At 36.9% G+C, this 72,089-nt stretch overlaps 1 long non-coding RNA gene and 1 other non-coding gene across 2 annotated transcripts; one reads left to right on the forward strand and one right to left on the reverse strand.

Moving 5' to 3' along the window:
• The first annotated feature begins 19,164 nt into the window (after positions 1-19,164).
• On the forward strand, positions 19,165-19,271 carry LOC127132922 (small nucleolar RNA R71). Its single transcript, XR_007806926.1, has one exon. It is a non-coding gene; the product is annotated as a small nucleolar RNA R71 (small nucleolar RNA).
• An 11,887-nt stretch (positions 19,272-31,158) lies between these two features.
• Positions 31,159-32,184, reverse strand: LOC127127587 (uncharacterized). Its single transcript, XR_007805373.1, has 2 exons — positions 31,924-32,184; positions 31,159-31,493 (listed from the first exon to the last, which is right to left on the reverse strand). It is a non-coding gene; the product is annotated as an uncharacterized LOC127127587 (long non-coding RNA).
• Between the last annotated feature and the right edge of the window lie 39,905 nt (positions 32,185-72,089).

Here is a 72,089-nt window from a genome sequence, read left to right on the forward strand (position 1 = left end):
GCCACACCTATGTTTAAGTTGTAGTGTGGCTAAGAAAGTGTGGCCTGCCATCTTCAAGTAGGTAGGTATTTGTAACGGTAAATTCATGACCATCAAGCTATGGATAAGCTTAACGTCAATAAAACTAGAGTCGCCACCGTGCTTTTATTATTTCCAAAGGAAAAAGATAAAGTACGAACAAAACCCAAGAATAAGAAGTTTTCAAATCAAAACTAATAAAATTTCAGAGATTACAGGTAAGGGTGTTGGTTACACAGAGGAAGATGTTAGCATCCAAAGTGTCCCACGTACTCCTAGGGAGACCTTTTTTATGTGTGCATATGTGTTTGGTATAAAAGATGTTTGAGAAAAATAGAATGTGGGGATGAGAAAAGAATTCATTGATTATATTTTTGTGTTTGACAAGACCTTCGGACTTGTACCTACTTACCAACATAAAAATGAGGGATCAAAATCTCGTAGTTCGTGGTAACAATTTCAAAGTTGGTGAATTGCTGTTAACAAAAGTTTAAATGAAAAGGGAACAAAGGGCCAAAAATTTGAATGAAGTTGTTAGTTCTTTTTATCTTTTGAAATTTTAAGTCAATATGATTAAGTTTATTTACAAATTTGATTTAAGAAAAAAGTTTGAAAATTGATCGCGACTTTGGTAAGTCTATGTAAATCGTGACTGCAATACCACAGTCCTATCGCGTAGTTTTAAAGATTATCGAACCCATAAGGACTAATAATCGAACGTATCGTGGTCTGAGGTTACTATGTAAATCTAAGGTGAATAATTGTTCTAGGATTGGAGGGATGAAGAGAAATAACTATAGAATAGAATAAAGATAAAGATATAAGATATAGGGGATATCGGTATGTAATACATCCATCCTCGGGGATTCGATAGATAGTTGGTGTAATATTATTGGTTAAAATATTCTTCAGTAGAAATGATTTATCAAAAGGACTTAGCCTCACACTCTCGTTTTATTGACTTCGACCATACTCCTAAACCAGAATGCTTGGCTCTCGTGGTCTCATTTTAAATTTAAAAGTACTTTTTGAATATAGATAAAGTTTAATTAATCCTAAAGCGCTCTCGCTGTATTTAGGATCAATGCCTAGTTTCAGCTATCTAGTTAAAATTTCAAACTCTCGTTTTTATTGATCGTAACCTTAGTTTGTTTTGTACTCACGTACGAAAAACAGTTTGATTAAATTAAGAAACTAAAACCGGAAAAATAAGTTTTAATAAAAACTAACACCAATTATTTATTGAATCCCTTTGTTTCGACGGTCTCTACATACTGATCCCTAAGGGTTTAGCCGGACATAGATCTGGTGACAGACATGGCAATTAGGGAATTAAACATACAGTAAGGCATAAATAAATAAAACAGTAAATAATAATAAACCTGGATTGTAATTTAAGAACTAGAATTGAATCTTGAATCTTTGATTAAATAATTCTGGCAAGCTTTAGTAATGAATACCTCTTACAATTGAATCCCAAATGCGTGAAAAATAATAGACCGTAATAGTCCCCGATGTGGAGAAATTATCACTTTTACAATGGTAAGAAACTGCCTAGAAAACTAAAAGAAAAATAAAGCAGAACAAAAATTAATCGTAAACTAAAAACTGGAAGAATAACATGTCCATCATGGAGTCTGAGAGGTCCTTTATATATCCTTTCCATAATCCTCATTTGTAGCAAAAGTAGTCGAAACCGTGACTTAAAAGGTGGAGGAAAAGTAGGAAGACTAGGTTGTGGCAGTTGCCATAACCCTAGCTTCATGCTGAGTGGCGAGCGCCACTTTTGTAGCAACTGCCCACCATTTCTCAAGGGTTGGTGGCAAGCGCCAACTCCCTCTTGGCCTAATGTGGCGGGCGCCACATTGTTTGGATAATGGGCGCCACAAGCCCATTTGATTTGGTGGCCCATTATCCCATTGGATGGTTCATTTTCTTCTCTTTTCTTGCCTTTTTCTTTCCTTTTTGCTATTTCCCATTTTTCTTGCGGTAAACCTTTTAATCGATGAATACCTGCAAATAAACATAAAATAATGTGTAATAAATAGTATTAATCGAGTAAAAAACAGTGCATATAGAGCCAAAAATACGATACGTTTCCGCGTTATCAAACTCCCCCATACTTAAACCTTTTCTTGTCCTCAAGCAAATGCCGCATACATGGAAAAGTTTTGTAAAGTATTTGCAGCATATATTATCAAGACTCGTGGAAAACACAGTTGCATTCGGATACTCATTCTACTCTATAAACTTTACTTTGGTTCAAATTTGTATTAAGAGGTACTCACTTCCATACTAAGGGTATCAGTAGAACACAAAGTCGCATTGTTGCAACCATAAGTCTCCCTCTTATACAAACCAATCTGAATCATGTTGTCATGCCTAAGCCTACCTTACTAAACCTTATTTTTATCCTTTTTCATTCTGGCGCAATCACATTAAGCCCGTTATCCTTTCACATTCATAGCAAGATAGTTTGTTAGTGACTATGATCTCATCATTATTTCTTTCTTTTTTTTTCGCACTTTGGCTCAAATAACATTTGAAGCTAGTTATACCGTTGGGCTAAATGACCGGGTGAGGGTCACCTAACTTAGAGGGAACAATGTTTTTCATACATTTTGTAATATTTTCTTCTTTTAAGCCTGAAAATCATACACTTATTTGCATCAACTTCTTGCGTAGTGTATGCTTAGGATGGTGCTGGCTGCTAGATAAACTACTTAAGGAAACATTAAAGGATAGAATTTAAGGCTATGGCATGACAAGTAATCAAATCGATCTAATACTTGGGATATTTAAAGTGTTAAAGTGATACCGATATTATAAAGCTTTTCCAAATCTCTACAATTCAACCTCAGTTTGGTTTATAGTTCAGAATTTTCAAAAGATGCACTGTATTTCTAATTCTAGATTTTTTTAAAAAAATTGTATGGCTCAAGTAAATAGGAGAATTAGTAAACAACGGAAACCACACATAAAGACTCGACAACACATTGATTTTTAACTCGACTGACACTTTAACAAAAATTAAAATAACCATAAAATTATAAGATAACAAAAAGAAATAGCAATAATATAAATCTAACTAGAAAGCGGTAAATAAAAAGCAGTAAAGCTTCCTCCCCCATACTTAAATCTTGCATTGTCCCTAATGCAATGACGTACGATAGGAAAGAAAGGTAGAACCTGGTTTATTCTGCTACTAACGTCTTCTGCCACGTGTACGTGGACGTCCACCATACCCTGGCTGGTGTGGTGGCGTATAGTTCTGGAGATCTTCCACACGCATTGTCAGTGTTGCCATTCATCGATCAAGCCAGACATGTTTTATTCGGTCCTGAAGGCATAGTCGTGCTGATCATGCTGCATTTGGAGAAGGATTTGCATCATTTCAGTTTGCTGAGCTCTCATGGTTTGGAGCTGTAGGTCTCGTTGAGCATCTAATTCTCTACGTCGCAATAGTTCAGCATAGATCTCATCAAGAGTGGCTGGTGCCACATTTCTTCTTGGTCTCTGATTGGAAGATGTACCTGCAACATTTTCAAATGAAGTGTGTGTGGTGTGCGGGTCAGTAGCGGGAGCAGTTTGCTCCGAAATGTGATCCTCATCGGTGTCCCCGCCGGCAGCTACATTCTCAGGAATATGCACGGGGACTTGTTTAGACACCAGATCATTTGTATAAAAATAATTATCCGGGTTGCGCACATCTATGCGATTTGGATTTGGGAGGTTAAATTCTTGTAACACATTATTAGCAATTATTAAATTAAATTTACCGTCACTCCTTCATTTTACTAGTTTCATGCTTCTTGCCATGTCAATGTCAATGGTATGATGCGGGAGCGAGGTTAGGCTGGAGAATTTCTCTTCGAGTCCTAGGACTCTGGCTATGGAGGTTATTAAACCTCCAAAAATAATCGGGCCTCGCTTCACATTGAGAATGGCCTGCATGTGAGATAGCATAAACGGGACGGTATTCACCTTTTGTGGCAAAAATGTGGCGAACAAATAAAAGAGTCTTTTTTCGTTCACCATGTTAGAATTTGCTCGGCCAAAAATGGTGCATGCCAATATTTGGCGGAAATATCGAATAGCCGGATTTTGAATTAAAGTGGCTATGTTTCCCTCAAAACTATGGGTTACTGTACCGGTTATCGCCCTTCAAAATGGTTGGAAGGCGCGTTGCCAACCCTCAGTATCTGGGACCTCACTTACTACACCATCCCCATGTGGGAAATGTAGCAGGTCCGCTAGTTGGGAAAATGTAAGGGCGTATTCGATGTTAAATAAACGAAACTGGATAGTCCCACTAGAGCAGTTTGTGTTGGGTGTGGGACTAAAGATTAATGAGCTTAGGAATTCTAATGTTAGTTGAGCATAGACAAGGTCCTTAAGAGATAGAAAATAATTCAAGTTTAAAATATCTAGCATATAGTTAACACTATCTTGAATTCCTAAAGCATATAAACAATGTTCATCGGCATACCTTGTCGATTCGATCTTTCTGGCGCTTAGAGACGTGTACATCTCCGCTTGTAATTCTCCCGGCTCGCCGTTTCTGAACACTATTTCGTAATCCCTCATCTATGCCATAATGGATTTTACACCCCTTGTGTAATATAGTGAGAATAGATCAAGAGAGGAGAGAAATATGTGAATGATAGTTGTGAATTGTTTAGGTAATGTGGGTGGTTTATATAGAGGTGAAGGTGGTTGGAAAATTAATTGGTAGATCTACATTGGAATGGAATTTAATCGCGACATTTACGAATAAAAGAATCGGGTAGACGGGAAAAGATGAAATAATCTGTCTACTGAAATAAAATAAAATGAAGTAATTAAATAAATTTCAATGTGTAAAAGTAAATAACAATAAAGTTCAAACATGAAAATAAAATAAAATGAAAGTCAGTAAATCGGTAACTCTATAATAAATTAGCCATTAAGGAGGCTGCTGGTAGGAGGAGCGAACGAGTAGAAGTTCTGGTAAATGTGATCCAGGTTCTCTGTCACTACATCCATAAAGCCGTGGAATTACATGCGGAGGGTGCTCAACTCGCCTCTCAGATTAGCGACATTTGTCTCAACAACTTCGATGGTAGCAGCATGATCGGTGAGAGGTGCAGCAGGTATAACTGGGGCATGTGATTCAGCATCAGAGAGATAATTGTCAAAGTGGTCGTAGATTTGGGGTGTCTTTGGTGGAGAGGGTGGTGCATCTGGTGGTCCATCCAAATCATAGAGCCAATTGTTCCTATCATGTATGCTCGTCCTAGGATCTTCCAGGGTAAATAGGTGTACTACTTCGCGACTGATTAGAAACTCAAACACGTCTGGACCTAGGTTCCTAATGATACCGGTGTTGAGGCAAAATTCAATATGCATTGGTCGTTTTCCACCTAAAGGGGTGAGCCTAATAAGTGGTTGTCTCAGTTCGATGGCATTTGCTATCATGGTTACTAAACCTCCCACTAAGATTGGTCCATAGTCCTCTTGTGCCATACGGTACATATTAGCTATCATAAATGTAACAACATTAACAGGTCGGGCCTATGATGCGTAGTACATTATGAAAAGTTCGTCTTTGGACACAAAGGTTCTGTTATGTTCCTTTCCAAACAAGGTGTGAGCTAGGATCTTATGAAAGTAACGAATCACAGGGTTATGGATATTCTCTGAATGCATAAGGTCTGGCTCGAGGTGGTCGTTACCTGTGATGCTACCCCAGAAGAGATCTAATTGATGGTCTACTAGCCTATCTTCCTGGGTGATGGTAAAGGTATCAGGTCCATGAGGGAAATCTAGGAGTTCAGCCATTTCTCTGTGGGTGTAGTGGTAATCCATATTAAACAACCTAAAGGTGATTAGGCCTTTGTTAAGTCGAATACCATGGTTTGGCAGGTGCACTAGGGAACTTAGGAATTCTAAGGTAAACCTACTGTAGGAACTAAATTTTCTCTTCATAGCGAAGGTGTCCCAGCCTAGTGGGTTAATTAGGAACGTAACAATGTCTCTTATACCTAACTTGGTCATGGAGCGTCCATCTGGGTACAAGGTTAGTGTCATTTCTCTCCGAGCTAGAGCCTCAAAACATCTCCTTTGAGCTTTGCCTCTGAAGTCTATATCCATGTAATCTACTTGTTGCATTGTGACAGTCAGTAGCTAAATAAAATCAAGTAGATGATAACATTAAGTTAGTAATGGATAATAATACAAAAATGTACCGATTAACCTTATGAAAAATAAATAAAGAAGAAAACAAAGAAATGAAGATTAAGCAATAGTAGTAATTATAAATTTATGATGAAATTAAATAGTGAAAGACAGAGTGTGTGTTGTCTCCCACCAAGCGCTTTGTTTATTGTCGTAAGCTCGACATAAATGGGATAGGTGCTATTCTTTCGAATGAGTGTGAGGCTATGAAAACTTAAGATTCGCAATGAAATCGTTGTTATCACCTTTGTGGTAATGTTTCAAACGTTGGCCATTTACTATGAATGGTTCGCTTGTTTCTCCTGTTATTTTTATTTCTCCATTCGGAAAGATATTGGTAATTTCAAAGGGACCAGACCATCTAGAACGAAGTTTTCCGGGAAAGAGTCTGAGGCGGGAGTTAAATAGGAGTACTTTGTCGCCTTCCTTAAACTCTTTCCTTAATATGCGGTTGTCATGCAATTTTTTTGTTCTTTCTTTATAGATTCAGGCGTTCTCATATGCATCTAACCTAAGTTCTTCTAGTTCGTGGATATCTAATATTCTCTTCTCGCCTGCGGCAGTATAATTGAGATTAAGGGTCTTAATGGCCCAATATGCTTTATGTTCTAATTCTACCGACAGATGACATGATTTTCTATAAACTAGCTTAAAAGGTGTGGTTCCTATTGGGGTCTTATAAACTGTCCTATATGCCCACAGGGCTTCTGGTAAATTTGAGGACCAATCTTTCCTAGAGGTGGCAACTGTCTTTTCTAAGATTTGTTTGATTTCTCGATTCGAGACTTCTACTTTCCCACTCGTCTGTGGGTGGTAGGGTGTTGCTACCCGGTGCCGGGCTCCAAATTTCACTAATATCTTTTCAAAGATTCTTGAAATAAAATGGGAGCCACCATCACTGATGATAATGGAACTCTGAATCTAGGGAAGATTATTCACTTAAAAAGTCTAATTACCACTCGTGTGTCGTTCGTTGGAGAGGCTATGGCCTTAATGCATTTTGATACGTAATCAACCGCAACAAGGATGTATTTGTTACCAAAAGAAGATGGGAAAGGTCCCATAAAATCGTTTCCCCAAACGTCGAATACTTCTACTTCCAAAATGCCTTTAAGCGGTACTTCGTCGTGTCTAGATATGTTGCCAGTGCGTTGACACCGGTCGCAATTTGTGATCCTGATGTGGACATCTTTCCACAGAGTGGGCCAAAAGAGGCCGGCTTACAATACCTTAACACAAGTCTTCGAGGTGCTTGCGTGTCCTCCGTAAGGAGCAGAATGATAGTGGGAAATTACGTTTTATACCTCATCTTCTGGGACACATCGACGGAAAATTCCGTCGGTGCGTCTCTTGAAAAGTAGAGGCTCATCCCAATAGTAGTGTTTAAGGTAGTGGAAGAATTTTTTCTTTTGTTGATAGGTAAAGTCTGGTGGAAGCACCCTAGCTGCTAAGTAGTTGACGAAGTCAGCGTACCATGGTAGTGTGGTTTGGATGTAGATCGCTTCCATTACTTCATTTGTTTTAGTATCCTTATGGGTTAACGCATCTTTAGCTGTACTGCTTTCCAATTGGGCTGAGTCTTTCGTACGGAAAGTCATCGTTTATAGGCACTCATTCAGGTTCAATACCTTCCATTCTTGACAAGTGATCGGCCACGATGTTTTCCGTGCCTCTTTTATCCTTGATTTCTAGGTCAAACTCTTGTAATAGTAAGATCCACCTTAGGAGTCTTGGTTTGGCGTCTTTTTTATTTAACAGGTACCTAATTGCAGCATGATCGATATCGATAATTATCTTTGCTCCTACTAGGTAGGAACGAAATTTATCCAGAGCGAACACTACGGCTAAAAGTTCCTTTTCTGTGGTGGCATAGTTCATCTGTGCAGGGTCTAGGGTTCTACTTGCATAGTATATAACATGAAGTTTCTTGTCCCTTCTTTGTCCTAAGACTGCGCCTACAACATAGTCACTAGCATCACACATGATTTCAAATGGTAATCTCCAATCGGGTGGTTGCATGATAGGTGCGGTAATAAGAGCTGTTTTCAGTTGTTCAAACGCCGCTAGGCATTTTTCGTCAAAGATGAATTCAACATCTTTCATCAATAAACCAGTAAGTGGTTTTGTGATTTTTGAGAAATCCTTAATGAATCACTGGTAGAAACCGGCATGTCCTAAAAAGCTTTGTATTTCTCTTATGGTTTTCGGAGGCTGAAGGTTTTCTATAACTTCTATTTTGGCCTTGTCGACTTCAATCCCCTTGTTGTATACTATGTGTCCGAGCACGATTCCTTGTCGGACCATGAAATGGCATTTTTCCCAGTTTAGCACTAGGTTCACTTTTACGCATCTTTTTAGTACCATTTCAAGATTCGATAAGCAGCCTTCAAAGCTCTGTCTGCATACAGATAAATCATCCATGAAGACCTCCATGATGTCATCTATGAAATCTACGAAAATTTCCATCATGCATCTTTGGAATGTTGTGGGAGCGTTACACAGTCCGAATGGCATTCGTCGGTAGAAGAATGTACCATAGGGTCATGTGAAAGTCGTTTTATCTTGATCGTCGGGATGAATAGGAATTTGGAAAAATCCCGAGTAACCGTCTAGGTAGCAGAAGTGAGAATGCTTAGCCAATCGTTCAAGCATTTGATCGATAAACGGTAAAGGAAAATGATCCTTCTGAGTGACTTTGTTTAATTTTCTATAATCAATACACATTCTACTTCTAGTAACTACTCTTTATGCTATAGATTCTCCTTTTTCATTGTTAACAACTGTGACACCTCCCTTCTTTGGCACGACATGTACTGGGCTGACCCATTGGCTATCGGATATCGGGTAGATAATACCTGCTTCTAACAGCTTTTGCACTTCTTTCTTTACTATATCACTCAGAATGGGATTTATCCTTCTTTGATGTTGTCTAGAGGTCTTACTGTCTTCCTCTAGCATTATGCGATGCACGCATATGGAAGGGCTTATCCCTTTTAGATCTTAGATATTGTAGCCTAAAGCAGTTGGGTATTTTCTCAAAACGTGTAGAAGCTTCTCGGTTTCTAGTTGTCCTAAGTCTGCATTTACGATTACAGGTCGCTCAAGTTCAGTGTCTAGGAATTCGTACCTTAGATTTTTGGGTAACATCTTAAGTTCTAGGGTTGGTTTCTTTGGGCAAGGCATATGACCGGGCGTTAGTGCTAGGCATTCGCTTAGGCTGTCATCTTGGTATTCCTGACTTAAATTTTCATCTTCAAAAGTAGGAGGTCTTGTAATTTTCAGTATTTCCGAGTATGATGCTTGTTCATTCTCCATTTCTCTTATGCATTCATCGATGACATATAGTAGACAACAGGTGTCGTCTATAGCTAGTGCCTTTAGGAATTGTATCAAAATGAATTCGACCTTTTCCTCACCAACTTCGAAGGTTAGCTTGCCTCTTTTAACATCTATGATAGCTCCGTATATGGCTATGAATGGTCTTCCTAATATGATAGGGATGTTGGAATCCTCTTTTATATCCATGATTATAAAATCTGTAGGAATATAGAATTGTCCTATGCGCACCAGAACGTTTTCTAGCATACCTATGGGAAATTTAACGGAATGATCTCCAATTGTACAAACATCCTCATATGTCTTAGTTCTCCCATTTTTAGCCTTTCGCATATGGATAAGGGCATTAGACTAATACTAGCTCCTAAGTCGCATAGTGCTTTGTCGATGACAAACTTTCCGATTACGCAGGGTATGGAGAAATTGTTGGTGTAAGCCCTAGAGGCCAATACTTTTGGGACTTGTATCAAATTATTTATTAATAATAAAAGGCTTTTTCTTTATTATGTTTGTCTAATAAAGTCCCTAGAATAGATAGTCCGTTTAATGTATCAAGTATGACTTAATCATGAGATCACATTAAACATAAGGACACTATTCTTAAAGTATCCATAGTCGAGCTTTATTGTGAAGTGGGATAATATTAAAGCATTAAGACTATTATGTATATAGACTGATGATCACATCTCATGGATCATGGATAAGGAGTTATCAAGTCTTAAACATTGGTATGAATATTAAGAGTAATATTTATACTGGATTGACCCGCTATGAGAATACTATATATAATGTTATGCAAAGTGTCATAAGTTATTCTCATGGTGATAATGGTGTATACCACCCTTCGACCTGAAACCGCTATGGACCATAGATGTAGAGTCGAGTGCCTTATTGCTGATCAAACGTTATCCGTAACTGGATGACCATAAAGACAGTTGATGGGTACTCCACGAAGAATGCTAAGGGACATGAGTGACCTAGATGGAATTTGCCCATCCTGCGTAACAGGATAAATGTCTATGGGCCCAATATTGAACTAGACAAGGATGACACGGTCTATGACTTATGTTCAATATAGACATAAGGGCAAAAGGGTAATTGTACACATAAGTATTATCACAAAAGGAATTGTCAGATCACATGACATTTTCGTGTCTTGGGTAGCAGTGATGTGTTGCTAGATATCGCTCACTGTTTATTATGTTAAATACGTGATTTAATATAATTACCAATGCCGCGAAAACCTACAGGGTCACACACAAAAGGACGGATTGATGAGGGATAGAGTAATTAAGGAATACCGTAATGTACGTTGCCCTTAAGTGAATTGTAGAATATCGTAAGGTACGATGTACTTAAGTAGAATACGAAATATGGTAAGGTACCACGTGCTTAAGTGATTTTGGCATATTATAAGATATGGGCCACATACACTTGAGTGGGCTTTTTAGCTTGCAGCCCACATAAGTGGTTCTATAAATAGAACCCTTGTGTAGAAGCATTGGTGAAGTTATAATTTTGTTTTTCTCTCTCACTCTCTCTCTCACACTCAAAGCCTTCATTCGTAGCAGCTAGCACTAAGATTGAAGGAATCCGTTCATGTGGACTGAGTAGAGGCATTGTCATTGTTCAACGTTCGTGATCGCTCCGTAGATCTGCATCAAAGGTTACAATCGCCACAAGAGGTAACGATTCTATCACTAATCATGCCCATTCGTAAGGATTATTAAAGGAGAAATTTTAAATTCCGCTGCATTTTGGATCGCTCTTCTCCGTCAGTGGTATCAGAGCCACTTACGAAACCATGCATCTGATAGCTATTTATTTTCTGTCTTTTCTGTATTAATACGATTAAAAGACAGAATGAATCAAAGAATAAATGAGTAATTAAATTTGTCATCATGTGTGTATGATTTGGATGATTGATGTTGACTATGGTTCGGAATCCGACATTAGTATGGTGAAGCAGCGATACATCGATCGTCCATAGGTTATGCAATTGAGATCGATCAAGTTATATATATGATATAAGTAATCCTGATGCAAAATACGGTATATATGATATACTGTTTCTGTTTCGTTCATTCAAACACTTAATGGTTGTTTTCTTTTGAGCGATCAATGGTCGTTGGCTTCTTGATCCGACATTAGTATGGTGAAGCAATGACGTGTTGATCAATCATACTGAATCAACAATCGAGACGTGTTTGACGGTCTGAAATTGGTGCATTAGGGTTAATGACGGCACAAGGGTTGTGTTGTCAAAGAGTTATGCGATTAGGGTTGTGACTGCGCAAGAGTTGTGCCTTAAAGTATCAAGTGTTGATGCGAAAAACGACGCCGATTTCAAATGAATTGTTCATTAAAAAAATTCCCGCCTTAAAGTATCAAGAGTTGTGCCATAACTGTTTCATTATGTATGTTGATGCATATGAATGTATGTTGATGCATGTGAGAGATGATTTATATGATAAATAAGCCGGTGAGATCAGAATAATTGCAAATTTCCTCAAATTAAATATTAATTTTATGCTTTCCAAGTTTTAGCACTCATCAAGACTAGTATCGGATAATGTAGGTTTTGCCTACACGAGGTGCATGTTCTATATTAGTAAGGTGTGATGGGATAATTGTAATATCCAATTGCTAAAACAATGGGTCAAACTTAACTAAACAAATTATAATAAAATTATATATGTTTATAAGCAAGAGTTGGAAATGATACATGTGATGGATTGGAATAAGGAGTTATTCACCCAACTAAAATATTCGAGAGTTGTATTAGATGCAATTGGAAGAAGTTCCTACCTAAATAACCTAGTTTTGTGTAATCCGCCTACGCGGACTTAAAACAAAGTGAAATGTGGATCTCGACCCACTAGAAAATCTTCCAACGAGATTTTCCGAATCAAATGATGAGGGTCATTTGTTTTGAGTAAAATAGTGGGAGCATATTTAATTAAAGGCCTAATTAAATATGTTATTGATACTTATATTTTTATTATTTTCATGTAGATTACCACGACAACAAACACCTCTAACAATATTTTGGGGTTAATCCTTGACAAGGAAAAATTGTCTGGGACAAATTTTCGGGATTGACACCGAAATCTGAGGATTGTCCTCAAACATGATAAAAAGTTGTATGTCTTGGAGAAACCTGTTCCTGAAGAGGAACCTCCTAGTTCTGCACCTAAGGAAGAAAGAGATGGTTATAAGAAGCATGCCGATGATGCCAATGAAACTGCTTGTCTCATGCTAGCTACCATGAACTCAGAGTTGCAAAAGCAACATGAGAACATGGCAGCGTTCGATATGATCGAACACCTGAAGATGCTCTATCAAGAGCAAGCAAGGCATGAAAGGTTTGAAGTTTCAAAAGCCCTTTTTTCAAGGAAAGTTAGCTGAGGGAGCCCCTGTAGGTCCCCATGTGCTCAAGATGATTGGGTATGTGGAGAACCTTGAGAGGTTGGGTTTTCCCCTCGGAAAGGAACTTGCGACTGATTTGATCTTGCAATCGTTGCCAGATAGATTCAGTCAATTTGTCCTAAATTTCAATATGAATGATATGGACAAATCTCTTCCTGAACTGCTAGCCATGTTAAGAACTGCTGAGCAGAATCTGAAGTCAAAAGGGAAGTCCATTCTGATGATCGGAAATGGAAAGAGAGAGAACAAAAGACCCACCAAGCAGGGTGATAAAGGGATAGGCAAGGAAGTTGCCAAACCCAAACCCAATGTTGCTGCTTTGAAGCCTAGTGGAGGCATAGCAAAGGAAGGCACCTGCTTCCATTGCGGTAAGACCGGACACTAGAAGAGAAAATGACTAAAGTACCTGGAAGATAAAAAGAGTGGAGTAGAGACTTCAACTTCAGGTATTTTTGTTATTGAAATTAATTTATCTACTTCTGCATCATGGGTATTAGATACTGGATGCGGTTCTCACATTTGTACCAATGTGCAGGGGTTAAAAAGGAGTAGAGATTTGGCAAAAGGTGAAGTTGACCTACGAGTTGGCAATGGAGCAAAGGTTGCTGCTTTAGCCGTAGGAACTTATGTATTTAATTTACCTAGTGGTTTAATAATTTAGTTAGAGAACTGTTATTATGTACCTGTAATTAGCAGGAATATTATTTCCGTTTCTTGTTTGGACAAGTTTGGTTTTTCATTTATAATAAAGAATAATTTTTGCTCAATTTATTTGAATGATATATTCTATGCTACTGCACAAATGAACAATGGACTATATGTCCTTGATCTTGAAATCCCTATTTATAACATTAATACTAAAAGGATGAAATCTAATGAGTTAAATCCAACTTACCTTTGGCATTGTCGATTAGGCCACATAAATGAGAAACGCATTTCCAAACTCCATAAAGATGGACTCTTGGACTCTTTTTATTATGAATCATATGAGACATGCATATCTTGTTTAATTGGAAAGATGACAAAGTCTCCATTCATAGGAAAAGGTGAAAGAGATAATGATCTTTTGGCCCTCATACATACTGATGTATGTGGACCACTTAACATACCAGCCAGAGGAGGTTTTCAGTACTTAATCACATTTACTGATGATTTCACTAGATATGGTTATGTGTATTTAATGAAACACAAATCAGAGTCCTTTGAAAAGTTCAAGGAATTCAAGAATGAAGTACAAAACCAACTAGGTAAGAATATTAAAACTCTTCAATCAGATCGAGGTGGTGAGTATTTAAGCCTAGAGTTTGATGACCATCTAAAAGAGTGTGGAATCCTATCCCAACTTACTCCTCCTGGAACACCCCAATGGAATGGTGTATCTGAGAGAAGAAATCGAACCCTGTTAGACATGGTCCGATCCATGATGAGTCACGCCGATCTTCCAAACTCCTTTTGGGGACATGCACTATTGACATCAGCTTACACACTTAACCGTGTTCCATCCAAAAAGGTTGAGAAGACACCATATGAGATATGGAGTGGTAAGAAACCACATATGTCTTAAATGAGGATTTGGGGTTGCGAAGTTTATGTGAAACGACAAATTTCAACTAAGCTTGAGCCCAAATCTGACAAATGCTTATTTGTGGGGTATCCTAAATAAACAAGAGGGTATTACTTCTACAATCCTTTTGAGGGCAAAGTGTTTGTCGCTCAAACTGGAGTTTTCCTAGAAAAGGATTTTATTTCCAAAGGAATCAGTGGGAGGAAAGTAGAGCTTGAAGAAATTCAAGAATCACAAATCATCAATACACCTATGGAGGAATTAAAGCAGGAAACACAAGTAGTCGTGGAAGAGCAACCTGCTAAAGTAGAACAAGACCAGTGTAGGCCAAGCAGGATACGTCACCAACCTGAGAGATATGGATATCTCATAACTGATCAAGGTGATGTATTACTCATGGATCAAGATGAGCCTGTGACCTACCAAAAGGCCATAACTGATCCCGAGTCTGAGAAGTGGCTAGAAGCCATGAAATCTAAAATGGATTCCATGTACACAAACCAAGTTTGTACCTTGGTAGAGCCTCCTGTAGGAGTTAACCCTATAGGATGCAAGCGGGTCTTCAAAAAGAAGACTGACATGGATGGTAAGGTACATACCTATAAGGCAAGACTGGTTGCAAAAGGATATAAACAAATTCATGGGGTTGACTATGATGAAACCTTTTCACCAGTTGCAATGCTTAAATTTGTTCGCGTTTTACTTGCTATCGCTGCATATCATGATTATGAAATATGGCAGATGGATGTCAAAATTGCTTTCCTTAATGGAATCTTCTTGAGGATGTGTACATGAAATAGCCTGAAGGATTTTACATACCAGAAGAAGCCCAAAAGATATGTAAGTTACAAAGATCAATCTATGGATTGAAGCAAGCTTCCATAAGCTGGAATCTTCGTTTTGATGAAACAGTAAAATAATATGGATTCATCAAGAACGAAGATGAGCCTTGTGTCTACAAGAAGGTTAGTGGGAGCATGATCATTTTCCTGGTATTATATGTAGATGACATATTACTCATTGGAAATGATGTCCCTACCCTGCAACAAGTAAGTCTTAGTTGGGGAAATGCTTTTCTATGAAGGACCTAGGTGAAGCAGCCTATATATTAGGAATCAGAATCTATAGAGATAGATCACAAAAACTGCTTGGCCTAAGTCAGAGTACATTCATAGACAAAGTGCTGAGACGCTTTAATATGCATGATTCCAAGAAAGGATTCATACATATGCAACATGGTCTGTGTCTATCAAAAACACAACCCCCTTCAACTAAGGAAGAAAGGGATCGCATGAATAAGATTCCATATGCATCTGCAATAAGATCTATCATGTATACCATGTTATGTACTCGACTAGATGTCTCGTATGCTTTGAGTGCAACGAGTAGGTACCAATCTGATCCTGGTGATTCTCATTGGGTAGCTGTCAAGAATATCCTTAAGTATTTAAGAAGGACTAAGGACTCATTCTTGATATATGGAGGCAGGAAGAGCTGGTTGTAATTGGATACACCGATGCTAGCTTCCAGACAGATAAGGATGACTTTAGATCACAATCTGGTTATGTGTTTTGCTTAAACGGTGGCGCTGTGAGTTGGAAAAGTTCAAAGCAAGACACCGTTGCTGATTCTACAACCGAGGCCGAGTATATTGCTTCCTCAAGTGCCGCAAAGGAAGCTGTTTGGATCAAAAAGTTCATTAGTGAACTTGGCATAGTTCCTAGCATTGTGGATCCCATTGGTCTCTATTGTGATAACAATGGTGCTATCGCACAAGCTAAGGAACCTAGATCTCAGCAACGATCCAAACACATACTTAGGCGTTATCACCTCATTCGAGAGATAATAGATAGAGGAGATGTGAAAATATGCAGAGTACCTACACTTGACAATATTGCTGACCCACTAACAAAGCCTCTTGCGCAGCAGAAGCATGATGGCCATACTAGATCTATGGGCATTAGGGGTATGCCTGATTGGCTCTAGTGCTAGTGGGATATTGTTGGTGTAAGCCCTAGAGGCCAATACTTTTGGTACATATATCGAATTATTTATTAATAATAAAAGGCTTTTTCTTTATTATGTTTGTCTAATAAAGTCCCTAGAATAGATAGTCCATTTAATGTATCAAGTATGACTTAATCATGAGATCACATTAAACATAAGGACACTATTCTTAAAGTATCCATAGTAGGGCTTTATTGTGAAGTGGGATAACATTAAAGCATTAAGACTATTATGTATATAGACTGATGATCACATCTCATGGATCATGGATAAGGAGTTATCAGGTCTTAAATATAGGTATGAATATTAAGAGTAATATTTATACTGGATTGACCCACTATGAGAATACTATATAGAATGTTATGCAAAGTGTCATAAGTTATTCTCATGGTGATAATCGTGTATACCTCCCTTCGACCTGAAACCACTATGGACCCTAGATGTAGAGTCGAGTGCCTTATTGCTGATCAAACATTATCCGTAACTGGATGACCATAAAGACAGTTGATGGGTACTCCACGAAGCATGCTAAGGGATATGAGTGACCTAGATGGAATTTGCCCATCCTGCGTAACAGAATAAACGTCTATGGGCCCAATATTGAGTTGGACAAGGATGACACGGTCTATGCCTTGTGTTCAATATAGACATAAGGGCAAAAGGGTAATTATACACATAAGTATTATCACAAAAGGATTTGTCAGATCACATGACATTTTCGTGTCTTGGGTAGCAGTGATGTGTTGCTAGATACCGCTCACTGTTTATTATGTTAAATACGTGATTTAAAATAATTGCCAATGCCGCGAAAACCTACAGGGTCACACACAAAAGGACGGATTGATGAGAGATAGAGTAGTTAAGGAATACCGTAATGTACGGTGCCCTTAAGTGAATTGTAGAACATCGTAAGGTACGATGTACTTAAGTAGAATACGAAATATGGTAAGGTACCACACGCTTAAGTGATTTCGGCATATTATAAGATATGGACCACATACACTTGAGTGGGCTTTTTAGCTTGCAGCCCACACAAGTGGTTCTATAAATAGAACCCTTGTGTAGAAGCATTGGTGAATTTACAATTTCGTTTCTCTCTCTCTCTCTCTCTCTCTCTCACTCAAAGCCTTCATTCGTAGCAGCTAACACTGAGATTGAAGGAATCCGTTCGTGTGGACTGAGTAGAGGCGTTGTCATCGTTCAACGTTCGTGATCGCTCTGTAGATCTGCATCAAAGGTTACAATCACCACAAGAGGTAACGATTCTATCACTGATCATGCCCATTCATAAGGATCATTAAAGGAGAAATTTTAAATTCCGCTGCGTTTGGATCACTCTTCTCCTTTAGAAACTACCTGGGTCTTTCAGCTTAGGAGGCATATTGTTTTGTATTATGGCGCTACACTCAGCAGTAAGTGTAACTGTTTCGTTATCCTCTATCTTCTTCTTGTTAGATAAGATTTCTTTGAGAAACTTAGCATATGAGGGCATCTGAGTTATGGCTTCTGTAAAGGGTATTGTGATATTCAATTGTTTTAGAAGCTCTACGAATTTTTTAAATTGCCCTACACTTTAAGATTTAACAAGTCTTTGAGGATAAGGGATAGGGGGTTTATATGATGGTGGAGGCACATAAGGTTCTTCTTTCTCTATGGCCTCTTTGTTTTTATCTTCCTCTTGTTCGTCTTCCTTCTCAGTTACCTTATCTGGGTCTTGATGCATGGATGGGTTTTGAGTTCTACGATCAGTCGGTCTGTCTAGTTCTGTGCCACTTCGTAGTATAATAGCATTTACATGACCTTTCGGGTTTGGTTGCGGCTGTCCAGGAAATGTGCCTGCAGGAGCAGCGGTAGGTGCTTGTTGTTGATCCACTTGTGAGATTTGAGTTTCCAACATTTTGTTATGGGTGGCTAAAGCGTCTACCTTGTTTGCTAACTGCTTGATTTGCTCGCTAGTATGTATGTTTTGATTTAAGAAATCCTTATTTGTTTGAGCTTGGGTAGCTATAAAGTTTTCCATCATTATTTCTAAGTTTGATTTCCTAGGAGCATTGTGAGTGTTTGTGGCAGCTTTTTGATATCCTGGTGGTACAACAGGTGTTTGATTAGGTGCATACAATGCATTATTGTTTTTGTATGAGAAGTTAGGATGGTTCTTCCAACCTGGGTTATAGGTATTTGAGTAGGGGTTTCCTTGAGCATAATTCACCTGGTATGTGGAAGTTCCTGTCAAGAGTTGACATTCTGGGGCAGTATGCCCTTGAACTCTGCATATCTCGCAGTTTGGTGCTACGACAGCCACGGTGGTTGCTGGTGTTATGGTTAAGCTGTCTATCTTCTGAGTCAGGGCATCTACCTTGGCATTGACATGGTCAAGACTGCTCAATTCGTACATACCGCCCTTCGGTTGAGGTTTCTCTACAGAGGTTCTTTCGCTTCCCCATTGAAAATGATTTTGGGCCATACTTTCAATGTGTTGACATGCCTCGTCGTATGGTTTATCCATCAATGCGCCACCTGCGGCGACGTCTATTGTCAATCTTGTATTGTACAAGAGACCGTTATAAAAGGTGTGGATGATCAGCCATTCTTCTAGACCATGATGTGGACATAGCTTCATCATGTCTTTGTATCTCTCCCAAGCTTCAAAAACTGATTCATTATCCTTTTGTTTAAACCCGTTTATTTGGGCTCTTAGCATAACCGTCTTGCTAGGTGGGAAATATCGGGCTAAGAAGACTTTCTTCAACTTGTTCCACGTAGTGACAGAGTTGGATGGTAGAGACTGGAGCCAAGCTCTAGCTCTATCTCTTAATGAAAATGGGAAAAGACAGAGTCTTATAGCTTATGAGCTGACACCATTCGCTTTCACCATGTTTGCGTATTGCAAAAATACTGACAAGTGTAGGTTCGGGTCCTCCGTGGGACTACCTGAAAACTGGTTTTGTTGTACGGCTGACAACATTAAGGGTTTTAGTTCGAAATTTTTGGCTTCGATCGCAGGGGCAGCGATGCTGTTATGAGGTTCATCCTATGAAGGATTGCATAATACTTAAGAGGACGGTTTTGCACTTGTTCGGCCATCTCTGGTTGAACGACTGATGCAGAAGTAGGAATGTTAAGGTTAGGAAGATTTAGCTAGATACGATGTTCCCGTATCAAGTATCGTATCCGGCGTTCTAACCTAAGATAATGCTTGGGTTCGTCGAGTTGTAGCTTTAATTTCTCGCCTTGAGAGCGAGTGTCGCATTACGCGAAAAACCGGCGGGAAAACGAAACAACAGAGCCGCCACCGTGTGTTATTTATCCCAAAAGAGGGAAAGGAAACGCTCGAAGTAAACCTTGAAAAGACATGGTCTCGCGACCAGAGAGAGATGGGATCGGGAGTCGGTTATGCGAAGGGAAGGTATTAACACCCCTACGCATCCGTCGTACTCGACGGGATCCACACTTAGAAAGGATAGAAGAAAGGTTGCTAAAGACTGCTCAAACACTGCACACACGCTGGAAACAAACACAGATGAAAGACGGAAGAAACTAACTCAGCAGGATATCGCATCCTGGGCCTACGTAGTCTGTCAGGCACAGACATCAGAGTCGACGTAGTTCGGGACGGGGGAAAACGTGCTCGCTAGGATGTCGCATCCTATGCATACGTATCTTCTCTAACCAGAGAAAGAATCAGAGCACTCGTAGCTCAGCTAACGCACGCCAAACAAAACCACACAGGAAACCGACTGCCAATCGCTGGACATATGGCAGACTCTACACAAAAAGGCAAACATGGAAACCGAATGCCAATCGCTGGACTTATATCAGACTCCGAACCAACAAACACACACAGGAAACCAACTGCCAATCGCTGGACTTACGTCAGACTCCAACAAGCAAACAAGACACAGGAAACCAACTGCCAATCGCTGGACTTACGTCAGACTCCAAACACACACAAAGGAGTTGAAAAAGCAAAAGGGAGCCCGGAGAGATCAGATCATCTCCTGCCTACGTACCTCATCTGGTTCGAGGATCAGGGCGACGTAGTTCCCCTACACAGGGAAAAAGGACTAGCCTAACCAGATACAAAGGGAGACACAAACTACTAGGGAGACTACGACTCGAGCCTAGAAGTTGTCATGCATACGATCCCTATGTTAAGGTTTCTATCTAACTTGCACAGGGAGCAAGCTATCCTAAACAGCACAAGCAAATACATACAAGCACACACACTATATGCACACAATTGGGCTCAAACAAGGTTAGGCTGTGAAACACAAGCCAACTGGAATCGGGTGTATTTAGCTCTTAACCCTAACATTGAGAGTTAGGGTGAAGCAGATGAAATGGGAAGTGAGGGTAAGACCTCACAGCTCTTATCCCTGGCCTGGGAGAGCTTCAGACAAATGAAAGTGTGGGAGTTCATAAAGTTGGAACTCTTCTCCACATATGACTGACATAACAAAGATCTTAGGCTATTATCCACAATGCATCAACACAAGGTGTGTGAGCAAGGTGAATGACACACTGAATAGCAGGAGATGGATTACACATCTCTTTTATCTGCCAATTGCCTCATAAGAGGACTTTTCCTGCTTGGCACAAAGATAAACAAACACAAGCATTGCCTCTTAAGGAGGACTTCAGACAGGTGCCTGCCCACATAACAGGACAGGTCTTCCAGACTACATGAAGTCAAAGAGTTATACCTCAGTGGTTAAGCAACCAAGCAAAGCAAGAGCAAGTTCAAAATAACTCAAAGCAACTTAGGTACCTGAAAAAATCTAAACTAATCAGTACACAGTTCAATCAATCAAACAGACAACAGTCAATCACACAATCAGACAGCTAAGCAAGCAATGCAACAGTGAGCAAGGCACAAGCTATTAAGCCACTTGGTCTCAAAGCCTACAAAACAACTCAAGGTTAGCCAACACCTAGAGCAAACATCAATGCTCAAGTGAGGAAGCATCATCAATTATGGACTTGGATGTGTAAACCTGAAATCAAAGCTCAACTGTGAGTCACAAACCACTAGGTCAAGGCCTAGGGTCAAAGGTGGAGAAAAAATTCAAAAACATAACATGAAATTTAACATGAATCAACTTCAATCACATCTTGACACAATCCAAAAGGTCCCACATCAATATCATTAACCAAATTCATTTCATGAACCAAAGATGGCAAGGTATGCAAATTGTAACCACATTGTGACACCAGAAGAAACAAATGCACATTAAATCAAAAATGATTCAAATAATCTTGGCAAAAATCATGAGTAAACAGAACATACAACATGATCATCACACAAAAAATTAGAAGCATTGGACATCATTAGGCATGGCAATCACATAGCATAAGTCAAGACAAGCACAACAAGCACATGTGTGACACAAATTGTCACACCAAGTTAGCATAGGCATAAAACAGGGATGGATTATGGTAAAAACCTCAAACCAAAGCCAAAACAACATTCAACCTGTCTAGAAATAGTGTGCAAAAATTCAGAAGCATTGGATAAGAAACAAGCATTTTGTGATCAAATGAAGTACAAGGCAATTTGGAAGCTCAAATGTGACCAACCAGAAGAAAAAATCTCAATTAAATCAGAAATGATCCCAAAAATTCCAACAAAAGTCATGAGCATTCACAACATCCATAGCATGCATCATACAAAAAATCAAGGCAATTGGAGATCATTTGGCATGGCAAACTCATCAATCAAGTTGAACATCACAAGGTGTGACACCAATTGTCACTCCTAACTTATCATGATCATAAAACAACAATGGTAATTGATAAAAATACCAAATCAACACCAAAATGTCAAGAAATGAGTCTAGTTATAGCATGCAAAATTTCATGAGCATTGGACAAAAATCAAGCATTTCACAAATGATATAGCAAGACAAGGTCAAGCAAGCATACATGTTCAAACCCCTTAGACAAAATATTTTCCAGGCCAGGCACAACTTGCATTTCAATAACCACAAAAAACTAGATAGAATGAGGATCATGATGCAAAAAAATTGGAGATCATTTGGTTGATTTTTCAATTTGTTGTGAATTTTGGAAGTTCATGGAAAATTAAAATCAAGAACATGAAGCATGGCATGAAATATGAAGGAAATGATGAAAAATACAAGGCAAATGGCAAATGCGTTCAGCAGGATTCGATCCGTGGCCAAATTCAAATCCAAACGCGCCAAGCCAAAACGACTGTGTTTAGACATGAAACCCTAAGTTGGCACACATGCATTATTTGAAAATCCGCAGGAAACGCGTATGAACTCATGGCAAATTTCGCAGGTAAGCTATGCGTTCCGCAGGTAAACTTGCAGGTAAACTGGAAACGTGATGAACGTGATGAAGATCATGAAGATCTTCATCTGGAAATTTCCAGATTCAAAAAAAATGTTCCAGAAATCATCAAGGTTAACACCAATCAACTCGTTATCATGCACACGTTCCAAATCCAACATTAATTTGCTCTAATTCATCACATATTAAGAGAATCGAAGAGAATAAAGTAGATCTACAAAACTTCAACCAAGCCTAACTCAGTGAATACTGCACCAAATCGCTCGAATTTTACATCAGCATCATCACCAAACTATGATCTACACGAATATCACCAAGATTTGCAAAAATAAGGAACTCGAATTCTGACCTGTTGATGAACAGAAGTCAATTCAGCTTGCTTCAAGGCCTGGCAATGCTTCAGAGTTATCCTATGATGCTTGTTGATGTGATTGGTGATGAATGTGGAGCTTAAACATGCACGAATCCAACAGGTTTTGAAATCACAATGACACCTTCAAGCTTTGAACCTAGCTCCACCAATCACGATTTCTCTTGAATTTTAGTCCAAATCCGCTCAACAGTACTTCAGAATGATGAATTGATTAATAGAAAATGCTTAGGTTTGAAGAATTTTGAGAAAAATGTGAGAGAAAAATTTGAAGATTTTTATGATTCTAGATGTAGAATTGGTAATTGTGATGAAAACAGTTAGGATTAAGGCTTTATAGTCCATGCTAATCATGTTTAGGCAATGGTTTAAGCAAATGCAAGTGTGATTAAGGACTTTGTGGTGTTTATGAAAAAAAAATGAGTTTTCATGCTCCATGCACCCCATGCACGTGAACAGTGCATGTTCAAGGCTTAAAATGACTTAAAAATATTCCATGCACATGTTGGAATTGGCTTGGTATGCATATGTTCAACCAAAATGAACTTATGAAATTTTTCACTAAAATCTTCATGATTGAACCAATGCCATGAAAATGAGATTTCATGCCAAATGATTGTATGCTTGGAAAATACATGTTACAAGGATCAATGTGCAGAAAAAACCACTCAAATTGGACTTTTGGTTTGAAAGTTATGCTCATTTGAAGTCTAAACCACACTTTGCCATGTTTGAACCATATCTTATCAACCACACATGAGAAATCCATGATCTTGAACTTTTTGGAAATGGGGGAGAAAGATCTTCAACTTTCATGTTGGACAAAATTTCATTTGAAGCTTTCTTGATGATGTAATCTTGAGTTGAAGTTGGTCTAAAACCTTGCCATTTTTGGAAAGTTTGATTTACAGGTCACTTGCTATTTTGGGAAAGTTTTGATCTAACCTCAAATTCTTCAATGTTGATGTTTGAAATGTCAAATGAGACTTGTTTACACATGAATGAGGCATCACTAATCATCTCCCACCTCCAAATCCATAGTTGAACTGACAGTTGACTTTTGTTGACTTTCTAGGGTTTCAGATGATTTGCACATGGACTGATGAGCTTTGAACCTTCAATACTTGACCAATCACTTCAACATGATCCTTGGGTCACATGAACTCATTGTACCAACCCTAGGGCTTTGATTCCATAGAAAATGCACTTGTTGCCTTGCACAGTTGAATCTCCTGACCAGTCTTGCCTGATGACTTGGTGGACTATGCAATGAACAATGCAATGTTAATGACCTAAACATGAAAATGTATATACAAAATGGGAGGTGCAAATTTGAGGTACTACAACGAGTACTTGGCATCCACTCGACAGATGTAGAAAGGGAAAAATAATTGTTTGCCTTAGTCTATATTGGGTAATGCTAGAGTTACGATATCGACTAAATTAGTCCCCGGCAACGGCGCCAAAAATTTGATCGCGACTTTGGTAAATCTATGTGAATCGTGACTGCAAGTGCACAGTCCTATCACGTAGTTTTACAGATTATCGAACCCATAAGGACTAATAATCGAACGTATTGTGGTCTGAGGTTACTATGTAAATCTAAGGCGAATGATTGTTCTAAGATTGGAGGGATGAAGAGAAATAACTATAGAATAGAATAAAGATAAAGATATAAGATATAGGGGATATCGGTATGTAATACATCAATCCTCGGGGATTGATAGATAGTTGGTGTAATCTTATTGGTTAAAATATTCTTTAGTAGAAATTATTTAACAAAAGGACTTAGCCTCACACTCTTGTTTTATTGACTTCGACCATACTCCTAAACCAGAATGCTTGGCTCTCGCGGTCTCATTTTGAATTTAAAAGTACTTTTTGAATATAGATAAAGTCTAATTAATCCTAAAGCGCTATCGCTGTATTTAGGATCAATGCCTAGTTTCAGCTATCTAGTTAAAATCTCAAACTCTCGTTTTTATTGACCGTAACCTTAGTTTGTTTTGTACTCTCGTACGAAAAACAGTTTGATTAAATTAAGAAACTAAAACCGGAAAATAAGTTTTAATAAAAACTAATACCAATTATTTATTGAATCTCGTCGTTTCGACGGTATTTACATACCGATCCCTAAGGGTTTAGCCGAACATAAATGCGATGACAAACATGGAAATTAGGGAATTAAACATACAGTAAGGCATAAATAAATAAAATAGTAAACAATAATAAACCTGGATTACAATTTAAGAACTGGAAATAAATCTTGAATCTTTGATTAAATGATTCTGGCAGGCTTTAGCAATGAATACCTCTTACAATTGAATCCAAAATGCGTGAAAAATAATAGACCGTAATAGTCCCCGATGTGGAGAAACTATCACTTTTACAATGGTAAGAAACTGCCTAGAAAACTAAAAGAAAAATAAAGCAGAACAAAAATTAATCGTAAACTAAAAACTGGAAGAAGAGTGTGTCTGTCGTGGAGTCTGAGAGGTCTTTTATATATCCTTTCCATAATCCTCATTTGTAGCAAAAGTAGTGGAAACCGTGGCTAAAAAGGTGGAGGAAAAATAGGAAGACTAGGTTGTGGCAGTTGCCACAACCCTAGCTTCATGCTTAGTGGCGAGCGCCACTTTTGTAGCAACTTCCCACCATTTCTCAAGGGTTGGTGGCGGGCGCCACATCCCTCTTGGCCCAATATGGAGGGTGCCACATCCTTTGGGTACTGGGCGCCACAAGCCCATTTTCTTTGGTGGCCCATTATCCCACTGGATGGTTCATTTTCTTCTCATTTCTTGCCTTTTTCTTTCCTTTTTGCTATTTCCCATTTTTCTTGCGGTAAACCTTTTAATCGACGAATACCTGTAAATAAACATAAAATACTGTGTAATAAATAGTGTTAATCGAGTAAAAAGAAGTGCATATAGAGCCAAAAATACGGTACATTTTCGCGTTATCAAAAATCCATTGGCATAAGGCCAAAGTTTCTATTTGAAATAAGGTCTAAGTTTGAAATCACAAGCAAAAAAAGTTTTTGAAAAGGGGGAGAGATTTTGAAAATTATGAAGTGGGAGGAGATTAAGAGGCTACCCTAAGCATAAAATTAAAAGTTAAGAGTTGAAAAGATCTGATAAATGGGATGCGATCCAACAAACAAGAATGTCATATAGAAAACCCATTTTCCCTTTGGACTTTGAATCAAGCAATAATCAACAAGAAATTAGAAATATCCATACATCATGAAGATTAAGGCATCAAATAAAGATAGCCAAATCCAAGCAAGCAGATCCCATAACTAGTAGCATTCTTTGTCTTCTCATGTACCAGATGAAATATTCCTTGATCAACTCAGAACAAAGCATCAGACACAAGATCAAAATAAAAATTAGCACTAAGACAAAGTAACAGATGAATTCAAATAGAGTCCAAGGCTTGCAACAGATGAAGGCTTGGTTCACAATAACTTGGTCTCAGAATGTTGGCATTGACCAAGTCCTTTTTGCACAGGGAATGTTGCCTAATCCTAAGTCCAAAAGTTCAAATCAAGATCAACAGCCCACCAAATATTTTTTTAGGGTTTTTGTTATTTATTAAGTGTTTTAAGATCCTAAGACCACAAACAAAATCAAAATGCACAAATGATATATACAATCATAAGACATGGCTCAAATGAGCAAAGTGAAAATGGCATAAACATAAACAAGTTAAATGAAATGTAAATGGCAATGAATGATAAATGACTGAAAGTTAAATTGCATAAAGTAAATGACTTGAAAGTAAAGCAATATTAACAAGAGTTAGTTAAATGTTAGTCAAAGGTTAGTCAAGTGTTAGTGGTATTTTTTAATTGATTAAGTCATTCTTTGGAGAACACTTAACCATCCATTCACAAGCATGGATCCTTAAACTAAGACATCTTCCATTAGAAGGGCTCCAACTTGGATAATTCAACAAGTATGCCACTAACTCTCATGAAAGGAAAAAAGGTAAAGTTTCCACACAATACCATGAATTATGGGGGACTTACAATCTCACTTACTAGAATGCTATGCCTTTAGGGTCAAATTTAGCTCTATGTTAAGAAATCGTAATTGAACTTATGTAGAAGTCACAACTATCTGATGTCAGGCAATAAAAATTTAGGTGTTAATGCATGTTAGAGATTTGGTATAATGAACCAAACTCCTAAAACATACCACACGTTAAAAGAAAAGATTAAGAGGGATGAACCTATCTCAGTCATACTTGTATTGGTTCATCTGACACAGGGTCATTGATGAACCAATTAGCCTTAAGACATTAGAGATTTCATTTTTCAAATGAGGGAATGGAAAAGAATAGGGATGAAGATGAAGAAGGAGAGGAATGGGAGAAACACAAATTGGTCATGGGAGGAATTTTATCAAATTAAAACCATTCATTCACTTTGGGAGATGAAATGTACATTTCATCAATCCCCTAAATCAAATGGTTTTAATCCAACAAAACTCAAATCAACCTTGACCAAGGCCCAAACAAATAGTCAAACATCAGAAGACCATAAAAATGGCTCAACATAATTTTTATACATTTAATCAATTAAAAATCAAATTAAAAATGCATTAAAATACATTTTAATTTGGTCAAAACATAAAATCTCTTCAAAACACCAAATAAATGACCAAGAGATTTATCCTATGTCAAACAAGGTCAAAGGACCTTAGACAAAAAATTTCATGATTTTTGAAAAGTCAGAAGTATTTTTAAACAATTAAAGATATGCACAAAAACATTTAATTCATGAAAAATATCAAAATTAATCAAAAAAAATTAATTAGAATATGAAAGAGAAAAACATTTAAAGATTTTTGGTGAAAGTCCCATATTTTTTGGATTAAAAATGAAATTTCTATGAATTAAATAAAATAAGTGGATTAAATGGAAATTCAGAAAATACAAAAAAACAAGGGCCATCAGACCGCCCTCATTAATTGACGTGGCAGATCTGATAGTCAAGCGCGCGCGTTCCACTAAAGACCTAAGTCAATGCACCATACCAACGGTAATCGGAACCAAGGGCCAAGATTAAAACATTTTAAAAGGATCATATGGTTTGGAAGGTGCCAACGCACCACCTGAGCTATGGCTCCGACCTTCTTCTCTGGTGGACCTCACCGAACTGGTCCACCATAAACCACCATAGAAATGAAAAGCAAAGACATGGATTTAAAGGAAAAATGCCCAGGAGCACGAATATGGTCTCAATTTTCTCCAATTCCAAGTATATAAAAAGATATAGGGATTTAAATTTTGAGGATCATGAATTAAGTTGCTTCAATTTAACCTCAAAGAAACTCAATCTTGTTGCCTACATTGGTAGGACTTCAGTCAACCAAAAATCACAAAGAATAGTGAATAATTGAGAGAGAATCGAAGAGATGAAAATTCTGGAAAATTACCTTCGAGTGAGCTTCAAACTTGCTTGATCTTGCTTCCAATTTACCTTAGCTTGGCTTCAGAAGCTTGTAGGAGATGAATTGGATCAAGGAAAAGCTTGGACTCTTGGAGTTTCAATCTCAAAACAGAATGAGATTTGAAGCTTGATTTTCAAATGAAAACCTTCAAGATTATCCTTTAATAGTGAGGGTTTGGATTGCAGGTTCAAAGCTTGGACATGAGGTCCTTAATTCTGAGCCAAGAGGGTTGCATTTATAGGCAATGCATTTAATTTTCACACACTTCTAAATTTTGACAAAATTAGCAATCTTCTTGCATGCTTGCATGGGCGTGTGATAGGCCCATAAAATGATGCTATCAGGTCCAAAATCACCAATGTGCAATGCTGAAATCATGTCATGTAGTCATGCAATGGAGATTGAAAAGTGAATGTGAAAACCATCCAAATGATCCTTTGAAAAGAACACATGTGCAAGTCCTTCATTTTTTGGCCAAATAAGATGATCTTAGACTTTTTGGAAAGGTGAGATCAAGGGGAACAACTTTAATGTTAAACACTTTTCCACTTGAAGCTTGGATCATGATGCATTTTGAGGTGGAAGTTTGGAAAATCAAACATATTTGAAAATTTTCTAACTACCAAGACAAATGTTCACTTCTTCCATCTTGAGTAACTTTTGCTATGGGATTCAAATGGAATAATTTCCTTCATAAAAGTTGTATCTATTTCAAAACTATTCAATTTAGTCACAAATATGACCTCATTTGGATTTGTCATGAAGGAGTTATGTAATTTAGAAGTTGAGGAAAATCACTTGTTCAATGGTAATGACCCAAAATGACCTATAATGTTTCCTCTTGGAACATGCATTTGCAAGTTTAATTTGAACTTATTCCAAGAATAAAAGTTTGAAAGGACATCTTGAATTTGATCATGGAACTTGAATGACTTTCATCTCATAAAATTCGTGCAAGTTATGGTCCTTGGAAGTTAACCTCCTAACTAGGGTTCAGACAAAATGACCTATAATCTTTCACCATAAAAAATGACTTTCCAAGCAAAACTAACTCTTAACTTCAACATGAAAGTTATTTGGAATGTCATAAGGGGTAACGTTTCTCTTGGAATCATTTTTATATGATAAACATTGTAGGATATAGGGTCTAGGGAACCCCAGTTTTGACCAATTGGCTTTCTCTGGTCAACCACCATGAACCATCTTGCAAACTTGACATTCTCTTGATATTTGGGACTCATGGAGAATAATATATGTGTAAGATGATGTAATACGAAGTATCCCTTAAAATATTTGATCAAATGGTGAAGAAACTTTCTGAGGAAGTCACACAAGATACCCAGATGAATTAGGGCTTTCAAGGCAAACAAGCTTCAAACTCTTGATGAATTCTTGATCAAAATGATATGTGAAGATCATGGGGACCCATATATGATGTCTAGAACCAATGTGCACCATGTCTTGATTGGTCTTATTGCATTGAGGGTCTCAAATTCTAGATATGAGCTTGATGGAGCATAGGTGAACACACACACACACACTACTTACAAAAGAAGTAAACTATACAATGACATATTTTTGGCATTTTAGTTGGTAAATAATAAAAAACAAAGTATGATACAATCAAATGTGCTTGGTGATCTCTTCCAATGCAAACCCAATGAATGAGGGGTAAAGAGGATGTCAAAGTGTGATCCCAAAGGCAATGCATATGATAAGATGGCATGAGGGATCTTAGGGTCAAAATTGGGTCTTACAGTATTGATGTAACAGTTACGGAAGATGTGATTGCTAGCTTTTTGAGGGTCTGCACTACTTTGGGAAGGAAGGTGAGGAAGAACAAATATGGTATTATTTGGTGGGCTGTCCTTTGGGGGATTTGGAAGCATAGAAATAAAATAATCTTCGATGATAAATTCTGAAATCTAAACAACTTGGTTTAGAATGTTAAAATCTTAAGTTGGAGATGGTCTTTGTTAGGAGATATGCTTAAACCCAACTTTAATTTTTATGATTTGTGCAAAGCTCGTTTAATTTGACATCTCTTTCTTTATAACGGGTTTGAGCACCCGTTGTGCTCATCAATGAAATCTCCCTGTTTATTGGAAAAAAATATTTAAAAAAATATAAAAATTTCAAAAAAAAAACATCTATTATAAAATTAAAGGAGTAATAAAGGGATTTTTTAAGTACACTTCATGTATTTTTATAAAACCTCGTAAAAACCTAATTAAATTTTTGGGGGGATGGAAGGAATAGAAGACATCCTATCTAAAAACTTCCTTTCTAATCACATATGCTTATAAGTTCTGGATTTACCTACAGTTTCTTTTAATTAGTATGTTTTTATTTACGAATTTACCTGTAAGTTATTTTATTTACTATTTTTTATTTATTTATTAGGAAATTTACCTGTCTAAAATTGCACTTAAATCTGAGGATAAAAATACAACAAATAGAAAGTTCTCATACAAAATTTATGAATGGAAACGCGTCTAGTACTTAGTCTATTCTCTGTTCCAAGATGTTTTTCATAAGAAAATTTAATAGAAAGGAAACAACCAGAATAGACAATCTAATAGAAAGGAAAATTAAAATCCATAGCAATGGTACAAATGCAACAACTAAAAGCAAAGAAATTAATAAATTGTCCAGTAATGTATGATGCAGCTGGAAGACAAAGAAAAGCAACTAATGATGATATCTCTTTGGTCTCTCCCACACGACCCATAGGTGCTTGAGACACTATACCTGCTATAGCTTCATCTCCTTCAGATTGTTTCTACAATTAAGAACGCGTTGCAAAGAAAATGTTTATATCATACTCATACATTAGTTGCTCATTAATTATTAGATAGCATTTCACAGCATTGTTTACCTGATAAAAAAGAACAATTTAACAATATATACATGGTTTGAGCACTTAGTTAAAACAAATTAAAAATAAATATAAATTGATCATACTAGAATATTGAGCTTTCCTTGAAAGATAGAAGAAACAGTTTCCATTAATGTTTTGCGTTGTTTGACTAAGTATATCACATACTGATCCTGTCACGTTAAATCCTTTATTTTCCCACTCGTCTAAACATTTGTTAATATCATCTTCGTTACGTGAACATATATACAAATTCAAGAATCATAGAAAAATATAAACAAATTTCTACTTATTTTATAAATATTTGAACTATGAGTAAAGATAATGAAATTACGCAATGCCTTTGGTTCCTCCTGTCACTAACGCAGTCATACCTTCCAGGGACCATCTTATATCCTTCACGCTGCTCAACTTTGTTTCAGCCATTTTTTCTTGATTATTTATCAACCACCCTTGAAATACAAAATCAGAATACGAAGTTGTTATTCTGATTATGTTTGTGAAGTAGAAAGAATAAGCTGATTATATTATATAGACTAAGAAGTGGTGTAACTTAATCTATATTAATATCACTTTTTGCTGCCAAAATAGTACAATAGAACATTACATCCATAAAAATATACTTTGTTGTGGTTAAAAAAGTCAATTTTATTGCAAAATAGTACCCTAGAACTGTGCACATCGCCTGACGTAACATATTTTGTGTCCGTAAGAAAATGACATACTCCATTTATGAACGAAGGCTATGGTGGACCAATGTTAATGGTGGTCCATTGTCATCACATTAGGTACTTACATTATATATATTGAAATTTTGCTCTGCCTTTACAAATATGACAGACCATGTGTATGACAATACACATGCAGAAACAAACAAAGTGCAGATAAAATAAAATGAACACAAAGAAATAGTAATCCAATCCGGTACAATAACATATACATCTAAAAGACGTTAACGGTTGTTAAAGAATGTGTGGTGTCACATGCAATTATACATATATGTTTTAAGTAGCAAGTGATAAAAAAGTAATGATGTGGAACCAACAAAAAGTGGAAAGTAACTTAGGTTGATTTTTGTAAGAAACTATGTTCTGTAAATAAGCATGAGCAAGATAAAAGTAATATATGATTGTCACAGGTTTAGTTGAGTAGCAAATAAGAGTAGAACAATGTTAAACAAGGTGATTGAGTTCAATAATAAAGAGTATGTTGGACAATGATCCATTAATATAACTTTGTCATTTATGTGTGCATGATGTGTTGTGTCATGCCAGAAAATGACAAAAAGTGGTATAAGGGGTATCTCTATATCATCAAAAGCGTATACTTTAGGGCAATCGAACAAATCTCTAAGCATCAATTGTAACCCTAAAGCATGTCTGATTTTATTATGAAAATCCTTTATGGTTCTAGCCACTTATCTCTAAGAAAGTTAATCTAGTGAATATCTTTATCCTACTATTTTCAATCACTTTTACTATGAAATTTTATTGTTGTTGGATCACTCATAAGAACAAACTTGTATCTTTTTTTTCAAGTTGATCAATCAAAGAAGCAAATTTATAGCAATTTAGCACCTGACAAAACAAAGTATTAACAACACATCACTTAACATAAAAACTACATTATATTCACTTATCATTGCTCAACAAACAAAGGTTTAGCTCATAATGAGCTTATTACATACAAATATACTGATCCTTAAGTTATTTATTCTCAAACACTTAATAGAAAATAAATAACAACCTAAGAGCAACGTATTTTCTTCTTGCAATGGATAATCACCAGGAGATAGCTCCGTCGTGCTATGACTCAGCAGTAGACACATGAAATGGTGAAAAGAAGAATCTCTATTTTCACTAAACCCCCTTCTTCAGTGGTTTCTTCTACATGAGTTTTTCTCTAAAAGTTGTTGAACTGTTTTTCTTCTTCAAGAGTTGCTTTTATAGTTGCTTCAGTCAGGGCTTTGCAACTTCTCTTGGATCATGGGCTTGAGAATAAATCAAATAAATTCCAAAAGATAATTATCAAAGTTCTCTCATTTTCCTTCCTATTCGTACAACATTAGAATCAGATACAAACAATGGTGGGGGACAAGGTGTAGCTTGGCAGAGTGGTGGCATATAGGAGCAGGCGACGATGTCCTTTTTGCTACATGACGCACTTAATGGTTGTACTACGTACTACATTTTGTCTTCTAGAACCTTTGTTCTTACCCTTTCAAATCAACTCTCATAACGCCTTTGTTCTTATCCTTTCAATTAAATCTCCTTCCAATTCAAATTGCTGTCACGTATGCCCTAAGAATACAATTGTTGGTTCTCTTTTTCTCCTAGTTGCTTTCAGCCTTCTGCTTTCCTTTTACTACCAAATGATGTCCCAGGTTGTGTGTGTGTGTGTGTGTACTCTTCTTGATGTTGTATGTCATGTAAGTACTCTTATCCTATGGTCCAAGAGTTCATTTCTTTCAATTTCAAAAATGGGAATTGACTATTTTGATTTAGACTTTTTTTGTTGATTTTGAACTTGAGGCTTACACATGCATTTTTATTATAGATAAGTTTTTCTAGAGGTTCTACCTTTTAACTTGCACTACGCCAAAAAGCGCTTTTAACAGCGCATCTTAGACAGCGCTTTTAACAGAAAGCGCTGTCTAAAGTTAAAATTAAAATAAAGCGCTGAAAATGTTCCAAGAAAATACTAAAAGCGCTGTCTAAGGGGGGGTCTTAGACAGCGCTTTTTAAAAGCGCTGTCTAAGACCCCCCCTTAGACAGCGCTTTTTGGAAGCGCTTTTTAATATAGACCTTAGACAGCGCTTTTGATAAAGCGCTGTCTAAAGTCTTTAAATTAAAAAAAAAATTAAAAAACAAAAGCGCTGTCTAAGGTGGGGTTTAGAAAGCGCTTTTGGAAAGCGCTGTCTAAGGCATACCTTAGAAAGCGCTTTCCACAAAAGCGCTTTCTAAGGTCTAATAAAAATAAAATTTCAGACCTTAGCGCTTTCGTTTTCTGTTCATTTGTTTTCCCTCTTCTTCACTCACGCAGTCGTAACCTTCTTCTCCTCAGTCTCCAACAGCCATAACCTTCTTCTCCAAAACACGACATCACGCATATCACCCTATTTTCCTTCAACTTCCGAAAACCCTAGTTTCTGCCTTCAAGGGTCCCTCCGCCGTCACCCGCCGCACTCGCCTCTCACCTCCGAACCTCCGCCGTCACCCAAACAATCAAAGGTTGCAGCGCAAGGAGACACTTGAATACGGTACGTTCTGCTCTAATGCACTTCCTCTTCTTCCATTGTCAATTACAATAAGAAAAATTAATGAACTCAGTGGGATTTCTGTCATAGAATGAAGTTAGAATGTTGGAGTGTTCTTGGATTTGTTACTGCAATAGTTTCTTTCTTTTATACTTGTTGCAGTTGTATGTTTTGCCTATGTTAATTGCTCTGCTTGAATGGACCCGTTGTTGTTTATTATAGCCTTGTATGTGTGCAATTAGATCCATGGCTGAACGTATGTGTATGGGTTGGTGTTAGCATATGGCTGCCCTGTTTCAAGATACTTCTTTTTCGTTTTTATTGTTTTTCTTGTGTTTGTGTGTTTTTTCTGAGCTAGGGTGATTCTATGAGTACCATGTTCAATTTCTAAATTGTTTGGAGCCTCCTTAGGTTTAAAGTTTTTGCAGGCAGTTTATTTATTTGCATGCGCACTTGTGAGACTTTTTAAAGAACTTATGGAAACAACTTATAAGTTATAACATGTCCATAAGTTGTTTTCAGCTTATTTATTTGCATAGAGTATAATAAGTGCTTATGCCTTAAGTACTTATTTATTGGATATAGAGTCTAAATCAAATATTTGAGAATTAAAGTGAGGATTATTACAGCATATAGGATGGTAGAAAGCTCTTCTATTGATTGTATCCTCCACTTTTCAAAATCATTTTCTGTAAAGGCTGCTATGATCAAGAATTGGATCAATCCAAAGAAACATGTGAATGAAGTCATTGTGAGTTTAGCTGGATACTTTTTCACAACAGGATCCTGCACAAAAATTTACAATTCTTGTTATAAAATTGATAATTGAAAATGTTTAGGGTTTAAACTTTAGGTATTTCCCGGTGTATGATTATTGATAATTATACCTGAAAAACTATCCAACCGGCCCATGATAAACAATGTCCAAGCAAGAATATGCAACCCCATGTCCAATTTTGATTTTTTGTTGAAGAGGTGATGTTTTCTTGCATTTGAATAGGTACTTTTTTTTCTTTTTAACTGTGAAAGTGTTGTTCATCTCACTTTCATTCTAAAGTAGGAAAACCATGGATAAAACATGGATCTGTGCCGATCGAATGACCAAAGAGTACGAGAGTGGGGTTTTGGAATTCGTTAAGTATGCTGTTCAACACGCTGAAAACCCCAGACGAATGCATTGTCCTTGCTTGCGTTGTTGTTATATTGGTAAGGTTGACGCACATGGATTGAAATCGCATTTGCTGAGGCATGGAATTGATCAAAGTTATCAGTGTTGGATATTTCATGGTGAGAAAATTAACGAGAATGTTGAATCGAGTGGAAAAAGTAGTACGACCTATGCTTCATACGACAAAGACACGGAAACATACGATTGTGATCGAGTTGAAGAGATTGTAGAAGCACTGGAAGAAGATCTTCATGATTGTCCTGAAATGTTTGAGAGGATGGTAAGCGATGCTGAGAAACCGTTGTACAAAGGTTGCACTAAATTCTCAAGACTTTCTGCGGTATTAAAGTTGTACAACTTAAAGGCGGGTAATGGATGGTCGGATAAAAGTTTCACAGAGTTGTTGGCCCTTATGAGAGAAATGCTACCGGATGATAATGTTCTTCCTAATCGAACCTATGAGGCAAAAAAAATGTTGTGCTCTATTGGCATGAGCTATGATAAGATACATGCTTGTCCTAACGATTGCATTTTGTTTCGTAACGAATATGCAATGTTAACTGAGTGCCCTAAATGCGGTTTGTCTCGATATAAGAAAAGATTATCTCCCGCAAAAGTCTTATGGTATTTTCCGATAATTCCGAGATTTAGGCGCATGTTTCGTAGTGAAACCGATGCAAGACATCTTACTTGGCATGCAGATGAAAGAATTATTGATGGAATGTATCGGCATCCGGCTGATTCACCACAGTGGTCGAAGATTGATAATGATTATCCTGAGTTTGGATCAGAAGCAAGAAACCTTCGATTGGCATTATCTACTGATGGAATGAACCCACATGGTCTTCAAAGTATCTCACATACCACATGGCCTGTGATTCTTATGATTTATAACCTACCTCCGTCGCTATGTATGAAGCGTAAGTACATGATGTTATCTATGTTAATCTCTGGGCCTAAACAACCAGGGAATGACATAGACGTATACTTGACACCTCTGATCGAAGATTTAAAGATTTTGTGGGAGAACGGTGTGGAGGTTTATGATGGATATAGGAAAGAAAGTTTCAATTTGAGGGCGATGTTGTTTGGCACAATTAATGATTTTCCAGCATACGGGAATCTATCTGGGTATAGCATTAAAGGTCAACGTGCGTGTCCTGTTTGTGAAGACGGAACCGATACGATTCGATTGGAACTTTGCCAGAAGAATGTGTTTCTCGGTCATCGTAGATTCTTACATTCTAAACATCACTACCGTGGGTGGAGAAAAGCATTCAATGGAGACACCGAACATCGTAGAGCTCCACCCGCATTGTCAGGTGAACAAGTTTTTGAAAAGGTGAAAGATGTGCGTACTGAGTTTGGCAAGCCTTTTGCACATAAGATTGTGAAAGGTGGGTGGAAGAAAAGGTCGATATTTTTTGAATTGCCATATTGGAAGTCTTTGTACGTGAGACATTTTCTCGATGTTATGCATATTGAAAAAAACGTATTTGAAAGTGTTATCGGTACATTACTCAATATAAAAGGCAAGTCTAAGGATGGCCTTAAAGCAAGGGAGGACATGTTAAAAATGGGAATGAGAACTGAATTAGCACCCGTGAAGAAAGGAAGACGAACATATCTACCACCTGCTGCTTTTACTTTATCTAGAAAGGAGAAAAAAATTTTGTGTAAGTCTCTGAGTGAAGTTAAGGTTCCAGAAGGATACTCATCTGATATCAGAAGACTTGTTTCTATGAAAGACCTCAAGTTGAAGAATTTGAAGACACATGATTGCCATGTTATAATGGAACATTTTCTACCGATAGGTATACGTTCTATTTTGCCTGAAAAAGTAAGAAGTGCCATAACTAAATTGTGTTTTTTCTTTAGGTCAATTTGTAGTAAGGTGATCGATCCCGAGATCTTACCAACACTACAAAAAGAGATTGTAATTACCTTGTGTGAGCTTGAAATGTATTTTCCTCCGTCTTTTTTTGACATAATGGTTCATTTAGTTGTTCATCTTGTGAAAGAGACACAGTTGTGTGGACCAGCTTATATGAGATGGATGTACCCTGCTGAACGGTATATGAAAATATTAAAAGGGTACGTGAAATCCCGAAGTCGACCAGAGGGTTGTATTGTTGAACGATACATTGTTGAAGAAGCTGTTGAGTTTTGTACTGAATATTTGTCTAACGTTCAATCGATTGGACTCCCCAAAGCTCAGATTTTCGACAAAATGGAAGGTAAAAAATTAATTGGGAATAAAATTGTGACAATATCAAGGGATGAACGGGATCAAGTTCATTTGTATGTTCTGCACAATAATAATGAGGTTGAGCCATATGTTGAAATGCACAAGGATGTACTCCGAAGGTTAAATCCGAACAGAAATGAAAATTGGATAGTTATAGAGCACAATCAAAGTTTCATACAATGGTTGAAGGATCATATTTATTTGAAGCGCTCTTCAGATCCTTCTTCGGTAACAGAAAGGTTGAGATGTTTGGCGTATGGTCCAAGTTTGCATGTGTTTTCTCATAGCGCATATTCAATTAATGGATACACATTTTATACCAAAGAACAAGATGATAAGAGTACTATGCAAAATAGTGGTGTCACCGTGCTAGCTGAAGCAATGCATATATCAAGTATGAAGGACTTAAACCCCAAATATGCAAATTTGTCATATTTTGGAGTTATTGAGCATATTTGGGTGTTTGATTACGAGAAGTTTCAGATTCCCATCTTTGGTTGCAAGTGGGTGAATAGTAGTGGCATACGAATGGATAAGTCTGGATTTTTGCAAGTTGATTTTACTAGGGTGGGGTACAAAGATGAACCTTTTATTCTAGCATCTCAAGCTAAACAAGTGTTCTATGTGAATGACCCGATATACCGACCGGAGGTGTTCGGACTATACATATGGAGGAAGGGATTTTCGGCTTTGATTACGACCAAATGATTGGTAATGAAGACTTCATGCAAGTTTTTGGTCATGAAGAAATCGGCGTCAACATTGTCAATACATATATTAGGTAAATCCGGTCTACTTTGTTTTATTAATTAAACAACTTATGTTAATGATGTTTACTTTATGTTAATCCGGTTTACTTTATGTTTCAAAAGAGGTGTTAATGATGTTTTTATATTAGGTTTTTGTATGACAAATTGATGCGCCCCAATGATTTGGACGAGTCATTCGGATTCTTAGCACCCGCGAGCGTCAACTTAGGTTTAATCTTAAGTAGACCGCATACCGTGACGGAGTATGTTCTTCGGATCCTCATGGAGAATAAAGATGCGGAGAAGTTGTTTTTTATACCGTTTAATACCGGGTTAGCATTTCATTCTAAATTCATCTATTATAATTATTTTCCAAGTTACCATCTAACATTTGCCTAATCATTACAGTGGACATTGGTTGTTGCTCGCAATCAATCCTATCCGAGAAATTGTGTATTATCTTGACTCGTTAGGAAATGATTGGACAACATACCCGGATATGAAGGACCTAATTGACACGTAAGTGAGAATGTTCAAAATTTTTCTTAGTTTATGTGAATTGTTCTAATTGCTTCATTTTTATTTTATTAGCGTCCTACAAGCTTTTCGGGCCCAACGAGATATCCAAACCTCAAGGAGGAGCGCCAACCGCATTACATGGATTAAAGTGGCGGTATATTTTTAATTACCACATTTTTTATTATATTAGTGATGACACTTGATAAAACTTAGGATTTATAATCCATATTTTTTTTTCATGTAGTGTCCTCAACAACGTAATCAAATAGATTGCGGGTATTTCGTGTTGAGGTTTATGCGGGATACTCTTGCTTTGGGCCGATTAGTGATTCCCACCGATGTATGTATTTCTAACCTATGAGTTATTTTTATATTTACACATATCTCATATAATTAAATAGTTGGAATTAATTCAAAATATGTTATATTATTATGTAGTACTTTGAGGAATTCAAGTGTGCATTTTATACAAAGGATCAAGTGGACGAAATCAAAGAGGAGTGGTGTCAATTCATGATAGAGCTCAAAGTTTTTTCATAAATTTGTGTAATTAATGTGTACATTTGTAGTATATGTAATGACTTGTAAATGTGTACATAAATTTGTATATATTTTGATACTAATTGTCATTTTTGTAAATGTGTACAAAATTGGTTTGAATTGGTATATATATATATTTGTTAGCCAAAAATTGGTAGAAAAAAGGCCAAAATGGCATGTATAAAATGTGATAACTGTCTGTCAAAATCTGGTTGAAAACAGGTAGAAATTCTGGTTTATAAACCTGGAAAAAATGGGAGGGTCTTAGAAAGCGCTTTTGGCCAGCGCTTTGGCCAAAAGCGCTGTCTAAAGTATACCTAAAAAAATTAAAATAGGAGGGTCTTAGAAAGCGCTTTTGGCCAAAGCGCTGTCTAAGGGGGGGGGGGCTTAGACAGCGCTTTTAAGATTTAAAAAAGCGTTGTCTAAACCTTTAGCAGCGGAGGTTTAGACAGCGCTTTAAAGCGCTGTCTAAGGCCAAAAAAAGCGCTGTCTAAGGTCTTGTTTGGCATAGTGTTGGCAGGATCTCACTTCTAATGATTCCAACCTGTTACTAATGGTGAATACATCTACTTGTTCCTCAAGTTTCGGGAACATGAGTTGTTCCTCTAGTTTCAGGCACATGAATTATTTATCATACACATTGGAATTTTCATTATTTTTGCACACGTTTGTGTGTTTAATTACATATAAAGTGTATCCATTTTTCTAAGTCTTAATCAACAATATTATCCTCTCCTAGACTAAATCTTACCATGAATCCTCATTCTATAATTTAACATAATTCAAACTCATCAAAAGGCTAACTACTAAACTGACCACTAGAGGCGCGAGAGGGATTATCTGAAAATTACAAGAAGGTGCATTGATTAGCTATAAAGACCTTATTTTCAATATTGTCACAGTCCAATCAGAATTGTTTCAAGTCTTTAGAATTTATGCTATTTGGGGATGAAAATGAGTTATTTTCCTTTTTTTAACATAAAAAACTACCAAAAAGAAATATGATACAAAAAACATAATTTCATTCATAACAGGAAATTGAAATAAAAGGATTGTAATGATAAGAATTCAAAATTTGCAAAATGGAAACTTAAAACTTAAACTAGCAAATGATTATAACGATTGGGTTTGGTAAACATATGTCACGACGGAAGCTGTCACACCCCTAAATATAGAGTAAACACAGGTTCCCCACTGTCATTTGGTGAGTAGTGACACACCATTGTTTGTTAACCTATAAAGTTGGAGAAAAAAACCAGTTACGCATGAAGTCTGCTGCTATTTCTAGCAGTTGTGTCCTCCTTCTTTTTCTTACGCGCCTCCTTCTTATTTTCAGCTTCCCCCTAAGATTTTTCTTTTTCTACCTTGGGGGCCTCACTGACAGCTTCTATCCTGACAACTTTGGTAACCTCTTTCTCTTTTGCAGGGCTCTTTTTAACAGGGGTCTTAACTTTTGTAGGATTTTTCTTCTTGTTGGGTGTCTTCTTAGTGTCGCGGCGAGAATCGGAGACCAAACTATTGGATTAACTTGACTCACAAAACATTGATATCACCACCGAACTTTTATTTTTCCAAGGTAAGGGGAAAAAATTCAAAGTAAACTAAAAAATAAACATGCATAACAAATAGTAAACCCAAAAGCAAAGCAAGTAGAGATCGAAGGTACGGGGGTTGGTTATGCTAAGGGAATGTATTAGCACCTTAAGCATTTGTAGTACTCTACAGGAACCTTTTGAATTTTTCTATGTTTTGATTTAAAAGTTGTTTTCATGTTTTTGAATGGGGGCAATAAAAGGGGTAGAAAACATTTTGGAGAGTGTTACTTGACTAAAGGTAAGTCAAAGTTTGAGTTTGAGATGCTTCATGTGTATTAAAGCATGTGAAAGTGTAATTGAAAGTCCATTACTAAAAGTAAGTCAAGGTTTGTGTTTGAAATGTCTCATGTGTACTAAATCATTTTCGAGTATAATTGAAATTCCATTGACTAAAAGTAAGTCAAGGTTTGGTGTGGGTGTTTTAGCTTGAAAAAGGGGTAAGGTTTTGTTTAGGGTAAATGCATGAATGGACAAACAAAGTCAACGAACAAACAATGCATGGCTAAGAAATAAACATAAGATCCTTTCCCTTGGGTTTAGATGCATGAAGATACATAAATTGGTAAGACATGAATAAGCTACTTACATGTTTTTTAGGCATGATGAACATAAACAAGACATGACAAAGGTTTACATTACAAGAGATAACACATGAACAAGTATGAGATGCATGTTAAACATTATGGAAGTTCATGAAGGAAATACTTGAATGAAATGATAAACAATTATGGGTATAACATCACAATCTGAGATAGAATATAAGTGGAATGTCACAAGACAAAATTAAACAAGTGTACATTATTCAATACAAGGGTATCAAACCACATTAAACAAGAGAAGTATTATTTAGCAAGGGTATAAAACCACATTGAACAAATAAGACAAGTATCATAATCAAGATATGTGGCTATCAAGTAAAGTTATGACAAAAGAAAGATATTCAAAATATGGATCATATGAACATGGAATGGATAAAGTAAAACCCTAAATGGACTACTATGCATGCAAGTCCAACAAGAGGCAAGAACATGTTAGGTACAAGCAAGTGGAAACCCTAATCAATTCCTAACCATTCATTCAAATATATTTTCAAGGTGTATCATTTTAGACATGGTGTGAAAATAATCAAGTTTTAACATGTTAAGGATAACAATCAATACTTAAAAGTGTGTTATGATTATACAAGCTTTCAACATCAAGAATAAACAAGAAATGAATCACTTATGAGCCTTAAAAAAACTTAAGAAGTACATGTTTTCCATCAAACAAAAGTGGTGAAATAAATAGTATTTTTTGGATTTTTTGTATCATCATAAAAATAGACATTATCATGAACACATGGCAAAAGGAATGAGTCAAAAATGTTAAGGGATCATGAAATTATGAATTTTTAGACTTGTGAAGAAAAAAATGGAAATTAACAAGTGATAAAAAATAAAACACATTGCATTAGCCATATTCGAACCCACACCCTTGGGGTCCCATGTGCTGCTTGGTGAAAAAATAAAAATAAAAGGTTGGGGAGAGGGGGAATCGAACCCCATACCACTGGGGTGGTGATACATGTGTTAGTTAAAACACGAGCATTAGTATATATTATAAAATGCATCCCATTTGAATTTTCAATGCCAACTCAGCATCATCATCAACCTCGCGCTTTTCTCTCTTTCATTCTTCTTCCTTAATTTTTTTTCCAAATTTTCTATCCATTATATCTCTCATTTCTCAACCATTTTTTATGAAATAAAGATCAAAGTTGCTCATGACAATGCAAGGAATACAATGGTACGGTAGGTTTCAGCTAACACTCAAAGATAAAGATGCATGAAGGCCAAAACCAGACCTGAAACCCTAGGTTTCATGCAAACAGAAACTCACATGAACAATAAGATAAATGACATGTAAGCTAATGATCAATCTCAACACAATAAATGCTACATATTTGCTTCAGAAATCAAATGAAAATGATGCATGTATAATGAGTTGCAAAATCAAGAATAGACCTATTGGAGTAAGGTCCAAGGCCTCTTCAACACTACTTCTAGCTATTGTTTGATGCTTCTCCTAGTGCTTATGAGTTCCTAGAAGATGATTGGAACCTTTGGTTTGCAGAACGCACAAGCCAAATGAGAGAATAGATGTTATGGTTGAAAAGCTCTCAAGAATGAAGTTTTTCTTGGAAAGCTTGGTGTGTGGATAGATGAGGCCTTGACTTCTATTTATAGTGATCCTTGAGGGTTTAATAAGCCTCAAATATCATAAAATAATCTTGTATTGTACTGGTTTGCTTGCTTGATTATTTTTTGTACAAAACACCAAGTGGGAAGCATGGCAAAAGCATGAGGTGCATGAAGTGTTTGACATTGCTTTTTCTGAAGCATAGGGGTTGACTTGAGGTTTAGAGTTGGTGTGTATCAGAACCAAAGCCATTTGGGAGCTCAATGATACTAATTGTTGGATTAAAGTCACTTTACACAAGTGAAAGTGTGACCTTTATACTAAAAATGGAATGATTTATTGTGTAATGGCTTAGTTGCTTGGATAATGACTCAAAAGTGTGTGAAATCTTTTGATTAGAGTGATATTTGGAAGCAAGAAGGACCTGTACTTGGAGATCTTGAAGTTTTGCTTGGATTTTCAATGCAACTTGGCTTGGAACTTGACCTATGAACCACTTCACGATGTTGTCTTCCCAAATTCGATTCTCGTAGCTCAAGCATGAGAAATTCTTGCTCTTGGACATTTTGGAAAGATAAAATCATGATCTACAACTTTCATGTTGAGAACTTTGCTTAAATAAGTTGGGATCATTGTGAAAAATTAGCATGAAGTTGGTCATTTGATTAGGTCAGCATGTTCAAAATTTCACCAAGTGTTTTATCACTTGAATAACAAACAAATCATCCACTTCATGGCCCTATATCTCTTCATCCATGCATTTTTTTGGGTTTCATCTCATAGGAAAAAGTTGAAGTATGAAGCAAGACCTTTAATATTATCATTGTACCAAAGAAAATGGTGGCTTGGATCACAAGTTATGGCCTTGGAAAGTTGGGTAGTTGGACATGATTTCTAGGGACTTTATGAAAAATTCAAATTCTCTATCTTTGCTCCTTTTGCAAGTAATATTGATTTTCCTGATTAAAATTGATCAAATTACTTCATAGATCATATTTTCATGATCCTTTACTTTAAAATTCCATAGTTGACCGAAAATCTCAAAAGTCAAACTTTGACTTTAGGCATTTGTTGACTTTTCATCAGTTGTGTTTAAAACTTTCATCTGCTCATGAACCTTACTTCTTGAGCCATTTGAATTATATGAGTGGGTTATGAGGACACATTTGAGGACCTTGGATCATGCCTAAAATCCTAGGATCATGCTCTGGTCAAAGATTCAACATTAAGCTGACTTTGACCCAAAACCCTAATTTTGAGTGTCAGATGAATTGTGGCTTGATGAACTTGAATTGAGGTGAGTAGAAACTTTGATTGTTGATGGAGGAAGTCTATTGATCCCCTTGAGATATTTATGATCACACTAAGCCTTGATTGATCCATCCCTTGAACTTCTTGATGCAAATAATCGGATTGTTGCTGATTTTTTAGTTGTAAATATTATGTAAATATCATATTGTGTTGCTATTCGTTTTTATTACATTGCATTAAATCAGATCTTTATCTTTGGCTTCGACATCAAGTATATGTCGTCATGCTGATGATTCATTCTTTTGATATATTAATGTAATAATTTAAGATGATTGATTCTTTGTCACAATGCACTATATTTTCTGCTACGGTTTCCATTTTGGTTTCTGTCTGATTACATCGACATGATGTTTCGGTTGTTCTATTTTCGATTTTTTTTACTTAAATTCTTGGTGGTTAATTTCCACTTCGATTACGTTGCGACTATTGTTTTGGATTTAAGTAATGTTGCAATTTAGAGCTCTTTTATTGTTTTTATTTTTAATGGATATTTTGTTTTATTAAATTTTGGGGCTGAATTGTTGTCTCTTTATGTTTGAACTTAAATAAATTGAAGACCATTTGATTAGAAATCCAGCATGAAAAGTCTTGTGAGAATTTATGATATAGTTTTAACCATTTTCAGCATTATTACTAAGCACAAAGCAACTACACTCTCCAAGAGCTCTTGTGGTTTGTTCATGTTTGAATAAATTCTAATTATCTAATTATCCTCTTAATGGTAGAATACCTTTTGAAATTGTTAGTTCAATTAGGCTTCATAAGTTTTCTGTTTCTAATAACCAATTCAGTGGAAATACTCCATCGCATTTCAATGGTTCTGATAAGGAAGATTTTTACGGGAACAATGGGTCATATGGTGGGCCATTTGGATTCAAAGTGGTGATATAGTCAAACCTTCCACATTTTCAAAAGATGAAAAGATTGGAGTTTGAAAATTCAAATTAGTTTAGATTTATTGAGAATGAAAGTAATAAAGATCAGTTTCCCATGCTTTGTTTAGTTGTTACTGTTTTTTTAAATCAAATATTTATTAGGGTTATAATACCTAGGCTATTTGGGTCATCTAACATTTAGTTTACTGCCATTTTACTCGAGTTGTGTTTTAAATTAGGATTCTAATATGCGGATTCGGCAATTTCATGTTGTTATGCCGCTCAAATTTCAATACATCGATAGAACATTTCACCGCGTTACGATCTTGCGAATGATATTAATGATATTGTCATTTCGTACGAACCGGTTTTGAGCACACAGATTTAAATCAATCCGTTAAATCAACATTGATATTTATTTCTACCACCTTTTAATTAAATTAGTTAATTAATTAAACATTGATTAATTAATTAATTTTAATTAACTTAATTATTTGACCCAATTAAATAATTTTGATAATTAATCTTAATTAACTTAATTAATCGATTTAACCAAAATTTTAATCAATTGATTTTGATAATTAAAATTTAATTGATTTTTTTCACTATCACCATTCCGCATCATTTCTAAACCAAAACCCATTCAATCTCACTCATAAGTAAAAGTCTTGGTCCAATGCCGAGCGTTTTTTGAAATCCGGTTAACCGTGCAAATTCAAGTCATTTTTATAAACCAATACAATTTTTAAAGAATATTATTTTATAATCTAAACTTGGGATGAAAAAGAATATAGGAAGCGTCCGCTTTACTATTTCTCAAGTACTCGAACGATTGGCGTACACCATATTGCTCAAATTCTTGTCGCCCGATTAAAACTTACAAATTCAAATCAATTTTTTCTCAAATAAATATAACTCCTAACAGAATATTTTTATAATTTAAATCTTGGATGAAAAGGAGTATAGTAAGCGCACGCTTCATTATCTCTCGGGTATTCGAATAATTGGCGTTCGCCATATTGCTCGAATTCTCGTCTAATTACAAACCTAGAAACTTACAAATTCAAATCATTTTCTTATCCATACATTTCTAAAGACTTTATTTTTATAAATCAAATCTTGGATGAAAAGGGGTATAGTAAGCATCCACTTCACTATCTCTCGAGTCTTCGAATAAATGGCGTTCGCCATATTGCTCGAATTCTCGTCGTCTAATTAAAACCTTATCAAACTCGAATTCAAAACATTTCTTCCAAATTAAATACAACTTCTAATAACATTCTTTTACAATTTAAACTTTGGATGAAAAAGGATTGGAGGCGTTCTCCTCACCATCTCTCGAATAATTGAATGATTGACGCTCGCCATATTGCTCAAATTACCGACTTTCGATTAACACACGCTAAATGAACTTGGATAAAGGAATTGGTGGCGCTCGCCTCACTATTCCTTGAATAGCAAGTGGGAGGTGTTCTCCTCACCACCGCGCATATTCGATTTCCGCAAACAACTTTCGATAATAATTCGAATGAAAATGAAAATAGGAGGCGTCCGCCTCGTTATTTCTCGAAAGAATTAACGATTGGTGTGCACCACATTGCTCAATCTTTTGTCGTTCTTCTACAAAATACCAAACAATATTAAATCCATTTTCTCTCCCACGTGCGATCAACCACTTAATTCTTTTCGGAAAGAACATTGCTTAATCCTTTTTTAGTGCGTACACAAACTAGCGCTTAAGTCTCCACCGTGAGCATGCAAGACAACATTTAACCACTAGGATGCGATCTAAGAACTTGTTCATTAAAACACATCCAACTTATCAAACCTCTTTCACCTCCCCCGTGCGATCAAAACTCTTTTCAAAACGAACACTATTCAATCCTTTCTAACACGCACAACAAACTAGTGCTTAAGCCTCCGCCGAGAGTAGACAAGCCTATGTTTAGCCTTTAGAACGCGATCTAAATAGTCTTTCATTAAAAGACACCAACAAACCATAGTTCCCCGAACTACGAATGCTCTAATTTCCTTATTGCACCATAAGGATACGTAGGCACGAGATTGCGAGATCTTGGCGAGCACACTAATAAAAAACCTCCCTTTTCCCCCTTCTGAGGTTTCCATCCATCTCTTTTTCAATATTCTTATCACTCGAAGAAAACAAACAACATTAACTAACGTTTAAATCGCAAATTAAACTAAAAGGTTCCCGTTGAGTACAACGGACATGAGGGGTGCTAATACCTTCCCCTTGCGTAATCGACTCCAGAATCTGAATATGGTCGCGACGACCCTTATTCTATTTTTTAAAGGTTTTATCGATATTTTCCTATTCCTTGATTGGGATAAATAAAGTTCAATGGCGACTCTGTTCAAACATAATTTTTTCCGCGACCATCGCGAGGGATCGTATTTTTCGAGATGTGATAGATGGCGACTCTGCTGGGGAAATAGCTCCAAGCTAGAGAGAGTCAAGCCTAATTTAGTTCAAATTGCTACGAATGTTAAAATACTGTTTTTCTTCATTGTGTGCTTCTTTATAGCTTGATGTATTATTTATGCTATGTGATTTATTCTACTATTATATTAGGTGGTCTATGGTGCTTGATACCTTTTGTGAGATAAGCTCCGTACCCGAGCTTTGAGAAGAACTTAGAACCTGGAGTTGTGTAGTATTGAACCGAGGGGTATACACCTCGTTGGGACAATACGAAGACTCCACCTAGAGTAGATCTATTCAGAATTTCCATCACAATATGGCTAGCCCATTATTGCGAGGAAACTTTGAACATGGTCCGTGACTCTAGGGACCTTGTCTTAAACCGAAGTCCGTCTTCATGATTGGCGATTGTGTAGTATTGAACCGAGGGGTCTACACCATGTTTGAACAATGCGAGGATCCCACTTAGAATAGATTGATTCAGAACTCTCATCACGATGTGGTTAGCCCATTATTGCGATGGGATGCTGAACACAATCCATGACTCTAAGTTATGTCTTGGAAAGGAACAACCTTAGGAGCCATCCTTTGTGTGTGGGGTAGAGAACACAGAACCTCCATATTGGGCGTACCATATGATACACATGTTATCCGGGATCCTAACTATACCTGAATTACATTTTCTTTGCATACCTAAATACAAAATTTCATGCATTCTCATCTCATCATCATGAATTGCATATCATTTTCATAAACAAAAAAAACTCATCCCATCCTTTGTCCATAACCCGCAGTTGAATTCCCTACATTCGTATCAGACTTGAAGTAGCTCTGGAAAGATTATGGATCCGTTGGAGCAAAGCCACATTGCTTTGAGAGGAGATGTTGACTCAATGAAAAATCAAATAGACCAATTTGTGGAGGCTATGATAGCTTTAGCAAAGAGGGAGGATAACATTCAGCAGACTGCAGTCGTCGGGAATGTCATTCCTCCTCCGGTAAATGATCTTACCCAGCCTCAGCATATCCCGGTTGATAACTTTATTGTACAAGAACATCATATTGTTCAAAACGGGTATTCCTCATATCATGATGTTGTTGAGTATCACAGTTTTGCATTCTCTGTGCCATATTCCAATGGGATAAGCCCGGTGGTTAATACTGAATGACCACAAAATGATGAGATTGCTGAAAGGTGTCACGTGCTAGAGAAAAGACTCAAGGCCATAGAAGGACAAGATACCGTTGAACTGAATGCCTTAGACATGTGTTTGGTACCTGGCCTGCTTATACCTGCAAAATTCAAAGTACCCGAATTTGAGAGGTACAAAGGGGATAGTTGTCCAAAGCACCATTTGGTGATGTTCTGTCGAAAAATGACCTCCCATGGCCACAATGATAAGCTAATGATTCACTGTTTTCAGGACAGTTTGACTGGGGCATCATTGAGTTGGTATATGAAGTTAGAAAGGAATCACATTTAGTCATGGTTGGACCTAGCTAATGCCTTTTTGAAACAGTACAAATACAATTTGGACTAGCTCCCGATTGCATGCAGTTGAGAGCCTTATCTTAGGAAAACAATGAATCCTTCAAAGGGTATGCCCAAAGATGGAGAGAGTTAGCGGCTCGCGTTGAACCACCACTCTTAGAGAAAAAACTGATGGAATTATTCAGGGATACCTTACAAAGTCCTTACTTCGAAAGGATGATTAGAAGTGCGGCATCAGACTTCGCTCACTTGGTGTCAATTGGAGAACGCATCGAGTATGGCCTAAAAAGTGGAAAAATCCAATGCGCCTCAAATAGCCAGAGCATTGAGAGTCAATCTATTCCCAGTTCCCAAAAGGAAGAAGAGGATGAAATTAATGCAGTCTGGGAAGCTCCACAAGCTCCATATTAGAGACCAACCTCTCCTTATGGTCAGTATCCTACAAATCAAGAATCTCCTCAATATCAACGACAAATTCCATCTCAACAGCCATACAAACGGCAGGATGTTCCACATCGACAACGTCAACATGCTCGACAAAGGCCAAGAAAGACAGAGAGGCATATCGATCCACTTCCAATACCATACATTCAAGTACTTCCGTATTTGATTGAGAGAGGACTAATAGTTCCAAAGGAACTAAAACGAGTAAGTCCTCCATATCCATCAGGCTTTGACGCCAACGCTCGATGTGACTTCCATGCTGGGGCACATGAGCATTCAACTGAAGACTACAAAGTGCTCAAGAGCAAAGTACAAACCCTGCTTGATTCCAAGATGTTCTCATTTGCACCTCGAAGCTTGCAAATCGATAATACTTCTTCGTCTAGCTATGTGGGTCCATCAATACAAATTGTGGAAGAGATTTTCAAGAATAGGTCTGAAGATGATTATCATATTGGTCTCGATGAGCATAACTACCACTACACTGAAGGAGGCTAGCCCAACAGTGAACCAGGCACGAGAGAGCTTCCTCTGCACTGGCAACCATTTGGCTATTCCTAGAATTTCATTTGTATTTTTCTTTGCGTGTTAAGTGCTTATCTGCTTTCAAATATTGTTGATTTCCTTTAATGGTAATATTAATAAAATGATCATGCATGTTTTAAACGAATCCTTTCATATTCACTCATCTTTCCATTGATATAAAAAATATGTCTCCCATTCACTTGTCAAATTGTTTCTTTAGCAAAGAGTGAAGGGAGGATGACGAAAACAAAATACACATAATCGTTGATTGTATGCTTTTGGATAAAATCTTGCGGATGATGTACAAGCATTGTTTCAAATCCCCCAAACACTGGAGAGATAAGGAGTTAATCCCTAGCCAACCACTTCGAGCCTAGAAGTAGAACTTTCTCTCGGATTTACAAACCCTTACATTTAACTTGGGGCAAGGTAGTGTTTAGTTAATTTGACTACCCATTCGAATTACAAGATGAAGCATCCTGTCTATGGATCAACTACATTCTTCGCACACATCCTGAAGTGTCAAAGGAACCTTGAAAAATCCTAAAGTTATGTCGGTTGTTCTTCAATGACCAATGACTTGGCAGTCATAATTTTCAAAAAAAATCAAAGAAAGAGCCTGCTAAGTCAAACACCTCAAAAAGGTGACTTAGGCAAAAACTGGGGCAATCCCGGTGGACTAAAAGCTTCAAAAGCGGTCCATGAAAAAGTTAGGGATAAAAATCAAAAGAGGCAATGAAAATCCTCAACAAATTAAAACAAGATTCGGTGAACACCATACCAAAATCAAAGGGTCGCCAACATCCATGAAGAGCAAAATAAGATGACTGCCATTTCAAGAGATTTTACACCTTCAAACTCTCTTAAAAGTTGAATATGTATGTTGAATTAACTGAACGTAGGATTGGAGATCATCATGAAGAATGGATGGGTTAAAATAAACTTTGAGCCTTATACCCTTTTGTTCAAAAACCATGAACCAAACCACGTTACAACCCTCAAAAGACCTAATTGCAGTAGGGTTTATTCTGAAAGCATACTACAACAAGGTTGCGTAAACTGACTCCTAAATGCTTGCTAACCACCTGTATTGGCATCATATTCTTGGTGTATCTTTCACACACTAGCTAAATCAGCAATACGTTTGAACTAATGGTTCATTCGTCACACACTATCACATCACCCCAATAAATTATTTTTCAAACCTGCATGAATATCACATTAAGATTACCATTGATTAAATAAACAATTTTAACTGCAAATCAGTACTTAACATCAAGAAAATTCCAACAAGAAGAAATCAGAGAAGAACTTGATCATTCGTCAATGCTGACCCGAATTAAGACCACCTCATAACCCTATGGACCAGGGGCATGGCATCTGATGACTATGATAACCTCGGAATTGGTCAAACTGAAAGAAATCTCCAAGCATCAATTGATCAAGGAGGCAAATTATTACAACATACTCAGTCAACCTAGGGGACGCCTTTCGAAAGCTCAATCAGGGGCAAACTACTGAAAAACTCATACACTGGGGTAAATTTGGTTCAGGCCATGGTATAATCGTTCACAGGGTTTCCTTTCAAAGGAGAATTCCTTCAAAGACCCTACAGGCTAGGGAAAACAAGTTGCAAAGAGCCTTGGGGGCAGAGCAAGAGCATAATCAACATCCATTGATTACGTCGCTACGCTCAATAAATCATCTGCAAGCCATCAAAGCATATCAGGAAAAGAAGTTGAGGTTCTCTCAAGAACAATCACACAATCTATCAACAACGGATCAAACTTGGGGCACCAAAAGCATCCACATCTATCTTCTGATCATCGCATCGTCAAATACAGAGTATCGGGAAGTCAAAACCTTTCACAAACCAAAGTCCAATCCCTATTGGCATCTCCAAAACCAAAGTCCAATCCATATTGGCAACTACCAAAAATAAAAGTCCACTTTGATGGCATCTTCATAAACTCAACACCAATTAACATTAGTACCCAGAAAGTCTCACCTTCAAAAAGGGAGATCAATCCAAAAATAACCCTCTTGCATTACCACATGCACTGCATACAATAAAAACGCATAAATTTCCTGCCAAATCAGGAAGTTGCATAGCAAAAAGCTCACAAAAATGAGAAATTTTCATTAACATGCATCATATGCATACATAACATAATAAATCCTTCCCATCAACCCTTTGATGAGGACATAACTTAACTTTTTCTTTTAGTCAACCCTTTGACAATGACAAACTCTTTTCCATCATCCCTCTAATGACGATAATTATATTCCGTCAACCCTTTGACGATGATATTACATATTTAATTCCTTTTCCACCAACCCTTTGGTGATGCCTCTCTTTACCTATTCCTTCAACCCTTTGACGATGATAATACATATATAATTCCTTTTCCACCAACCCTTTGGTGATGTCCCTCATTACCTTTCCGTCAATCCTTTGACGATGATATTACATATATAATTCCTTTTCCACCAACCCTTTGGTGATGTATCTCATTTTCTTTCCGTTAACCCTTTGACAATGACAATTACCTTTTCGCCAACCCTTTGACGATGACAGTCTCTTTTCCACCAACCCTTTGGTGGTGCCACTCCATAGTGAGGTCTCTTTTCCACCAACCCTTTGGTGATGTCTTTCTTTACTTCTTTCTGTCAACCCTTTGACGATGACAGATTCCTTTCCATCATCCCTCTGATGATGATATTTTACAACAAATCCTTTTCCATCAACCCTTTGACGATGACATATTCTTTTCCACCAACTCTTTGGCGATGTCACTCCATAGTGAAGCCCTTTCCATCAGCCCTCTGATGACGATAATCTTTTCCGTCAACCCTTTGACGATGACAATTACCTGTCTATCAACCCTTTGATGTCAACATTCACTATCTTCCATCAACCCTTTGATGATGATATTCTCCAATAATCTCATTGAAAAAACAAAAACCCTACAAAAATATCCAAGTACCCTATTGCATTCCCACATGCATCAATTCATCAATTCATGCATAATGTTCCAGCCAAACAGGAATTTCACCAAACATAATCTTATCAATAACTAGCATATTTATGCATAACCTTATAAAAAATTTTAAAAAAAATCAGTTGCATTCCCATGCACATTCTAAGTATCCCCAACAATTGCATCCCTTCATGCATCTCATGCCTCATCTCATGCACGGTACTTCCACCCAAAGTGGAACATCATACAAAAATCATATTAAAATATCAGGATCATGGGCCACTTATGTATATCTCGGACTTTCCTTGTTTCTAAATAAAGTTAGTACCCAGCACGTGCTCGTGGAACTATTTCCCAGCAGTCAGCCTTCGACTTTATGATTGATAATAATACTCCCCATCATCCTTGTTATCATTGCTCCCCAAGTAGAGGTTGCCCTAAAAAGTCTCTTATGAGCTTCTCCCTTGCCGAGCTTTTTCCAGCAAATCTCCTCTAAAAGGAGTCTTTTCTGAAATATTTCCCCCAACAGACGAATATTTGAGATACTCATCAATATGAAGAATCTCACTCGTTTTTTGAGATACTGCTCTAGTATCCTTGAAGAGTCTTAGATTCAATTAAGGTATCATTCCCCATGTTGGAATATCTTAATTCTATCATATAAGATGCTGCTTCGATTTGAGACAGAGAATCTCATTTTATCTGTTCGAGATACTACTTCACTAATATGAAGAGTCTCATTTGAGATACTACTTCATTTATTTGAAGAATCTCATTTATCTACTTAAGATATTGCTTCATCGATATGAAGAATCTCATTTGTTCTTGGAGATAATGCTCTAAGTATCCTTGGAGAATCTTAGATATGACTGAGGTATCATTCCCTTGTTGGAATATCTCGATTATATCATGTAAGATACTGCTCCGTTGATCCCCATAGAATATCGTATGTTCAGTTCAAGACACTTTTCTGCTGATTTTCAGAAAGTCTTAGATTCAGTTGAGGTATCCTTCCATTATTGGAATATCTCGATCTTGACATTTAAGATTATGTTCTGATGATTCCCAGAGAGTCTTGACTGTTTCATTTACCTTCTAATAATTTTTCTTATGGTATTTCTCATTGCATTTTCTTTCTGCATTTCTTTATTGCATTTCAAAGGACAAAATTCGGGTCTTTTCATATTTAATTATCTTCCACCATGAATGTACGAAGACTGTTGGCATTCATACTTTCTGGTTCAAGGTAATTAAATAGGGGTAGCGGTCATACCCCAATTTTGTCCGGGAATTTTAAAACTTTCATAAATTCGATTTTTAATTTCAGTTTGCATCATATGTACAACATAATATGCATTTCATCATGAATAGTACCTAAGGTATCAGTCGGAATAAATTCTTGAATATACAGACGAATTGGTTAAATCATTCCTCAAGTACCTGCAAAATTAGCGGGTAAAAAGTTTCGAAATCAAGCTTGCAAACGTCAGTATTATTAATCTACGATTCATGTAGTTTAATCTGGTGTGCTCATTATATTTTTCGACGACTTTTCCAGTCGCATTTTGATCCGTCTGAGCCTTTTAACCGGTGAAAATTTATTTCAAAATTAAAAGAAACGTTGTATTTTTTCAATAAGTATATTTTGTGCTGATCATTTTAGTGCGTCCGATTTAATTTTTGAGCAAATTTTTGCCTGACTTTTATTCATTTTTAGTCGTTTTAATTTTATTCTTTCGCCAAAATATTCAGATTAAATAAATAGAATATTCCATGCTCTTATTTTAATTTTATCATGATTATTTAAAAAGTTGTGAATTCATTTGAATTAATTGATTTAATCCTATTTAAATACATTAAATAATCTAGAAGGGGCAACTTTGCCATTTTGAATTAGTTGTGCTTCTTTGAGTTAATCAGGATAGATTCAAATTTATCAGTGGTTCTCATTAGCCATCCTTGTCAATTTCAAATTCATCCAATTAAAAATCAAATAAAAGTAAAGATATTTATTAATGCAAGATCCACAAAATGGAAATATCTTGATTCCCCTCTTAGTGAATGGATGACAGCTAGCGGTGACCCTTCCATCCATACACGTCCCCACACAGCTGGCTCCCAACGGTCATAAAAAAAAGAAAAGGAAAAGGAAACGAATAGGAAAGGGGACCACACACCACACACCACACACCATCTCCCTAACGGTAAAAGAAAGAAAAGAGGATAGCTCTTCAATCTCTCACTTTCTACAAAAATAAAAATAAAAAGAGTAGTGACCATGTTACCTCTCTCCTCATATAACACTCAATCTGCTCATTAAATAGAAGAGAGAAAAAAAGATATATAAGTGACACTCCACTCACTCTCTCCTTGGAAAAAAAACAAAAGAAGGAAAAGAAAAAGAAAATAAAAGACAGAAAAGTGTGAGATTCAGAAGAAAAAGAAGAAGAAGGTTCCGCTCCCTTCATCACCCTTCGGCGCACACACTCTCCGCCGATAACTTCCGGTGACCTCTCCACTACCACCGTCGCACCCTCATCCGCACGCTCTTCACCGTCCAACAAATACTCCCTCTGCCGAAATCCCTAGACGCTCCCAACATCATCTCCGACCTCCTTTTTCCATCACCGAACCAAACCGTGCCGACGTCCAAACAATTTCCGTTATTTCCCTCTGCCTCCGAGACTCACAAACCGCCATCCACATCTAGGGGTGTGCAAAAAAACCGGTTATCCATAACCAAATTGGTATCCAAATTGATCCACTTTAAAAAAACCAAACCAAATGCTAAAATAAAATTTTGTTTTGTTATTGGTTATCAAAATATAAACCGTTATCCATTATAAAAATTTGGTTTTGTTATTGGTTATCCAAATTTTATTATGTGTTAAATTTTTATTTTTGTATGTTTTCATGTTTTATCACATTATAAATCAATTTTATTTTTTAAATTTTATAAAAAAATTATTTTAAAAATAAAAATCAGATTTTTTTTCTTTTCACCAAAAATATTATATTTTGATGTTTTTTTCGAAAAACTTATATTTGATTTTTTTTCAAATAAAATTATTATTTTTTTCTAAATAAAAAAGATATTTTTTATCAAAAATATTTTGTATTTTTTTTAGTAAAAAAAATAGATTTTTTATTTATTTATTTATTTATTTTCAGAATATAATTTTATTATTTTCAATTTTTTTATATATTTTTTTCTTTTTTCTGAATATTTGTTATTCTTTTTCTAAAAAAAATTGTTTTTTTTATGTTTTTTAAATTTTAAAAGAAAAAATATTTTAAAACCTCGTAAAATTTGTTTATGAACAATTATGAGAGATTTTAGAAATTTGAACAAATTTTTTGATGAGTTATTTATTTTATGAACAATTATGATTTATAGAGATATGATTCATAATTATTTTATTTTATGACCGTTTTTATGTAACACATCATACTTTGAGATTGTTTTTAATCGAGATATTATTTGTGGTGATTATAAAAGTCAAACTTAAAGTAATTTTTTAAAATAAATATTTTTTTATATAAAATAATTTTATAATTAGTGAAAATAAAAAAGTTATATAAAAGAAAGTAAAATTAGTGAAAATAAAACTATTTTTTTTTATAAAATTGGTTTTGAAATTGATTTTTTTAAAGAAAATAAAAAATTGGTTTTAAAAAAATTGATTTAAAATTGTTTTTTTTTAACTATTTTTTATTTTAAAAACCGGTTTAAAACCGAATCGATCCACTTATAAACCGATTTCTAAAAAGAAAATTTGTTTTATTAAAAGTTTAAGAACTAAACCGAACCATATATATGGTTCAATTTGGTTTGATTTATGATCCATACACACCCCTATCCACATCATCATCTCCTCAAAATAACGCAAACCACCATACCTCTTGATTCAACGAGTTTCTTTGCTTCCGGTGACACACGGAGTAGACGAATCTACCTTCAATATTCATAGAACTTTTTATGTATCTATCATATAATAGATCTTTCTGTTTCAAGGTTGTACTACCATGTGAAATCCATGCCAGGAAGCTACCGCTGTCAAGATCACACACTCCGACCTCTCTAATCAGTGCAAGGTTGACACAGTGAAAAGGCTCGCTCATTGTCTCCGGATCAAGAAACTTTAATTTATGGTAAATACTGTTCTTCCAATTCAATTTCGATGGGACCGTGAGATTGTAAAGCTTTAATGTTATTTCCACATTTTTGAAAAAGATTGTTTTGAACTCCTTATTCACGTTTTCCATTTCCAGAAAGTAATTGATGTATCTATTTTGCTTTTTTGTTTGTTTTAAGTTTTAAGAAAAACTTGTTATTTATATTGTTATACTATATGATTTTATGAACTTAGATCAAGTGTTGGGCTTTGTTATACATTTTAAGTCCATTAATCTTTGTACCTTCATATACTGTAAAAAAGGTTGGTAACATTGCAAATAATCGGATTATTGCTGATTTTTTAGTTGCAAATATTATGTAAATATCATATTGTGTTGCTATTCATTTTTATTACATTGCATTAAATCAGATCTTTATCTTTGGCTTCGATATCAAGTATATGTCGTTATGCTGATGATTCACTTTTTTGATATATTAATGTAATAATTTAAGATGATTGATTCTTTGTCACAATGCCCTATATTTTCTGCTATGGTTTCCATTTTGGTTTCTGTCTGATTACACCGACATGATGTTTCGGTTGTTCTATTTTCGATTTTTTTTACTTGAATTCTTGGTGGTTGATTTCCTCTTCGATTACGTTGCGGCTATTGTTTTGGCTTTGAGTAATGTTGCAATTTGGAGCTCTTTTATTGTTTTAATTTTTAATGGATATTTTATTTTATTAAATTTTGGGGCTGAATTGTTGTCTCTTTATGTTTGAAATTAAATAAATTGAAGACCATTTGATTAGAAATCCAACATGAAAAGTCTCTTGAGAATTTATGATATAGTTTTAACCATTTTCATCATTATTACTAAGCACATAGCAACTACACTCTCCAAGAGCTCTTGTGGTTTGTTCATGTTTGAATAAATTCTAGTTATCTAATTATCCTCTTAATGGTAGAATACCTTTTGAAATTGTTAGTTCAATTAGGCTTCATAAGTTTTCTGTTTCTAATAACCAATTCAGTGGAAATACTCCATCGCTTTTCAATGGTTCTGATAAGGAAGATCTTTACGGGAATAATGGGTCATGTGGTGGGCCATTTGGATTCAAAGTGGTGATCAGGTAAACCTTCCACATTTTCAAAAGATGAAAAGATTGGAGTTTGAAAATTCAAATTATTTTAGATTTATTGAGAATGAAAGTAATAAAGATCAATTCCCGATGCTTTGTTTAGTTGTTACTGTTTCTTTTAATCAAATATTTATTAGGGTTAGAATATGTGGGCTATTTGGGCCATCTAACATTTGGTTTACTGTCATTTTACTCGAGTTGTGTTTTAAATTAGGATTCTAATATGCGGATTCGGCAATTTCATGTTGTTATGCCGCCCAAATTTCAATACATCGATAGAACATTTCACCGCATTACGATCTTGCGAATGATATTAATGATATTGTCATTTCATACGAACCAGTTTTGAGCATGCCGATTTAAATCAATCTGTTAAATCAACATTGATATTTATTTCTACCACTTTTTAATTAAATTAGTTAATTAATTAAACTTTGATTAATTAGTTAATTTTAATTAATTAGTTTTAATTAACTTAATTATTTGACTCAATTAAATGATTTTGATAATTAATCTTAATTAACTTAATTAATCGATTTACCCAAAATTTTAATCAATTCATTTTGATAATTAAAATTTAATCGTTTTCTTTCACTTTCACCATTCCGCATCATTTCTAAACCAAAACCCATTCAATCTCACTCATAAGTAAAAGTTTTGGTCCAATGCCGAGCGTTTTTTGAAATCCGGTTAACCGTGCAAATTCAAGTCATTTTTATAAACCAATACAATGTTTAAAGAATATTCTCGTCGTCTAATTACAAACCTATAAACTTACCAATTCAAATCATTTTCTTATCCATACATTTCTAAAGACTTTATTTTTATAAATCAAATCTTGGATGAAAAGGGGTATAGTAAGCGTTCACTTCACTATCTCTCGAGTCTTCGAATAATTAGTGTTCGCCATATTGCTCGAATTCTCGTCGTCTAATTAAAACTTTATCAAACTCAAATTTAAAATATTTCTTCTAAATTAAATACAACTTCTAAGAACATTCCTTTACAATTTAAACTTTGGATGAAAAAGGATGGGAGGCGTTCGCCTCACCATCTCTCGTATAATTAAATGATTGGCGCTCGCCATATTGCTCAAATTATCGACTTTCGATTAACACACACTAAATGAACTTGGATAAAGGAATGAGTGGTGCTCGCCTCATTATTCCTTGAATAGGAAAGTGGGATGTGTTCGCCTAAGGACAAAGATGCACTTATTGAGCTTCTTGAAGACCGAGTAACGAAGAGATAGAGAGAGCCAGAGGTTTCATCTTCCTCTAGTATACCCTAGCCTTTCATCGCTTGGAAGAAGATTATTGATCAACTTATCCTTGAGAAGACTCAAATGAAGACTTCTTTTGAGTCCGAGATCTGACGCATCCGAAGGAAGTACGGGCTTGCAGCTAGGTCTTCTGATGTTGTTAATATAGTAAGTTCTTTGAAAAATAAAAACAATTAAGCATTGCATTTCATGCATCATTTGCATACAGGTTTCTCTTTCGCCAGATGTCTTATTGGTATTTCTTCTATGCTTCAGCCAAGCTGACTCATCGATACAATACTCGTGCCAATCACTCAAGAATCATGGAACATCTAGAGCAAGAGAATAGAGACTTGAAGGACTAGATCTCCCGTCTAACTGCCATGATGGAGTCAGTGCTAGCCGCTCAGAACCAATCTTCTCCAACGCCTGCAACTCCTCCTCCTCAGAGGACTATTATTTCACAGGTGGCTACCTCTACCATTCCTGCTACTGCTGCTCATTTTGCGCCTACAATGCCTGCCGGGTTCCCGTGGGGAATGCCGCCCAACTTTGTGCCTGAGGGGTTTGCGCCTACTTTTGCTTCCATGCCGGCGTCTAGCCCGGTCATGTCTGTGCCTCCATCAGTTGTGCATACTCTACCCTACGTTGAAGACAACATATATCATTCTGAGCCGTATGAGGGCCCTGATGTATATGAGAAGATGGATGAAATGAAAGACCAATTCCTTGAGTTGCGAAAGGAGTTGAAAACCTTGAGGGGTAAAGATTATTCGGTAAGAGTGTTGTGGAACTTTGCTTGGTTCCTAATGTGAAAATCCCGATGAAGTTCAAAGTCCCTGACTTTGAAAAGTATAAGGGGAATACTTGCCCGCTCAGTCATCTCATCATGTATGCTAAAAAGATGTTTACGCAAACTGATAATGATCAGTTATTAATTCACTATTTCCAAGACAGTCTGACTGGTGTCGCTCTGAGGTGGTACATGGGTTTGGATAATGCGAGTGTCCGCACGTTCAACGATTTGGGAGAAGCATTTGTGAAGAAGTATAAATATAACGTGGATATGGCTCCGAATAGGGACCAGTTGAGGTCATTGTCTCAGAAGGAAAAGGAGACATTCAAAGAGTATGCTCAAAGATGGAGAGAGCTTGTTGCTCAGATTACCCCTCCTTTGGAAGAGAAGGAGATGACCAAGATTTTTCTCAAGACCCTGAGCTCATTTTACTATGATCGGATGATTTCCAGTGCCCCCAGTGATTTTACCGAGATGGTAAACATGGGGATGAGGCTAGAAGAAGGTGTCCGAGAAGGACGGGTATCTAGAGAGAAAGTGTCGTCCAACAAGAGGTATGGTAATAGTTTTGCTAAGAAGAAGGATAACGAGGCTTAAGCAGTGTCTGTGGGGAGACAGAGGAGGCCTCATGCAAGAAGAAGTCAACCACCCCATCAACATCATCATCAAGTATCATCTGTCATTCCGGTATTTTTAAACAATCAGTCAACACCAATTCAACAACAACGTCAACAACTTCCACAACAACAAAGAAACACCTACAAGAACAACAACAATACCAATCATCAACAACAACAAAATTTTGAGAGGAAGAAGGTCTCTTTCGACCCGACTCCTATGACATATGCAGAATTGTATCCATCGTTGGTTCTCAAGAACCTCCTGGAACCAAGGAACCCACCTCAGATCCCTGAACCACTTCCATGGTGATATAAACCGGAACTTCGTCGTGCCTTTCATCAAGGAGCTCCCGGACATGATATTGAGAATTGCTACCCCTTGAAGTATGAAGTCCAAAAGCTGGTTAAGAGTGGAATGGTATCCTTCGAGGACTGTGCGCCGAACGTCAAAGCTAACCCACTGCCTGCCCATAGGAATTCATCTGTTAATATGGTGTACGATTGTCCTGGGGAATTTAAAATATATGATGCACGCTTCATAAGAAGGTCATTGGTGAGGATGCATAAGGATATCTACTTGGTTAGCGATTGTGAGCATGACCATGATAATTGTGCAGTTTGCAGCGTCAATCCTTGAGGTTGTGTTATTATGAAGAGAGGCATCCAGAGGTTGATGGATGAGGGTATGATTCATATTCTCCAATCCCGTCACTTAGGTGACGTTGTCAATGTTATAGTCCTTATGTTCAAAACTCCCGAAAGAGTAGTAATTCAGTACGACAGTAGCAGCAATAACAATGTCAGCAATAGATCGGTATTGTCCTTGGTTATACTGTTAGCAGGCCCCGTCCTGTATGCATCCGATAAGGCCGTCCCATATCAGTACAATGCTACCATGTTAAAAAATGGTCAAGAGGCTCCTTTGCCAACGACTAGTTCTGTTGTAAGCATAGCTGATGTTACTAAGGTGACCCGCAATGGTCGTGTCTTTGAGCCAGTGTTCCCGAAGAATGTGGATGATTTATCTGTTAGCAAGAAGGTTGATGTGCCTGTGGTAGATTCTGTTAGTGCTCCAAAGGGTCAGTCTGGTGAATCCAGCGGTTTGAAGCCTAACAATGACGATGAGGTACTTCTTCTGATCAAGAGGAGTGAGTTTAATATGGTGGAGCAGCTGCTCCAAACTCCCTCCAAGATTTCAGTGTTGTCTCTGCTAATGAACTCATAAGCATACAGAGAAGCACTGCAGAAAGTTCTAGAGCAAGCGTATGTGGAACATGATGTTACGGTGGATCAGTTTGATCATATTGTAGCTAACATCACTTCCTGCAACAATCTCAATTTTTGTGATGAAGAACTCCCCGAGGAGGGAAGAAATCATAACTTGGTTTTGCATATTTCGATGAATTGCAAAGAGGACGCTCTATCAAATGTGCTAGTAGACATCGGGTCTTCGTTGAATGTACTTCCGAAGTCGACTCTGTCGAGGTTGTCATACCAAGGAGCTCCGATGAGATATAGTGGCGTAATCGTCAAAGCATTTGAAGGTTCTCGCAAAACTGTGATCGATGAAGTGAACCTTCCGGTGAAGATAGGTCCGAGTGATTTCTAGATTACTTTTCAAGTAATGAATATCCACCCGGCCTATAGCTTCTTATTGGGAAGGCCATGGATACATGAGGCAGGAGCCGTTACTTCAACGTTGCATCAGAAGCTGAAATTTGTTAAGAATGGAAAGCTTGTTACTGTTGGCGGGGAGAAGGCTTTGTTGGTCAGACACCTATCATCTTTCTCTTATGTAGATGCTGAGGATGAGATTGGAGCTCCGTTCCAAGCCTTATCTATTGTTGAGAAAAAGAGAGTTGGGGCACCTATGTCCTCATTTAAAGATGCACAGAGAATTGTTGAAGATGGTTAGTCTGATTAGTGGGGACAAATGGTAGAGGTCTCCAACAACAAGAGCAGAGCCGGTTTGGGCTTTCAACGAGGTTCATTCGTGGTTAGAGCTAAAAATGTGCAACCTAGTTTCCGTAGCGGAGGGTTCATTCATGGTAATGAACAACACTTAGCTACAGTGATCGAGGGTGATGAAGATGAAGACTGCAACAATTTTGTGACGCGTGGAAAAGCTTGCAACAATTGGACTCTTGTTGATGTTCCTATTATTGTGCATCAATCTAAGTAATTGCTTTTATTTATTTTCAAAAATCCTTCTCCTATGCCTAAGGGAGAAGTGAACATTGTTCGGGCATTTTCAAATTTGATCATCAATCAAATATATTTTTATTCATCCACATCTATGAGGTTTTGTTTTTACTTTTTGCTTTATTCGGAAAATGGTAATCACAAAAAACATAAATAATATAATTGTCCATCTGCATAATATTTGGTCGCGATTCACTTCTCTAAAATCAAAATATCAAATTATTATGCAGGTTGGTTTCTAACCCCATTGAATACAATGATCCTACTCCTTCTCCAAGTTTTGAATCCATGTGTTTAAGGCCGGGGAAGGAAGTGATGAAGAAGTAAGCGATGAATTTTCTCGTCTTCTGGAGCACAAGGGAAAAACCATTTGTCGCAACCTAAAAAAATAATGATGCGAAAAAAACAATCGACGAAAAAGAAATGGCAGAAGAGTCGCCACCGTTCGTTATTTATCCCAAAGGAGGGAAAGGAAACGATTGAATAAAACCTGAAGAAAGGAAAGGAAAAGACAAGGTCTCGCAACCAAATCTTGGGTTCGGGAGTTGATTATGCGAAGGGAAGGTATTAGCACCCTTACGCATCCTTAGTACTCTACGGGATCCACTCTTGTTGTTCTCGTTTAAAGGGTGTGTGTTCATCTAAGGTACTATTTACTAAAAGGAAGGTTAGAAGAAAATGACTCGCATGGATGTCGCATCCACTTCATACGTATCTCATCTGAATATGAGAATCAGAGTCTTCGTAGCTTGGCTACCTATGGGTTAAAGAGAAGTATGCTCGCTAAGACATCATGTCTTATGCCTATGTATCTCATCTGGAATGAGAATCAGAGAAAAACGTAGTTCAGCTAACTACGGGAACAAGGGTCTCGATTGCAACTAGGGCAAGAGAAAGGGAAGGTCTCGATCGCAACGAGGGCGAGATAAAAGAATCGCAACAAGGGCGAAAGCAAACAAGGATTAGTTGTTAGTTGTCAGTCAAAACTCGGCAAGACATCACATCTCGTGCCTACGTATCTCATCTAAACATGAGAATCAGAGTTGTCGTAGTCCGCCTAACTAGGGGCTAAGGATTGCCATCTGAACATGGTCTTACAAAGTAGAACGGAGTGACATGCCACAGGATCGGAGATGCACGGAAGGTCTAAAAGTGGGGAAGCTCTGCCCTAGAGTTGTCATGCAATGTGGACTTGTGTGTTAGGATTTAAATATGGGAACATCTACCTAATGTTAGCATAGAAAGAATAAGGGAATTCTACCTATGTTATCATACAAAGGGTTCTACCTAATGGGTGCTACCTAAAGGGAACAAGAGTCGACGGATGGAGCAAAGAGAGGAACCATGGGTAAGGGTAGATGGCGATGCCAGAAGCAATCGACTTACAGGTAGATGGCGATGCATGAAGCAATCGACTTATGAGAGAAAATGGAGATGCATGAAGCAATCGACTTACAAAAGGATGGATGAATACGTGCTGGTTCTGTTAAGTTTTGAAAATGATTACTCGGCGTTGGATCGAGCTTTTGATCTTGTTTTGAAATGGTTATCGGATGTTCGTTTTAATTCTTGTATTAACAGATGAATAAAGAATGAAAGAATAAACATTATAAACTTTATGGGAGAGGGATACATTTATTATGAATGGGGATTGTTCATGGCAATCAAACAATAAGAATATATATGCCTCATACATCATACAAGTAGGCAACAGTTAATCAAACAGATAAGATAAGCAAACATGTATATAATCAAATCAAATAATCAAAGAATGAAATAATGAAGCATTAAACAATGCATGAGAAGTATAAACATGTTAAACAATCAAACAATAGAAGCATGGATGAAAGAAACAAGTATAAAAAATATCAGATGAATCAGACAGATGAAACTATGCACATAAAAGATCACTGAATAATTTAATCGGGAAATGATGCAAGGATCAAATAAAATCAAGATGAAAGGCCTCTAATACATGGAATATGAGATGAACAAGGGAGAATCAAAATATCTCTTCAATTGCCTTAAGCAATCCCTATGTCAAACATCAATCATAGAAAAGTCAACTGAAAAGTCAAGTCAACTTAAAAAATATGGAATAAATAGTAAATTAATCAAGAAAATTATGAAAAATTAAACTAACTAAGGTGGGGTTAGGACATCATCATCCCCCAAAAAGATTTTAAAAATAATGAGAATTAGTGTATAAATTAATTGAAATAAAACAGAAGTCAAATGAAAAGTCAACCAAGCAAACTAGGTCAAAAATAAATCCAAAATAAATTGAAAATGGGAAATGAAATTCCAAGAAAAGGTCAGGTTGACCATGAGACATTGGTCAACCCTCATCCCAAAAATTAGAACCTAAAAATAATTCTAAGTCATGAAAATAAAATTAATAAAAATATGTGTGTTAAAATGATCCACTTGAAATAAATAATTGAAATAAATATTAACATTAAATAAATAGGAAAATAAAAATTAAATAAAATTAAATAAAACATTAAGAAATGTGAAAAGTATTTTTTGGTATTTTTATGAATAAATAAAATATTTTTATTAATTACAAAACAAAACAGAAAATAAAAATGTGAATTAAAAAAAATGAAAATGGAATGAGAATGGATTAATGGGCCAGGCGGGTGGTGTGTGAAGAGCAATTGACGCTGGAAGCCCAGTCCACACGATTATTTAAGCGTGACAAAAAATAAAATGTTTTATTAAAATAAGCTATGTCACTTGTTATCAATCGGTCAGCTTGTACTTAAGCGCTACGAGACAAAACACGGTTGGACGGTTAAGATTAAGAGACGAACGTGGGATCCAGTGGTTCATGGCATCACACGACATCTTCTTCTTCTACAAAGTAAAACCCTAACGCCATGCATAGTAACAACACGATAATCATGCAGCATTTTCTTCCATTTTCCACACAACAATGCTCATGCTACAGTTCACCAAATGGCACAAAGTAAAAAGCAAAACTCAAGTATGCAATGAGTAGAACATCATGGTGTTTTGTTTCAGTGAAAATAATGACTTGAACACGAAGAAATATGGACAGCAAGATGACACCATGAGCACGGCATGAACAGAAAACAACATCACACATTCAAACTTAATGGCAATGCCTCATGTTGAGGGCTTCATAAACAATCATGGCATAGTGTTGACAACATAAAGCAAACATGGAATGGCATGGTAACATGATAAGCATGGTGAACATGAAAAAAAACAAGTAATGAACAAGTATGAATATGGCCATGGAAGAGAGTGAGTAAAATGTTTACCTAGTGGATGCAAGGTCCACTGCCTCTTGGTATTGGAGAAGATGGAAGGAGAATAAGGTGCTGTTTTGATGCTTGTGCTTGAGAAACTTGTGAAATGGAAATGGAAGGAAAACAAACTTTGTCCACTTGCCCTTGCTCTTTGATCGAAAATACTAGCCTCCTCCTTCAGATTAGGGTTTCAAAGCTTTAAATATGTACGGTTTAAAGTGTTTAATGGGCTTGCCAATGTTTGGTTTTGGTTATGTGCATTATGATACAAAAGTGGGGTGGTGAAAGTAAGCTTTAATTTTGGCAAAACTTAAGTGAGTGGAACCAAAAGTACATGGCCAAATGAGGTAAAGAGTGTGTTGGTCGATTTTGCAGCTTGACTTGGTTGTCTTGCTCTGGCAAGGAAACAACCCAACAGGGTGACTTTGAGACTTTGTATCTTGATGAAAACATGACCAAATGGCAAGGCAATGCAAACGGTAGGAAGAGTTCATGGTGCTTAAAACTTTTCATGTTGGGCACAAATGGAAATGATGAACGGAAAGAGGTGAAAAATGGCCATAAAGTTCAGGTTCCATCATGCCAAAATGGTTGGGCCAGTTTGGCCTAACACGTGTCCTAGAAATTCAGTTCATGATACCAGCTTTAGATGAGTCTATCTTTCAAACCAATGATCCAAATGAGATGATTCCAAAAGGATGTGAAAGAGGACATGGCAAGGTGTAATTGTTGTGAAGAAAGTATTTTTAAAAGATGCCTTGAAATGCAAGAAAACTGGCCAAGAAGTCTTGACAAACTTTGAAAATTTTGGACTTAGAAAATTTTCTAAGTGTTCTAAAATAATGTCTCACTTTGACCAAGCATAACTTTCTCAATATTGATCCAAATGGGGAAAAATTTATATCTCTAGAAAGCTTGGGACAAGAGGAACAACTCTCATGTTGGAGAAAGTTTCAAATGGAGCTTGCATCTTGATGGAAAATAGGCTTAAAGTGAGTGCAATAATCATGAAAACTTGCCCTAAATGGAAAGTCAACTATTTCCAAATTTAGTAACGTTTCCAACTCCTGATTAAATGATGAATCCATGATCCAACCTTGATCAAATTTCATATGTAGGCTCCCTTAGGCATGAATTTTGAGATTCCACTCTTAAAATGTCAGGAGTTGACTTTTCTGGCCCCACAGTTGACTTTTCCCAAACTATCTGATTCCCGATTCCATTGATCAATTGAAGCACCTCTGGCTCAAATAAAAAGCTAATTTTTTGTATGTAGACCCTTGTGGACATATGGAGGGCCATGGAAAAGAGTTTCACCCAAGGAATTAGAAATAAACTGATTTTATACCTAACCCTAGTTTTAGGGCAAAATGATCAAGAACTGATTGCACTGATTGCCAATGGATTTTCTGAGATAATTGTGAATCTTCTTAGGACAAGATGCCTCTCTAATCATGACATGAATGGGCCCCATTTACTTGCAACCAAACATTTCCTGTTGCAAGTAGCCATGAAACCCTAATTTTCTGATTAAATCCAGATGCACACTCTGAGAGCTCTGAATCTTCCACTGATGAACTGAGGACCATAATAAGACATATGGAACCCCTTGAGACTTGTATACATAGAAAATTGTTGGTGTAAGCCCTAGAGGCAAATACTTTTGGTACTTGTATCGAATTATTTATTAATAATAAAAGGCTTTTTCTTTATTACATTTGTTTAATAAAGTCCCTAGAATAGCTAGTCTGTTTAATGTATCAAGTATGACTTAATCATGAGATCACATTAAACATAAGGACACTATTCTTAAAGTATCCGTAGTCGAGCTTTAGTGTGAAATGGGATAAGATTAAAGCATTAAGACTATTATGTTTGTAGACTGATGATCACATCTCATGGATCATGGATAAAGAGTTATCAAGTCTTAAACATAGGTATGAATATTAGGAGTAATATTTATACCGGATTGACCCTCTATGAGAATACTATATAGAAAGTTATGCAAAGTGTCATAAGTTATTCTCATGGTGATAATGGTGTATACCACTCTTCGACCTGAAACCGCTATGGACCCTAGATGTAGAGTCGAGTGCTTTATTGCTGATCCAACGTTGTTCGTAACTGGATAATCATAAAGACAGTTGATGGGTACTCCACGAAGCATGCTAAGGGACATGAGTGACCTAGATGGAATTTGCCCATCCTGCATAACAGGATAAATGTCTATGGGCCCAATATTGAACTGGACAAGGATGACACGGTCTATGCCTTGTGTTCAATATAGACATAAGGGCAAAAGGGTAATTATACACATAAGTATTATCACAGAAGGTTTTGTCAGATCACATGACATTTTCGTGTCTTGGGTAGCAGTGATGTGTTGCTAGATACCGCTCACTGTTTATTATGTTAAATATGTGATTTAATATAATTGCCAACGTCGCGAAAACCTACAGGGTCACACACAAAGGACAGATTGATGAGAGATAGAGAATACCGTAAGGTACGGTGCCCTTAAGTGAATTATAGAACATCGTAAGGTACGGTGTACTTGAGTAGAATACGAAATATGGTAAGGTACCATGGGCTTGAGTGATTTTGGGCATATTATAAGATATGGGCCAAAATACACTTAAGTGGGCCTTTTAGCTTGAAGCCCACACAAGTGGTTCTATAAATAGAACCCTTGTGCAGAAGCATTCATTGCGGTTGCATTCTTTTCGTTTTCTCTCTCTCTCTCTCTCTCTCACTCAAAGCCTTCATTCGTACCAGCTAGCACTGAGATTGAAGGAATCCGTTCGTGTGGACTGAGTAGAGACGTTGTCATCGTTCAACGTTCGTGATCGCTCCGTGGATCTGCATCAAAGGTTTTGATCGTCACAAGAGATCTGCACCAAAGGTTTCAATCGTCACAAGAGGTAAATATTCTATCACTGATCATGACCATTCGTAAGGATCTCTAAGGAGAAAATTTTAATCTCCGCTGCGTTTCTGAGATAATTGTGAATCTTCTTAGGACAAGATGCCTCTCTAATCATGACATGAATGAGCCCCATTTACTTGCAACCAAACATTGCCTGTTGCAGGTAGCCATGAAACCCTAATTTCCTGATTAAATCCAGATGCACACTCTGAGAGCTCTGAATCTTCCACTGATGAACTGAGGATCATAATAAGACATATGGAACCCCTTGAGACCCTTGAGACTTGTATACATAGAAAATGAAGTCCAATTCTCAGTCTTGCTTTGTGTGGGCTCCCTCTAGTTAAGGAGTGGTCAATCAAACCCTGATTTCCAAGTCACTAATGTAGTATGCAATGAGTATGATCTAGTATGATGCTAATGCAATGTGAAACAATCCCATGCTTCTAAGAAAAAATGAAAGGGTAAATTTTGGGGTATTACAGCTGCCCCTATTCAATCAACTGGAGACCCGAAAGGAAGATAGCAACGACTTTCGCACTTTCGAGGTATCAAGGGATTGAATACAATAAAATCCCGAAAATTTACACTGAAGTGAAAAGTGAAGTAATAATGCCTGTCAGAATCGGCAAAGAGGTAGTCTTGAACAAGAATCCATCTGGTACGGTGAGAGTCGGTCTGAACACCGAAAAAGAATGTTAGCCTGAATACCAAAATAAATGGTAACACAGAGATAATCATGGCCTAAATGCCGTTCATCAGTCTGAATACTGGAAATGACTTCGATCTGAGTAACAGAAGATTTTAGATTATCAAACATCGGTCTGAACACCGGGAAACTGGCCTGAATGCCACTTCGGTCTGAACACCGGAAATTGGCCTGAATGCCACAAGTTGCGTCGACCTGAATGTCGGAAACTTCTTCGATCTGAACATCGGAAAACTGGCTTGAATGCCACTTCGGTCTGAACACCGAAAACTGGCCTGAATGCCACAAGTTGCGTCGACCTGAACGTCGGAAACTTCTTCGATCTGAACATCGGAAAATTGGCCTGAATGCCATTTCGGTCTGAATACCGGAAAACTGGCCTGAATGCCACTTCGGTCTGGATACCGAAAAACTGGCCTGAATGCCACTTCGGTCTGGATACCGGAAACTGGCCTGAATGCCACAAGTTGTGTCGACCTGAACGTCGGAACTTCTTCGATCTGAACATCGGAAAACTGGCTTGAATGCCACCTCGGTTTGGATACCAGAAATTGGCCTGAATGCCACAAGTTGCATCGACCTGAACTTCGGAAACTTCTTCGACCTGAACGTCGGAAAACTGGCCTGAATGCCACTTCGGTCTGAATATCGGAAAAACTGGCCTGATTTGCCACTTCGGTCTGAATACCGGAAAACTGGCCTGAATGCCACTTCGGTCTGAATACCGGAAAACTTTCATGCCTGTCAGCATCGGCAGAAATAGGGAAAGTGATAATTGAGGCGGCACGTGGGCCAACGACCCCTGCTGGGAATAATAAGGATAAGTCACGAACAAACTTTCAGTCTGAGCACTGGAACAAACTTCTGGCTTATCACTTGGGATACCGAGAATGTCTTATGCTTTACATGCGTATGTTTGAATTTTTCAATGGCGTAATGCTCCATGAAAATGGAAATGCTACGCGATTTGGGAGGATGCAATGCAATATGATTCTACATGCAGGGATGTGAAATGTTGGGTTAGAGAGAACGCCAAGCTGAGGCAAGGAATTCTGCTGGGGAAATGATCACGATCTTCTAGACCTTGGCAATGTTGTTGGAGATACACAACACCATGAACTCT

Source organism: Lathyrus oleraceus, chromosome 3, assembly GCF_024323335.1.
Source record: "Lathyrus oleraceus cultivar Zhongwan6 chromosome 3, CAAS_Psat_ZW6_1.0, whole genome shotgun sequence".
NCBI lineage: Eukaryota > Viridiplantae > Streptophyta > Magnoliopsida > Fabales > Fabaceae > Lathyrus > Lathyrus oleraceus.